The following is a 53,433-nucleotide window of genomic DNA, read 5'->3' as shown; positions in this document are numbered from 1 at the left end:
CTCTCTCTCTCTCTCTCTCTCTCTCTCTCTCTCTCTCTCTCTCTCTCTCTCTCTCTCTCTCTCTCTTCACTTCTCCTCTCCTCTCCTCTCCTCTCCTTCCCTTTCCTCCCCTCTCCTCTCTCTCTTTCCTTCCCCCTCCCTGCTCTCTCTCTGCCTCTGTACTTAGGCCCCTTTCCCTCTTTCTCTCTCCCTAAATCTGACTCCTTTCCTGAAGGCAACTTCCCTACCCTTGGTCCATGTGAACACACCTGGCCCATTGCAGCTTCCCATTAATCTTGCCTTTAACATAATCTAATTGGCTCATTTCACCAGAGGCTGAGAAATAACCCATTATTTAGTTTTGTTGACTGAAGATTACTATGTAGTGCTATTACAGACATAAATAAATTTTACTAATTATTATTATTTTGCAGCTTCAAAGAAGGTAAGTTTGTGAGTTTGTATCTACCGTCCTGAATCAAATTAGCTTTTTTACTCATTATTTGCTCTATTGAAATGGTATGTTTACAAATTTAGTTTTCTCACATAACTGACCAGATTCATTTGGTATCTGACATATCATGTGTTTGGATAACCTTTTATTACCTTAAAGAAATAAGCATCAGATCATATCTAAAGACATTAAGCAATTTTTAATGTCCATTTCTAGTACCTGTATGGTTTTTGTTATGCCTTAGATCTTTAGGAAAATGATGAATGAATGAAACAGTTGAGTGAATGTGCAAAGAATAGATACACAGTATGAAGACAGTGACCTCAGTGAGCTTTGAACGTTGATGATGTCTGGGTGAAATACCATTTTGTAGAATATGTAAGGATTTCCAACTTTCTCACACAGGATCACAGGACATCTAAAATAAGTCAGTACACGGGTCAGCAGGTGACATGAAGGAGATTTCAAAGTGTGATTAATCCTGAAGATAGTCACTCCAAACAGGCCTCACTTGTTGAGAGAGTCTGAACATATGCATTGCAGGGTAGCTAAGCTGACAGATTTAGCCTATTTTGGAAGCTGATAAGAAGACTGTTTTCTATATGACAAATGCCTGCCATCAGTATTGATTACTTTTATATCAATTCATGGGTGTCACATTGTTTCCTGGCTTTGTTTCTCATTTATACTGACTTTTATATTATTATTATGGTAAATAAAAACACATATATTGTTATTTAAGCTCCGAATTCTTTTTATGGCAGGTATCCATGGGAAAGATTGCAGTTATCATAAAGCAGCCTTGTCTTTCGCCGGCTTTAGTGCTGGACTGTTAGCACATCAGCAATTTCTATAAACAATATCTTCAAGTGGAAAGATTTGTTATAGACTCCATAGTTAGCTCACAAATGTTCTCTCATAATTAAAACTGATCTCTATAGGCGCACGCTTACTCCCTTATTCTAGCAATAGACTACACCTTAATTGCAGCATCTGAATCACTATCACTATTCAAATCTGTCTCTGTACATTTGCCTTTACCTTTAAACCAAATTTAAATATGCATACATACTTACATACATACTTACATCTTCTGTTTTGTTGAATTTCCATTCTATTCAATTTATTCGCTCTTTTGAAGTGTCTTTTGTTGTTGCTGTTTTAGTTTTACTTGTTACTTTTCAAGACACAGTTTCTCTATATAGCATTGGCTGTCCTGCACTCATTTTGTAAACAAGGTTGGCCCCAAACTCAGAAATCTGCCTGCCTTTGCCTCTCAAGTACTGGAATTAAAAGCATGTGCTACTACACTCAGCTTTAATATTTAGAAATTAAAATAATTACATCACCTCCATCTTCCCTTCCCTCTCCCAAAGCCCTGCAATATTTGCTCCCTTCACCTCTTTCCATGCCCCCCCATCAATGGCCTCTTGTTACTATTGTTACATGAATACACATAAATATATAAATACCACCTTGTGGGTTCATTTTTGTTGCTTGCATGCCAATGTTTTCAGAGTTGACCACTTATTAGGGGCTCATCCTTGAGAGCTTAATTCAGCAATCATTAGTTGTGTATAGTCTTTTTCTAGGGGTGGAGACCCAGTGATATTTCTACTTTCCATTTACCATGTTGACTAATAATAATGTCAATGTTCAGGTCTTAAAGAGTTAGCCACATTGTTGGGGTGTCACAGGTGTAGCACTCCTGTTGTTTCTAGAAGACAAAATCAGGACTGTCTCTTTACTCTCTCTTATATTCTTTCTGTTCCTCTTCCTTAGGTTTATTGAGCCTTAGATGCAAGAGTGGTGTTGTAGATGTATCCATTGGGGCTGGGCTCCCCAGAATTTGTTGGTCTCTATTATATCAGAGATCTGTATCTGTGATACAGAAAACAAATGGTAGTTTTCGGTAATACTCTTATTTGATGAGGGGTAAGAGCTACAGATTTCTGTGGGTATAAAGATATGCTTTAGAGTGCAGTAAGGAATTCTGCTGCTCTAGCAAGGTGGTGCTAGTAGGGTTTTTTTTTTTTTTTTAGATCCATGGCTGCTAGCTCCAGGTGGTTTTCTAGTTTCTTGTATAAAGCTTGATTTTCCTACTGTTGATAGGCCATAAATTCTATTAGACAATTGTTGGTTACCCTCAACATATGAATATCACTACTGTACCTTTTGGGGTATATTGCCTTCCTGGTCATTATTGTGGCTCATACAGGTAGGACTATTCATTGCATCCCTTTTTTGGCAGCTTGCATAGTAAATTCTGGTATTATAAAAGCTAGATTCCAAGAAGGAGACTTTCATGGTATATACAGCCAAATCTTAGGAATCTTTTGTTCTAAATATGGGATGTCCATAGCAATATGGTCCTACAAGCTCTGAGAGACAACCAAACACAAAAGACATCACACACACACACACACACACACACACACACACATCACTGTATAATATATTAAATGCAATATATAAAATACAATATGTAATATATATTTTATACAGTATACAATACACATATATATATTTATATATGAATACAAACACACACATATCTATATCTACATTTTTATCTCTATCTATCTATCCATATCTGTATCTATATCTATATCTATGGCCTAAAATTAAATGAAGTTATTCTACTTGGGCTGATAATGCTCTCTATGAAATTCATTGACTAACAAAAACCCCATGTCAAGCAAATCTATGCCCCTATTTGTTGCTTTCACAACTAGAATACATAGACTATATCTTTCTAGGGTAAAAGATCATAGAACTAGTATCTCTTGTCTTTATTTCAACTTGCTTTTACACAAAAAATATATACAGAACTCTGTTGACTGAATCTTCCTTCTCATGAAAACATTTTCAAACACAGTATTATAGCTTCTCAGTTGAAATTTATAAACTGAGAGTTATAAAACATTTTTTATAAAGTTGAATTTACATAAAGTTAGTGTTCTTTAGCCTAGAGCTAGTCTACAGGAAAAAGGCTAATGTGTATGTGAATATTTGAAGTCTTTTCATAGCTGATTTATTTTTCTAAGTTGTTCTCATCTCTGTTATATTATTCCCTTAAGGTCACAGAATTTTTAAAGATGATAATAAAACTGAACCAAATCTATTGGGAGATATAAGTCAACTATATATTAGGTTAACAGTGAGGAAAGGTTTTAAGCAGCCTTTCAACATTCACATAATTGACTCCTCTTTGGGTATTTAAGTTGGTCAAGGTCTTTAGCTCTTGACCTTCAGAAGTGTTTCTGTTCTCTGTCAGGTTATGCTTATTTAGTGTTTAGTAGGAATTTAATAATGATAAACTATACAAGCTTTTTTCTGTATTAGAGAATAAGACATGTTTAAAAAGGAAATGAAAGAAACATCTTGTTGACCTTTCTCTCCAGTTTTACACATTTTTATTAATTTAAAAAATAGAAGTTAGCATGCTCCAAATCTGGGTACACTATGAAAATATTGTTCATATTTTTCTGATTTCCAAGAGAAAGAAAAATTACCCAAATTTTCAAGAAACAATTTTTAAAGTTCTTATTTTAGCAAGCATTCTACACTGGAAGGGGGCCATTAATTTAATACCAGTTCAGTTCATTCCTTTGGTCTTTTGTATTAGGGATTTGTAGGGAATCCATTTGTTATACTCTGAAGAATATTTGAAAGGACATATTTGGAACCTGATCTCAATACACAGGGAAGGAAATTAGTAATTTATTAAATGAACAATAAAGAAGATATTAGCAATTGTTTACCCTGAAATACCAAGTGGTTTTGCCAATGATCACTTACCAGTTAAAAATCTATTATCCTGAATAAGAAAAAAGAAAAGGCAGTAAGAATAATAGATGACAAGAAAAAAATTGTTATCATTTGGAATAAAAACTGTAACCAAGGGGTATGCCATGTTGTGTGCTGCACATTAAGAATGAGAAGAATTCATTCAAACTAGTGCACTGCTATTGTGTCTGCTCCTGAAACTGAAGAAGCAGGCTATTCTAGTATCCACACTAGTTCTGGTTTAATTTTGTTTGAAATACCTAGGAAAATGAAAATAAGGAATTATGTCAGAAGTAAAATGACCAAATGTAACTGTATTTTCCCATAGAACATGAAAGTAAATTGAATTCACCCCAAAGATGGTGATGTGTAGTTGATAAATGAAAGATGTGGGCATGAGAATTTTAAATACACAACATGGAACACAGGCCAGAGATTGAGATACTAACAATCTCAATAAAAGAAATGTGGTTATTTGTGCAATGCTATCTTTCACTTAGTATATTTCTTTTGTTTTTAACAGACACATTATGGTTACCCTTAGATGTCCTGATTCTGGTAGTACTCCTAGGAAAACTAAGGCCTAATTTGTTTCTTGAACAACCAAATCATTTGATAATGTCTTATACTCCTCTCTGAAATCCTGCTGCTGAGTTTTTGTCCTTATCATTTGGTCTCACCCCATAAATACTTCTGGACCTTTGTTATTGTATCAGTGTGCAATAGTGACATTCTTTCCCTTAAATGTCCAGAAAATTATTTGTTTAGAATTTATTGAAAATTTCATTCTTTCCTAATATAATTCCCTGTCTATATTGACCTGACTGGAACTTATAAATTGTTTCAGAAAAACTGCCCAATTGGTGATGCATGGTACACCTGCAGAGCTGTACAAATAGTTATAGATGCTTTTTTTGAATAGTTCAGCCTGTGTTACCAGTTTCTTTACTTGTTTCCAAGTGTCACTAGTGAGTAATGGGTTTGTTTGGCGAATTATGTCTACTTTGCTTGCATAGGGCACTAGTTAATTTAGTGAGTTCTTAAAACTGAATTTGCCTAAGTATCATGTTTAACTTGACCTCTGACTTTAGAAATAATAACACATTTTAAGATAAATCTTTACTTGGCATCAACTATATTTTTATTATTTTCATATTTGTATTAAGAAATAAATTGACATCTTTCTTAGCTATGTGTTAAAGTATATAGCATGGAACACAAAGGGTAATCTGCTTCAAGTAGTTTTCTGCTGGGGGAGTAGAAAGGGAAACGTAAATGCTATAAAGGGTCTTTATTGTGAGCTGATGCTGACTATAAATCTGATTATCTCCACAAATTTTCTCAAAAGCAAAACAAATTGTCCCAGTCAATTTTTAAGCATAGAACATATTGGAGCATGTATATTTTTTTAAATGGAACTCACAATACTGATTTTTACAATTAATTAATCCATTGTTTTAAGAGTAATTTCAGGTAGATATTGAACAAATGGTACCTGTGATCAGATCATTACATGATGTTTGAGGTATAAAAATAAAAAGTAAAACATGAGAGTAGGAAATTCAATTAAAAATTAAAGACATACATTTATTTTCTTTTGGGTGCTATTTTTCATTATTTCTTTGAGAGTTTTCCATGTGTTTTGGTCATATATAACCCTCCCAATCTCTTCATAGACCCACATGAATTTTCGTGTCTCTCTTTATTCTTTAGGACTAATGTAAAGCAAATATTATTGGATTATGTCCTTATACTAAAGCATATTTGAATTACCAGTGACTACACTCTTAGAGAAAACTTCCTTTGCCTCTCTTAGTATCTAACAAATGTCAGCAGCCTTCAAGCTATGGATGAGATTGTGAGTCCAGTTTCTTTTTCCAAGCTGGAATGTTCCTGGCTTGAGCTTGCACAAGTCTTTTGCATGCTCCTGTACCCACAGTGAATCCATGTATACTGCTTTCCTCCTGTACACAGGAAATAAAGTGTCACCATTCTCACCCACCACATCTGGATTTTACGTTATTTATACTCCTTCATCCACAATGATCCAAGACCCTTGGTAGGGTTGTGTGTTACACGTGTTCCCTAGTGGATTAAGCCTTCTGTATGCACTCTCTTACTCTCATCTCTTTGGCCAGTTGTGGGTTAGTCAACACCTGCATTAATCACAAACTACTACACATAGAAGTGTCTGAGATGAGGGTTGGGAGATGTATGCACCTAGAGATCTATGGGTATAACAATAGTTCATTAAGATTCAATTTAATACTATGTCCGTTTAGTAGCAAAATAATTGCAAGTTCTCCTCTTAGGTTTGTGACATGTCTACCCAGAGGGTCTTCACCAAATAATCTTTTATTGTATGGAGTTACTAAATACCTATTCCTGTACTAGAAGTTTCATAATCATGTGTGTTTACAATAAAAGGAAGGAGAAAATATTTAATAAGCATTTATAAACCCATAAACCTAACAACACAGTTAAGGGCACTATGATTAATGTTCCTCCATGAGTAAGACTCATGATACCTGGTCCATGATGCCTTAGTAATCACATCTTATGTTTCAGCAAAGAAATCTTGATTAGTACAACAGAAGTCAGTCTCTGCTACAAATTGAAAATATCTTGGCCTGACATCTTCTCTAATAGAGATGGCCAATGAAACAATAAAGGACCTATGGCAACAGCTATTCTGTCATTTTAAGTAGGAGGAAGTACTAATTATTTGAATCAGACACTAATATACCAGTTATGTACTGAATCCACATCCCACCTCTTTGATGATAAAAGCAAATGAAAATATAAGTGGAAATATTACTTCAGCTTTACTTCTCAGAAACTGATTCCTGAAAGAGTCATAGAAATTCTGCTCACTTTAAATGTACTTTATTAAAACTAGGGTAAGCTATGCTTGTAGTCTCTGAGATTCTGCATTATAGGCACTTGCCATGACCTATACAAAAGATTTCAACTCTTAGTATGGTTTCATCTCTAATATTTTCTTTTCCTCTTGAGAATAAACACTTCTATGGCTCAAGAAGCATTTGTGTCTGTAATATTGTTAAGTACAGTAAGGTTTCATTTGTGCCATTACAGCTTTTTTATTATCTAATAAAAGAAATATCACAAATATTGGATTTGCTAAGGTTACCTACAGTGTTAACATCAATAGTAAAACTGTGCAAACAAAAAGAAGGATTATGTAACATTAAAATTGTAGAATATTGAAACACCTTTTAATATTTAAAGTATCAATAAATTTAGCATGACTAGAAATAATTTTAAAAATATTTGCTTTAAACCATTCTTCACATTACTTAAAATTACATTGATTAGAAAATAAGACGTTTATATTATTCTTGTAGCCACTCAACATAATCTGTTAAACAGGAAAACACTATTTTAGCAAAACACTAATATAACATGATGTTTCTTAGTCACAAAATAATACTTGATATGTGGTTCAGTCAAAAGCAGATTTGATTACAGAACTGAGTGTCTAAATTCCTTTTTACAGGAGACTGAGCCTGAGTAAGGTCAGTGGTAATCACCAAAATAAAATCTCTGAATATACATGGCAAATTCAAATTATGTTTTCATGTTTATTTTGATTGTTTCAAATAACAAAGAAAGACTTATAAATTGTTCTAGAGAAATAAGGTGTGGTTTTATTAATGAATAGGGCTATACAACCTCAGAATTTTACCTAGTCTATGAGATATTACAGGATAAGTTTAGAAGGGGAGATGGATGACCAACTTTTCAATGTTCTAATTAGGTAGCAATTGTTAATGTTGAATATTAATATAGTTCCATGAAATGACATATGTGAAACCAACCAGAACATAGCAAACATACATGCAGCTACAGAATTAGTCATACTACTGAAAGACACTTTTCCAAAGTGCTGCATACTAGTTGAATCCATGGTTCCTGCTATGCTTAAAGTATAGCAGTGGAACATATTTTTAGCTACTCCATATAAACTCAGATGTAGGTTTTAGAATTGTAGAGCCATATCTAATAAAGATAATTATATTTTTGGCACCACAAAAATAATTCATGACAATGAAAACCTCTCATTAAGTGAGACCTAACTAATGAAACCTCTCATTAGTTGTTTTAATGTTTGTATTTTCCACTTTTTAAGATATTATAGGTCGATACAATGACACCTATAGTGTGATCAAAGTTTAGTTTTGATGATAGTGAATAAGCTATCAGCTCTAGAAAAAAATTTTTTACTTATCTTCCAAAAGTACATTGTACTATAAAAATGCTACAAATATTGTGTCTCTGATATGAATACTAAAACAATCATTAACTGCATGCTGAAACACACTTTCTATAGATTCTGAGTAATAAAAATAGATTTCCATTTAATTTTGTTAATTTATTCCCTACTACTTCCCTTTTCTAGTCTACCATTTTTCTCAGCTTTATTCTAAATCATTTTCTTTTAATTTACTCATTTTCCTTTTAGTATCCCCTGCCCTTGCCATGTGCCATGACACTCTTCTTGACTATAGCTTTCTAATGACACAGTGAGGAAGACTTCACTTTAAAAAACAAAACATAGCTTGAAGATGTAACAAAATGCTTAACCTTAAATTATAGTTCAAGACTCCAGCACCAACTGGAACCTTGTTACAAGTATCAAATCTCAGAACTCGAGTTAGACTGCTGAGTCAGAATGTGTGTATTACGATGTGTTCATGTGGTTCTGGAGATTGACTTACAGTATCCTGTAGGGCGAAAACCTCATTACATCAAATTTCTCTGGCCTGTGAATTTAGGGTTTGGTAACAAGACTGGTACATTGAATTAAAAGTAAATCTGATAAAATTTAGCTTGAACTAAGTCTGTTGACATACAATTTACACAATATTGAGTTTCAAAATTAGTCAGAGGGTTTTTCTGTATTGTATATTAATATCTGTATCATGTATCAAAAGAACCATGAGTTCCGAAGTGAAGCAAAAAGATGAACATAAAAGTAATATACATGTATAATCTTCAGAAGTTGTATTTTTCTATATGTCTATGTGTGTTTTACCTACATATATATGTATGCACCATTTGTCCTTGGTGTTCCTGAAGCCCAGAAGAGGGCTTTAGATACCTCAGAATTGGATTTCAGTTTGTAGTGGAATCCATTAGTGCTCTCATCTATTGAGATATATATAGTGGAGAGATATAAAAATAATAATAATTATTATTATTATTAAAGCAAAAGAATAATGCTTCATGGGAGATGAGTATCAATAATATGAACATGTAAGTGCAGATTTAAATGTTTAAGGTATATATGTCCTGGGTAATCAGAAGCAATGTGTTAATGATGATCTGTCTTGCTAAGAAGGGGATGATTTACAAAAGATATGGACTAATCAGATACATGAGAATGAATCAAGTTTGATTTTCAGTTAGTGGATAATTTACGACAAATTTCAAATCACACTCTTGACCTCATGCCACTATTTATAAAAAGTAGACTATTTTCTAGGAGAAACAAAACAAAATTTCCTTGTAATTACAAAGAATGTCTTTAATTTTTTCACACATGTGCACACATCTCTTAATGGCAAATAGAAAACAGCAAGCTGTATGAGCAAGAGGCAGCCCCAGAAAATGACAAGGATGTGTATACATTCAAACAGCAACTTGCATTTCAGAGATGATAGTGTCTTACATAACTTTTGTCATATATATTTTACTTGACTTTCAGCTTAATATAATTTTAATAATTGTTTGCTCAGTGGAACTGTACAGCTTTAAAATAATCATCACATATGTTTTAACTACTGAGTTTAATTATAAAAATCTATGCTGCCGGGCAGTGGTGGCGCACGCCTTTAATCCCAGCACTTGGGAGGCAGAGGCAGGCGGATTTCTGAGTTCGAGGCCAGCCTGGTCTACAAAGTGAGTTCCAGGACAGCCAGGACTACACAGAGAAACCCTGTCTCGAAAAACAAACAAACAAAAAAAAAACAAATAAAAATCTATGCTTATGTGTGAGTCAGAATTTAATTTTAATTTTATTATGATCAATAATTTCACATGTTAACACTGATAAAGAAAAGAAGTTTATTGTGGATTGCTGTGTGGTATGAAATGGTTAGTTCTTGTAATTATGTCAGTTCTAAGAGAAAATGATTTTCAATAAGAAATAATAATGAAAATGGAAATAGAAAATACTAAAATTATCTAAAACATGTTTAATAATTTCTAAAAGTAAAGATTACATACATATATATAGTAGTGATTTTAAAAAATAATATATAGTAAAAGATTAACTGATATCTTAGGAAAACACATTCAGATATATAAATAGATAGAACTTTTCCAAAGTCAAGTTGATAATGTCTTCTAAGAACCTTAAAATTATTCATATTTGACACTTTTAGTTTTATAAATTCTGTTTTGTTTAAGCACAAAAGGATTATTAGAGTTCACAAAAAGGAATTAAGAAATCACTGGACGTTAGTCATTGCACATGTAGAGAAAAAAATACAGGGTAGAAGAATCAAGAATAATAAAATAATAAGTGTTTCAAGGGTCATAAGATATCATGTGATTTGGAGGTTTTCTTTTGGGTTCATAATGAAGATTACATTAAAGAGGAAGTGGCAATTTTGGAAGTAGATGCTGAAGAAAAATTATGTGATATGAATAATTTTCATGACATTTTGAAATATTCCAAGTAATATCCTTATAGTTCTTTGGAGTTTTGGTTTAATTAATTTTATTATATTTCTAATAGCTATAAATGAATAGGAATAGATTCAGAATGCTAGAAATAAGCATCTATAAATGGAAAGAAAACACTATAAAAGTGTTTTTTTTAAAAAGCCTTTCAATAAGGGTGACTATAGGAAGCAAGTTTGCATTTTAGGTCAGAGTAGAGGACAAAGAAAATTGAGCTGGACAGCATGATTCATCATGGCACAAAATTTCTTCTGGGACACAAAGTGCTACAAATACCCAGTTACTATTTCTTCCATGGACTTAAAAATATGGTTTCAATTTTTATTTAAAACTAAAAGATTCACCTATTATAGCTTTATACACAGATGCTATATTTAAAACTTTGATCCAAAGTCAAACAAAAAAATTCAGTACATAATAGCTTTGGATTTTTAAATAATTTCCTGTCAGTCTGTCACCAAAGTATGAAGATTCATGCTGAAGTAGATTTATTTAAGAAAAACAAATGTCTACTTTCAAAGAGATCAGAGTCTAGGGCAAGGGAATAAACTCATGTGGTAATCATATGCAAGTTGCTGTATAAGACAGTTCACACAGCACACAGCACTGATAAAGTCGAGGAGGAGGAGCTGTACAGTTGGGAAAGGTTCATTTAAGGGGTCTGCATCTGAGTTGAGTTGTGAAGAGCAGCTGGTATATAAAAAAGGGACAAAAAGAAGAATTTATAGTCTTTGTCAATATCCATGGACAAGGAGAGTGGTTTTAGTGTGTGTCAATGCAAAAGTACATTGATAAATGAGACCTCGTAAGATTCAAAAGTGTGGTGGGACTAATATACAGAGAGAAGCGGGCTACGAAGATTGACCTTAAGTTTGCACATGTTCTGGGAAGACATTGATCAAAACAATTGTAGGAGAAATGTGAGGCTCATGAAGATGTTTGAACCAATAACTCAACTTAAAGGAAATACAGTTGATTCAGCTGAGAACAAATTATCATATGATTTATAATTCATATTGCAATAGCAGTTTGATTTGTTTTTTCTCAAGTTTAAGAATATTTGCATATATGCAATGAGATGGTTTCAGGGTCGGATCCTTGTCTGAGCATAGACACTTCTGTCTTACATACCACCTTTCAGATACTGCCTGAAAGTGTTTCTAGTAAATTCGCAGAGCACGTGATTTGACTGTGATGCATCACTTGTAATATCATGAAGATATCAAACAGCTTGCAGAGTTTAGAGAGTTTAGGCTTTGTATTTGAGGGTTGTTCAGAGGGTAATGCTGATAACAGTGTGGTAGGTACCAAGATGAGAGAAGAACAGAGGACAGATGTGGGGAAGAGAAAATGAGAAAAACACAATTGGCACGATGAGTATAAAACTAAGGAAAGGTTAGACATTTTGTGACATATAGTAAATGTAAGGTTGGACATGTGGAATTTGAATTTGTACTACCTGAATCTTAAAGTGTTTTACCACAGGCCAACCTTTACCACTTCTTCACAGAACCAAACGTTTAGGGCTTCCTTGTAGGTAGTCGGTAAGTGAATCAAAGAACACAGCCTTATTTCTAATCAAATCCTAACAGTATTTTCGACACAGAATAAAAACATTTAGAACTTTGAACGGTAAAGATAAGTTAGGATTATTCTACATTGAGAAACATTAATTATGTGCTTATTGTGAAACTAAGGACATCTTTATACTATATTCTAACTTTTGGTGACAGCGTGTTAGACAGAAGGAAGAAAGGCCACTTTTAGTCTGATACTTTATAAGGGTAGCAGTAATTCCTCAAAGTATGAACTATGATTATAAAACTTTATTTTTAATCAATGAAACCCAAAGTTAAAACCACCAAGTTGAAATGTGTATGGTGGAATAGGTTTTTCTGTTGTGGTATATGGTCTAACCTGAGAACGTCTTTCTGTTAAGTTCTTACTGTGAACAAAAGATTCATTTAAATATCTTGAAGACAAGTAACCAGTAAACTCAAGAGCTTTAAATTAAGTGCCTTAACATCTTAATCAAAATTATACAACAATTTAAATAAAATGTTTATATATTACCTCTCTGATTTAACATGAATTCAAACTAAGCCATAAATATTTTCAAATAATATAAAGAAAATAATTTATGTCTAATAGTTCTGTCTGTATTTAGGAGTATAGTGAAGGTTTCTAGTACAAATATCACATAAAGTGATTATTCAGCATAGTTATTCAATAAATAGATTGTATCCTTTGGATTACTTCTCGTTAATACATAGTACATTTGTGTTATGATCATCCTAAATATGACTCATACACATGGAAGATGCCAGTATTTATAGTTAACTGTCTCATTGTGCTATACTGGACAACCACTAACAGGAAATAACAGTTGAAACAATCATCATTTGAGAACAAAGAACTCTGGATTCTACTGCTTGCACAGCAGTTAAATGTAGTGTAACTCTGAATAAATGAGACAATGCACATGGGGATCCATTTTCCAGACTCACCTAATGAGGAAGTTGAACTCTATGGCCTCCTGACTCTTCCACCCTGTGACTATATTTTTCTATGATTCATGGGTATCTTTGGAGCAAGACTTGTGGGTTTACCTACATACCACAGTTTATAGCCAAAATTTTTCCTGTTGGCAAAGTTGTAGAAATAACACATATTGCTATAGTTCATAAGCTGGTTTTTGTTTTTGTTGGTTCAGAAATGTTGCATTCCTTCTGATGAATGCAAAACAGCTGTCTAAGATATAAAATTAAGAATGATCACATTTGTTTAGATGAAGAAAAAACAATCACTACATTCAGTGATTCATCGAGATATGATGTCATGTGATGTCCTCAGGTTCTAGGGAGTTCATAGATTATATGAAAGGTGTAAAGAAAGGCCAGTAACTACAAGAACTGCCTGAAGAAAGAGAAGTAGTTGTACATCATCATAACTCAGGGAAGCTTTAGGGAAAAGACCCTGGCACTTTTCTTGGGGTATAACCTAGTTCCTGTATCTGCTATATTACTGGCAACCATTAAAATTCCTGGAATTATAAAATGCAGTTGTGAAATACCAATTGACTCATCTATTACTAGAAATGTAAAAATATAAATTAATAGCCAGCATGATGTCAAATAATTACTTCAAAGTAATTTTTTGAAGAAGACTTACAGGGATCATATTTTTGAGAAAACTTCTGAGTATTAGTTAGAATGTTTCCAATATTTTACGGTCTCATCTCTCTCTGTCTCTCTGTCTCTTTGTCTGTCTGTCTGTCTGTCTCCCTGTGCATGTGGGTGTGCATGCACGTGTGTGTGTTTGCATGTAAAATAAACAGATAACCTCTGTGCAGTGAATATGAATCCAGTTTTTTAAAAATGTAAAAATACTAGCTTTAATTGAAAATTTCATTTAAAACTATGAATACTGTACACAGGACTAAGAAGGACTGGATTTACATATGAGTTTCTCCATAAAGAGATTGAACACTATTTTTCTGCTAAGACTTATTTTCAATTTAAATATGTCTAGGTGAGAGTGGGAAAGATATATACATGTGTATGAGGGGGTGCCCACAGACATCAGAGGCATTGAGTCCTACTGAGACAAGAATTACAAGTGCTTGTGAGTCACTTAGCATGGATGCTGGGAACTGAACGTGGGGACCTGCCAAGAGTAGCAAAGTTCTTAACTGCTGAGCCATCTATCCAGCCCAAAGAACTGCTTTTTAATTAAGTATTGAATTTTTGAGGTTTCATGAACCATAACTTTATGTATTCATTCTTGGATTATAGCACTTTGTGGATACTGTATTGATTGTTTTTATTTGTTTTTGTAAGGTAGAATATATTATTTAAGTACAGAACACCATTTCCAATTTTAAGTTGGGAGATAAGTATGGGGTTTAATGTTTTTATTCAGTGCATGGTTTAAATCCCAGTTGCCAAGATGTGAAGATCAATGGGACATATTTTTGCATTAATAAAACATGATTACTAATTCTCCATCAAATATGTGATTTTAAGATCTCATTATTTCACACATGTACCATCTGGTATAAGGTAGCAACTGATTCCTTTATGTTTAGTGACTTACGTATATGATCAGACAAACAATGAAGTCATGAGTCAAATACATGGATATCTCATAAAAGATTCAAGTTAAATTTTGTACAAAGATTCACAAATGGAATCATATTATGATAGTGATTCAAGTTTAAAATATAAGCAATTATTTCATTAATTTGTCACATTTATGCAGCTAGTGCTTTATTCACTCAATGAACTGTTACAAAATATCCCGACTATCCAGCTTTAGGCAGCTTTGCAAGTATTACAGGAATAAAGACAAAGATACGTGTTATTTGGAATTTCAATTTCATAAGGGGAATCATATATGTAAAGAGGAATAACAAAACAATAATGCCATGACAGCAGTAATTGACATAAAATAGAACATTATTCAAAACAAGACAGAGGAATCCGTTATGAAAAGAAGACTTCTGTATATGATGGTGATTCTGGTAGGAAGTGTAAAAGAAACAGCACTTCAACAAATTTGTCACATTTCCTGATCTACTTGCTTTCATTTTATAATTAATATTAATTTTACAAATCAACAGTGTCCCTGGCTAGCTGTGCTTTGTGCATGCCACGTTAATGGAATATTATGCAGAAACATACACTTTTAAAACAGTTTTAGTTTTGATTGCTAATCATTAATATCATGAAACTGTTATAATTTTAACTTTCAAATACATCCTTTGATCTATTTTAATTTCCTTAGATTCCTCAGATACAATTTTTATATGAAATTTAGGAAAACTATTTGGAATGCTTACTTTGGTGCTCGTTATATCGAAGCTGTTTCTCATCTCTTTAATTATCTGCCAAGAAGATTTCCAAGTCTTGGGCAATTGTTTTTAATGTAATAGATGTTAAAGATCTATTACATTATGTTATATGTGATATGTTATGTGATATGTTATGTTGATATGTGAAGTTTGGCACAGCAGTGTTCTTTCGGGATTGAGCAAATGAGGATTTCGAATTTTGACTTTAAAAAGCACACTTTTTTTTTTAAAATGTGAATTGTAACCTTTATTGTCCTTAGCAATGAGCCAAGGTTATTGGGAAGACAGCTAAGTCATATCTTGAGAGAAAGTCAAGGAGACTTGAACCTTTGCCTAGTTGGGAATTGTTATATTTGGATAGTGATTGTATGTGTGTCATATGTTGGTTGATTGTTTTTCAAGGTGGAGCTGTCAAGAGGTGGGGCTCCATCAAGTTTGGTAGGTCTCTGGGGTATTGCTTCTGCTACTGCGATACGTACTGACCAAAAGCAATTTGAGAAAGACTCAGTTTATTTCAGCTTGCAAGCTATAGTCTAACTGTAATGAGAGTCGGGGCAGGAACTCCAGGTAAAGCTTCTGATACCTACAACCTGGAGGTAGGAACTGGAGCAGAGCCCATGAAGGAACACTGTTAAGTGGCTCGATCTCCATTCTTTGATCAACCTGCTTTCTTGCATATCTCAGGACCAGCTGCTCATCTATGGCACAACCTACAGTGGACTTGGCACTCCCACATCAATCATTAAACAAAAGAATGCTCTATAGACTTGCCTACAGTCTAATCTGACTGTTATTTTCACAATTGATATTCTGTCTTCCACATAGCTCTATCTTTGATCAAGTAGACAAAAACACTAACCAGGACAGATGATTATGAGACCCTTGCCCTAGTTTTCCTCTGTCTCTTCTGCCTACCACAGCTTTAAGTACTTCTTCTTCACTTTCATACAATCTATGGAAATGATGGAAAATCTAGAGGGTATAATTTTAACTAAAATAGACTTCATCTATGCAATTGTGAAAGTTATCAAATTTTCTGGACTGAAAATTTTGGTAATATGGCTCTTTTGAGTTACCTGCCATGTTCCGTTAACCTTTTATTTAGATTCCCATAAGAAATCCCACTAAGCTCCCTGGTTCACCATGATAGACAGTGGAATTATTGATTTAGTCTATCATTGGTGGCCTTTCTAGAATAAATAGAAATTTGTCCGTCACTCCTATGAAAATGTTGCTCATATGTAATGTCTACAGAGAGTCCAATGGCTGATGACATCACAGGAATGTGAATAAGCGTGGGAGAGATCACATAATGAGGCAGAAAGTCAAAGCAACAAAGGAAGAAGGCTTGATATTTTTCTAAAAATCCAGTTTCCCTGGAATTAACTAGATTCTTAGAAAAAGAGGAAAAATCAAACATTTTAACTGTTACAATTTAATAAAAGGGAAATCCTGAGAATTGGAATTACTTTAAATACTGTAACCTATTGTCTACTTACCGTTACACCTAGACAGCGCTTGGTAAAACTTAGATGTCAACTCTTCTCAAGAATGTAGTGTGATTTAGAGGGTTTTTCATCTTGTTTTTGCTTTGCTTTGTTTTGAGGGGAAGTTTTGCCATTTCTTAGCATTGTCTAGTTTCCTTGACTGGCTTTGGATAATTCTGCACACACCTATAGAATCAACTTGTCACCTATAATAGGTACATTGGTATACATGGGTGCACATAGATCATAGGTTTGTTTTAACTTAAACAATTCCAGATGCAAAGTTCTTTTTAAACCATCATGATCTACACTACCATCACTTCTGAGTCCATTGAAAATGACTTTTAAGACTAAAGTGGGCTCATCACTTCTTTGTGCACAGCACATGCTTTTAGCGAAAACATGAAGCCGGAAAACATGAAGCTCAGGCTGGAGAGACAGCTTTGTGCTGAACAGCACTTGCTTCTCTTCTAGAAGATACAACTTCAAATCCCAGCACACTCACCAGGCAGCTGATAGCCATCTGTAGCTGCAGTTCTGAGCTCCCTGGCCTCTGTTATCCATTGTACTCATCTGCATATACCCACATGCAGACATATATATCCACATGGGATTTAAACCAATAAAATAATGATAAAAACTTGAAGAGGTTGCACATAGAATGAGAAGAAGTACTGCAGGCTTGCACACTGGGATTCTAGATCCCCAACAAAGTGGTAGGATTGTTTTATTGGCCTTTCTCAACACAAGGTCAAGGATAGGTCTTTGTCTTAAATGGTGGGTCTAGGAATAGTTACTCATTTTATAAGAGCTGTGTTAACATCTGGGTAGAAATAGGCATCTTCACATCTGGCTTGGAACATAAATAGTGCTTCTAAAAATTCAAGAGAAGTGCTTGTGGGTTGCTCAATAAATACATCCACACACAAAATACATCGGATGATGGTCATCATTTTGTTTTGTCTTCCTAATTCATTAAATATATTTTTCAAACACAACTTGCTATATTGGTCATTTTCATATGTAAATAAATGCATAAATAAGTACTTGAGAGTAGGCAAAGAAATGAGTGCAATAGGTTTTCCTAAATCATTATAAATTATAAAACAGGGATTAATGCTTTTTTTTTTAAAAAAAGCACAGTACATTTTATTTTCATGTTAATGGATAACACGTGCATTGATATGCATAGAGGGATATAAACTGTATCACCCTTGGATAAAGCTAATGCCATTAGAATATCAGAAATGAAAGTGCATATGCAGAGAAAACCCTAGGAAATATGAGGTCTGTGATGAAATCCATCATTAAAGTCTTGGCTGCAGCCACTGATAATTTGAGTTAGGAGAACAGCGTGATCAAATGTGCATTTCACTAGCAGGACGCTGCTGCTAAGGCAGAATTCCTGAGACAGAGGGTTCTTCAGAGAAAGGACTTTGAACATAATTTTTAAATGGTGAATTATAAATAATGTATTGCATATCGTTATCTACTCCTGCCGTCTCTCCCACTACTGCAATTACTGTATTAGGACACACGTACAGTAATTAAAATGATTACACCAAATTTTCATAAAGTAGGGGAAGGGAATACTGCATTTTTTGTGCTAATCTATTGTATTCTTCAAATTTCCAAACGTGCTTATTCATGACCCCAGATGAATTCATGATCCACCAGTGGATCTAGCTTAGTTAACAAAATTAATTAGAAACTAATTGCTATAATAGTTCAAAGAAATGTGAGGGTGCCTCACCCTAGAAAATATCAATAGGACTAAAGAAGATAGAATGTATTTAGGGAAATGTTTTTCTGCAATGAATTTTCAGGTGTTTGTAAAAGATGAAACAGGAGAAGAAAAGCAATATGGGGAGGGATCGAGGCCTTTCAGTCCTGTTTACATGTAGCTGCTAAAATGCCTAAGCGACATGCTGCTGCAATAAACACGATGTAATGGATGTGGACTTCTTGTGACATTAGAAATAAAAACATCCTTGCTTCCACACTCACAAAATGATATTTTCCTGGAGTCTTAGATACTACGCGAATATCTGAATATTCTGAGAATTACACTGTCTTTCTGGGACCCACTGTTAAATAAATCATATACAGCATATAAGAACACATTTTCAAGTTTCTATTGTACTTTCAACACACACACACACATACATGCATGTCCGTGCATATAGAGGAAAGGTATCCTTTTTAAAAGACAGATTAAAACATGTTTCAGTTTCAAAGTTTTCTTAAATAAGCCACTTGCCTGTAAAAGCAGTGTAGTTTTGACAGGTTTTATATTATACTCACTAAAAGCCAGAGATCTCATAGAATCACTTCGTACACTTTTATAATGACCTCATGAGACACAATATATTAACACTGATTTGCAAAGAAGAAATTATAGATTTTTTTTTTACTATGGGTAATTAGAGTAGCAACAGAAATATTCCACAAATGTTCTTTTATTCTATTTAGTACAGAGAATATTTTTAATGTCATAAATTTCATGCTGAATCAGACCTCGCTTCTATGAAAGAATAGTAAATTCTCACCAGCTGTGATCAATGGAGGAGTTCAGGCCTCAGACAATCATGGCCAAGTATACAGTTACACTTCCTGAGAGTCCACTGAGCGGTTCCCAGCCCTGAGTATGAAATACATCACTCATGACCTTAAAAGTTTCAAACTGTGATTTTTTTCTTTATCATATAAAAAGGCTCAAGGTTGTATAGCTATACATGAATGCCATACATTATTGTTAAATATATACAGGTATAAAATGACTGTATAGAATAGGACGTGATAATGATATGTAATGGAGTCCTGAGTGAAATAGCAAGGTATTCCCACCATTTTAAACATTTCAGTGATGGGGAGTGGGGTGAGCTTTAGTTTTCTAACATACATGTCTGCAGGAGCCCCAGAGTTTGAGAATCTGCCCAAAGATCATTTCTGCTTTGAACTGATCATGCCTTTTTCACCAATTAAAATGTATTTATTATTATTATTATTATTATTATTATTATTATTAGTTTTAAAAAATTGAGATTACATCTTACACTAGTCAGAATGGCTAAGGTAAAACATTCAAGTGATAGCATATGCTGACAAGGATGTGGAGCAAGGGAAATACTCCTTCATTGTTGGTGGGTGTGCAAACTTGTACAACTACTTTGGAAATCATTTTGGTGGTTTCTCAGAAAACTGGGAATAGTTCTACCTCAAGACCCAGCTGTATCATTCTTAGGCATATACTCAAAAGATGCTCTACCATATCATAAGGACACTCGCTCAACTAATCGTGGCTTTTAAAGCAAAGACAGCGAACTGCTAGAATTTTCTCTTACGCTTCTTTTAAAAAAACAAATATGATGAGCATTTTAATTAAACAAGATGAGTTTCAGCAGATGCACTTGGTTTTAAGAATATATGTAATTTTAAGAAACATGATATTTATGATTGAAGGTAAGTCTGGCCTCAATATATGTTCATGTTCTCATTTGTGAAAAAACAACAAAAGAAAATCATGATTGTTTTTATGTATCTATGATAAATGGTGAAATAAAAGGGTCATACGGAACATATGTGACAATTAACATAGCAGAGTGATAGGTTTCTACAATGACAATGAGGAGTACAAATTTTACAATGTAAAAATTGAACATGTATTTCTATGTCTATGTATTTAACTATTTATTTCAAATCTTAAACATCTTTGAGTATTCAGTACTTATACAGATGTATTACTCTCCTCTGCAAGGTAAGTGATCAAAGTCTAGTCAAATCTTCTATGTGTCTATGGTGACTCATCGGTGAAGTGTGTATAGTGATGATATTATTTATTACTTTGTTGGATTGATAAGAAAATTTAATGTTTATAGTTCACTGTATTTGTGTTTGTGTTCTGTTTGAGTATATAAATCATTCTTTAGTATACATAAATACTAGTATTTTCATCTACCTAATCATATATGTTTATGTGAGTGTGTACACATATGTACATGTTCGTGTGTGTGTGTGTGTATATGTGTGTTTGTGCAAATTTGTATGAAAATCAGAGCATAAACTCAGATACCATTCTAAAAATACCATCACTGTCTTTTAGCCAGTTTCTCATTGGCCTTAGGCACACTGATTTAGCTAGACTGATTGGTGTGCAAGCTCCATGGATTTTATACATTTGATATTACTTGGTATTTTTATGTTACTTTGGGAGTTGAAACTCAGATTTTCATACTTCCATCACAAGTAACTGAACTACCTGTCCATTTTTACAAATTGGTTCCCTCATTACTAGCATTTGTTGGGTTTTGAATTGGTAGGCATGAAAGACACAAAGATAAAATTAGACATGAACTGAGGAATACATAGTCTAATGGTAGAAACTTATATAGCCCACAGTGTAAAAGTATATATACATTCATGTATACAAGCACTCACACACATGACAGGGAGAGAGGGGAGGGGAGGGGGAGGAGGAGTAGGAGGAGAGGGAAAGAGAGGAGAGGGAGAAGGAGAGGCTCTATTACCAGTCTCAAAGAAAAGCAAGTAGACATTGCGTGGACTATCCCAGTTACTTTACGTAGTCTAGGATTTGAGACTTACTTCAGACATTCCATTGTTTCCAATGAATTCTCAAGCTTAACCAAGTAGCTCATTTATAAAGAACTCTGAGATAAAATATGGAACATAAGTAATGTAAATCTCATTTATTTGAAGGCTTGTGAATGAGAATGCTCACAAGTAGCAAGTGTAGACAAATGAGTAAAGTCAACTACAAAATCACTGAAGCTATAGCAGAAGTCTAGGCAAGATGGCCCTTGAGATGGTGAATGAAGGGGAAGGGTACAGAGGAACAGAGAGAGTAAGAGAGAAGAGTATAAGAAGCCTCTTGGATGTTCCCATAGTCGGGCAACAGAGGTGAGAGAGAGTCTTGGGAAAACTGTAAAGTGGCCGAGAAGAGGAAAGAACACTCAACAGACAGTGGTTTTCTGTGTACCTGCTCAGCTGAAGGGTTTCAGGGATCACATAAGAGGAGTTCAGAAAGTGATTAGACCTCATGCTAAAGAGTTCTAATTGAAGGGCTAGTCTGAATCATTCAGCTCACTTAAGAGATAAGGTGCATATTGACAAGGATGACCAATACTGAATTTCTAGAGAATGGCAGCAACTGTTAATAGAAGCTGAGTAGTGAATAATTGAATGTTTGTTCTCTGAAAACTGCTTGAAGTCTGACTCACCAGTCTTGTTATTTGGGATAAATCCACTTACATAGGAAGGCCATGTTGTCAACTATAAAACAAAAACAAAGTGGTTAGTTTAATTCTTTAGATGGTTCTGTGACCAAAAGTGATATAAAGAGATGTCCCTGCTTGTGTTCTTAAACAATAAGAGGAAGCCTTGAAGAGACAGAGATTTCCAAATGTCTAAGATTGCTCTGACAGTAAAGAATGCTTGAGGATACCATTGGGAACTGAACAGATCTGTGGAGGTTACGGCATTTTTACCATCCCTTCCAAGAGAGCACTCTCTTTCTAAGTTACTCAGGGATGGTTTCTAGCTGTTTTCTACAAACAGGAGAAGTGAGAGTAGAAGCAGAAAATAAACAAAAACAAGACAGCAAAACAGTTCTCAGGGAACATAGACACCATAGGAAGAGAACTTTACTAAGAAGGACTTTTACTATTCCTTGCTTTCTAGAAATACCATTCTAACAGTATGGCATTTGATTATTACAGATTTTCTTGCAGCTATTATGCACGTGACTATTGATGAGTGAGAGAAGAATATTCCTTGAGTTCAGACCATAAGACTCTCAGGCAATGAGGACAAGGTAGTGAACCATGCGATTAGCACCTACACTATGAGTTCTGCAGTCTGTTAGCATTTCAGAATTTCCTTAAATTGCTGAGACACATGCAGAGAATGGCAGTTATCCTTTGTCTCCAATACAGCTTAGTACACAATCTTTCATTGCTAAATAACCTGTTGTTAGGTTTAATTTGAGGAACATAATCTTTGTCAATCATTGTCTATGCTTCAACCTCCCTCAATCCCCTCTTTGTTTTCAATATTTCTTCAAAGGCAAATGCTGTTTGAATTAGCCATATTGCTCCAAATTGAACAGGCCCCAGAGAGAAATCTGATGAAAATGAAGCTTGACTTTGATTAAAACTGTGGGTGTGCAACAGAACATTATATAATGACTGCCAGATCTCTCAGATCTTCTCTCTTGAAAATGCTAATGTAACCAGTCTGGTTTTTCCCTTATCTAAAATCTTGGAACTGTTTGTCTTACTTAAGTGCCTTCCTTGAAGTATTAAAAGAGGTATACATTTAATGTTATACACATACCACTAAGTATACTTTACAGAATATTTTGTCATTTTTATTATCTCTCATCTAATAAATACATGCATTGCAATATTAATTAATTATTTCATCATTTATATTGCATGCACTTTTTAATAAGATAAAATTCTGCAAGAGAGGAATAGAAACTCAAATATTTTTATATGTTTTTAAATCAAACTCCATAAATAAAACTTCCTTATCCTTATCATCAAAGAAAGCCAATTTTCATTGAGAAATCTCTTGATTTGAGGGAGAAAGTATATTAGAGATAAAGAAAAAATAGTCCTCCTTCTTGGTCAGCACACACTAGAGTCAGTAAGATGATGGAAATCATATTCATTCTCACTGTCAGGTGCAATGGAACTTGTTACCAAGTTCTCTCTCTTGGTTTTGTGCTTCTCCTCCCCCAGAGCACTCTGTTAACATAATAAGTCTAAAATGTATCTGTCCTAGGGACCAGCCATGCACTTTTGACAGATTTCCTTTAACTCATTTTTTATGTCAATGGAAATATGTAACAATAGTGTCTTTATCAGGTTATTATCTGAGAATCAGAGCACACTATGCACAAAGCCAATAGAATGGTGTCTGGCACATGACAAGGGCTCCAAAAATGTTCTCATAATCACAATAAAATGCTGTCTTCACTCATGATTTAGTAAGTTTCAATGTGACAGCTGTAATTTCCTAATTATATGAATTTCAATTTGTAGTTTTGGTTTTAAGTATAATTCAGCATGTGAATGAACTTTAAAACTTGCACCATTGTTTAATGAACCATTTTGTCTAATTATGATATGTGTGTACATAATATATAGATGGAGATTTATATAACTTCATGGATTTTTTTCTAAACTGTACTTCTACAAAGAGAGAAAATTTGAAAAGGAACAATTACAATCTTAGAGACTTAGAATAACTCACCTGTGTTAGCACAGGTTTGAGTTGGACTGTAGTGATAGAGAGGGACGAAGATAAAAATGATGATGTCCTCCTCATAATCCTTCAAGTTAATGACAGACATGGACAGATATCAGATGACATATAGCATTTTATTTTATGTCAGTGCAGCACATCCATCCATTGCTTGGCATACTCCCATGGAGGATATTTCCCTCCAGTTTGTCAAATAAAATTATTTTACAGTATTCTTGTGATTATAGCATGTTTGAATTTTCATTTTTGTTTGATGTATTAAAATGACAGTCTAACATATTCTTAGCATACAAAACATTGATTGTTTGATCAGGAAATTAAAACTTTGATTCCTGAGACATTGGAACGAACCATTCTTCTCAATACCCTCCTCAGTAATGTAAAAGAATGCCTGAGTTTGTGAAAGTGATCTTGTCTATAGTCATCATTAGCTTTCTTTTCATGAGACATCATGTTTGTATTCATTTATATCCAGTTGAACATCTTGCCAATTTGTGATTCATATATAAAAACTCTTATCAGGTGGTCATTTGAAATTTACTAATGCATGAAAAGAATATTCTTCAAAATTTTTGAGGCATTTGATTTAACTGGCTTCAAGTCCATTCAGTGCCTCCTACCATCAATCCAGAAGGTATAGAAGGACTGACAGGGAATATTTTCTAATTATACAATGTGGAGAGAATATGTAACATCTAAAGTAAGATAGGTGGAAGATTTTCTCTGACCCTATACTTGACACTTCAAGCTGAGAACCAATATAGAAGGTTTCAGACAGGCTCACATACTTCTTTTGATCGAAAGCCTAGGTAAAATCCACTCGTTTGACAAATGGTAGTATTAGTTTTGGCTGAGAGATTAGTGTTAACTCAAAAAAAAAAGTTAGGTGGCTATAGCCACAGCAGAAAACCAAAATAATTACTTACAGCAGCTTGTTTGAATGATAACCATAGATGTGGAAAAATACCATCTACTACCAACTCAAAGCTGTTTCTTTGAATCAAATGGACTTTGTATAAGTATTTAACTACCATCCACCAATTACACAGAATACTGTCCTTTACCTAAATGTCTTCAGTGATTAATACTATACAAAACACACACTTGAAAATAAAACCAGTGGAGTGAATAAACAAATGGCTAAATGAGTGACCTTATTTTGCTTAGAGTATTGATAACATCTAACCAGTATCTCTCTCTCTCTCTCTCTCTCTCTCTCTCTCTCTCTATATATATATATATATATATATATATATATATATATATATATATATTTGTAATATCTAGCTATATTGGGATCTTTCATATCCATGATCATCAAAACAACTAGGGAAGCATTTTGAACACAGTGCTGAATTTGAGTACTGAGCTCTCAGTGAATGGATAAATGACATGTATCCTATTTATTTAGGTTATAGAAAAGATATAAGGGAATGTTAAGATTGACAAATCCACACTGTACTTTCTTATTAAGGAATTCCATGATACTTTAGAATTTAAACAGGTAGCTGGCATTGCTTTCTTCATGGATCATTTAATAAATAATTTATACAGCCTTAAAAATGGAAACATTTTCACCTAGCATGAGACATATAGAAAAATCATATAAATATTGGATCACAAAAGAAAATTTAAATTCTTAAAGTTGGAGTCATCCTCACTCCTCCAAATGCTGTGTCAATAATGTAGAACCAGCCCCAACAGAGGACTTAGGAATTAAGATCTCTTGTGTATATATCTCTTAGAATTTTAATTTGTCAAGAATAAATGGGATGTACAAAAATTGATTTGATCAAAGACAAAGGAACTCACAGCTACTAGCTGCTTGTATCTGCATAGTAGTTTGGCTGAAAAAAACAGCAACAAAAAAAGGTTTCATTTTGAAATTGGCCAACGTTAAGGACGTTAAGAATAATCTGAGTAACCTATGCAGGAGCTCATAAACTTTTGAGTCACCTTCTGTTTAATTCTGAAAACTTTCATTTCAAAGAAGATATTTAGAAAGATGGAAACTTTTTACTGAGAAAACAGCTATAGTCTTTCTCTATCAGCAAATGTGCTGCTCACCAACATGGACTAGTCTGCTGAAATGCTGCTGAGAAGCACTGCTGGTTCATTAGAGTTGCTTATTTAAGTTTTCTTTGAATATATCACAGTTTGCTAATTACATAACTAGATAGCTGATCTATCTCCATGCAGTCATTTGTCAGCTTCATGTAGACATGGTTCTATTCTTCATTTCCAGTGAAGAGAAGCACGCTACTCACTCCCAGAAGAGTGACAAATTGGCCTTTTCTAGCCAACACAAGCTACATTTTATGATGTATCTTTCTGTTTTATTTTCAGTACATTTACTGTCATTCTTCAAGTCTGATGGCACTATGCTCAAGTTGTCAAAATACTACATATGAATTTAATATTTATTCTCCCATCTCTGGTTGTTCTTTCATGGTTTTATTTTTGACACGATAAAATGACGTCCTTCTTCCTCTCGTTTCCTCCATCCAAACTGTCCTATGCTCCCCTCCTTGCTTTCTTTTCTACCATCACCACTTTGTTTTATTAATTTTCATTACAAGTATAAATGTAAGAATGCCTATATCCCTAGATATAATATGCTAAGTCTGTATAATGCTACTCATATGTCTGCTTTAAAGCCGACCATTTGGAATTGGAGTGAGATTGGTGCACTCTTTGCTAGAGATGACTGTATTCCCCACTGTTGCTTGCATTCCTCTAGTTCTTTATGTATGGATAAGGCTGCTTCCATCCACTTTAACATTTCTATTAGTATTTTTCTTGTTCAGCTCATGTTTATGCAGTCAAGCTGGTGAGAACTCATCACCATATCATATCTGTTGACATTGCTGGGTGACACAATGTTTTTTAAGTTAGCATCGTCCTCATTTAACTATGTTTAGATGTATTTAAATATATATGTTTTTCTCTCTAAGACCAATCCTCTTCTCAAAAAATCAATCAAACAAGTAAACAAAAACATAATAAAGGATTTTCTCTGCTTCCAAAGTAGGAAGTATTTTCATTTAGCATTAGTGTTAATTGTTGAATTTCTTTTTAACACTTCTGGTTTTTAAGTTTCCATTCAAACTTAACATTTTTACTTATTGGACCTTTGAGAATTTTGAACAAGAGATTTTGATCTTTCTGACCCTGTCTCCACTCTTCCCAGATATACTCTCCCTTAGGGGCCTACCCAACCTTGTGCCCTTTTTCCTATCAATCAAGACCAATTTGTGCTACTCATATATTCTTGAGCATGTGGTCTTCCATTGTATGGTGGTAGACTTATCAAGTACAATACGTCAAAGGAGCTCATACTCCCTCTCCAAGCCACTATCAATTGACAATAGCTCCTGGGGTAGGAATTTGTGCCAACTGTTCCTCTCCATTCTGGGATTTTATCTGGCTTGAGCATGCTTTTGTAGTTGCTGAGTTCAGATTGTAGCTACCCTACTGTGTCAGGGGGACAATATTTGCTTTCATTCATCCATCATCTCGAGGTTTTATGGCCTTTTCTTCTTCTGCCATGATCTTGAGTACTGGAAGGAGGGGATGTGGTGTAGATGCTGCATTTAGGAGTGAGCATACCACAGTTCCTTTTTCTGTGCATCTTACCTAGGTGTGGTCTTTGTGGTAATGACCATCTGCTTCAAAGAGTTGCTTCTCCAATGAGAGGTGAGAGATGCAATAATCTATGAATATAAGGGTTAGATTGTACAACTTAGTTAAATGTTATGCTCATTTATCACACACATGCCCAGACAATCATGTATGTAAACTATTTTTAACTTATGTTCAAATAGTGGACATTGGAGAATATCAGATGGGATGAGTGAATTTTAACCTGTAAGGGAATATAAGCATAGAGTAAATCATTAGTTTCTTTCTAATAGATGATGTAGCCATAAACATTCTTTACTCTCTTCAGCATAATTATGCTGTCCTGATTATTTTTAAAATATTTCATATTATTATTATGAAGAAAAATGCTATTTTTAATGAGAAAGCAAGTGCTCTGATTTTTATGGATATTCCCCATTTCTTCATATGTTTTTTTAGCATATTATCATCTCTCATGACAAGATCATGTTAGTTTTACTCTCAATGTGTATTCTTGGATGCTAAATGAGGTAGTGTCTGTAATAATAATCAATAGAACACCCATTTCCCTATAGAATCCAAATACATATTTTAACCAGGTTGATTAAGATTTTAGCTTATTTTTTATATTGATGTGATGCCAATGTTAGAACTTCAGAAAGTTCCATGGACATTTGATATCTCAGCTTTTGAGAGGTAGAGGTAGAAGAATCAGGACTGGCTACCCCTACAATAGAGTGGCTAAAAGCTAAAGATGCATATATTAGTGTTTAAGGACAATGTATGGGCTGAACTACTGTGGAGTCAGTAAATCCAAACAACTAATAATCAGATGTCCAGCACCCCATTAATATCATTATAGGGTATTTTTCATAGTTATTCACTTTAGGATACGTCAGTGAAATATATTTTTTGTTCCTTTGAGTGCCATCCTGCAGATTCCTACTTATTTGAGTTCTAATAGCTTTTCAGGACTATCCTATTCTTACTGTCTTTGTTATAATGCAAATGATTTCCATTTACACTCAATTGGTGACATGGAGTAAGAAAAGCTAAAATATCAATTATCTGTTATAGTGTGCAAAACAATATATACATTAAAATATAAAGTTAAACCTCTAATATGCAAATTATAACTTTTAATGTTTTCCTTTTCCCCGCTTAACAGCTAATCCTGGATACTAAAGATTTTACTTAAGAATATTATGAGGTGGAAAAGGTTTATTATTATAGGCAAATTTGTTAAAAATCTATGAAATAAACATATATTAAGAGATATATGGAAGGATACACAAGATGATATTTTTATGATAGTACATACATTTTCTTGTTTATTTAAAGTGTAAGTTGTTTGAAAATTTCATTAATGCAACATACACAGGAAAAGAAATATAAAGAAACTCCCAAAACTAATGAACTATAATACTCTATATTCATTCTTTTGAGAGATTGATAAAAAGGAGAAAACTGTGTTTTATATATGTGTAGGATTGTTTTCATGAATCTGTAGATTGAATGCATTTGAAAAACCTTCTTCTTTTATAGATAGTTAAGTCTTGTTTGCACAAAATCTAAGTTTTCATTTGGAAACTAATTAAAACATACATCCAAGGAAGATAAAGTAAGAGTATTTAAATATATCTAAAGTCAAGTATCCATGATTAATGTGAAAGAGTTAATACAGCATCATAATTCAGTTGGGCATTTATTCATAAAGCTTTCCAAAGTACTCTTTCAATACACAGATGAGATCATATTGTATGAATAAAATCAGATATAGGATGTATTATAGGATCATGATCCAATGGTAAAAATCAGAAACACAGATTCTATGCCTTTTCTCCATATGCACACAGGGATGCAGGAATCTACAGAATAGTGTCCAAAGGAATAACAAGGATATTTTTCCTACACATCTTAAAGTCTTTGAAAGTCAGGCTTTCAGATGTCAATTCCATTTGCTCATTTTGTTCAATGTATAGGCCTACCAAAGGCAATTGTAAATATATTTGTGGACAGCACTGCAAAAATATGCTCCTTTACCGAAGAGTATTAAGAAGTCAAACTTTTTCAGGAATATCCAGAAATGTTGAAAAGACTCAAGGCTTGAAAACAAGACCGATTTGACCAGCAATTGAGTTTTCTTTACTTAGACAGCAGACAGTTAAGATTTCCTATAGCATAACAACAAAGCCTTTGTGGGTTCACCATTATACATGAATTTATCATGAACTGCTAATGTATGGATTTGTGAAGACAAACAAAAAATAACAGATTGGGTAATTGGATCCCACTGGGAATCAACATCTTTATTGAAAGTATTATTTCTAATGTTTTGTTTACTTATTACACATGTAACTTTACCAGTCAGATTAATTGGGGAAATTTGGTTTTGTTTTGTTGGTCTGCTGCCTATTGATAAAAACCTGATGTCTCCTCATTCTTCTCATACACTCCATTTTATGGATGAATTTTTCATATTTATTTTCCATTTTTTCATTAATTTTTCCTCAGGTGCAATCTAGCTCCTGTGGTGGAGTTTGCTGCGGATGTGGGGACTAAATCAGATTTTATTACCATGAATCCATCAGTTGTGCAAAGAGCATTTGGAGGCTTTCGGAATGAGAGTGACAGAGAAAAATTTGTGCATAGACTCTCCATGCTGAATGACAGCGTCCTTTGGATTCCTGCCTTCATGGTCAAAGGAGGAGAGAAGCACGTGGAATGGGTTAATGCATTAATCCTTAAGAACAAACTGAAAGTGCGAACTGCCTATCCATCACTGAGACTTATTCATGCAGTCAGAGGGTAAGTGGCTGGAAAGGACCAGTCTGTCCTTGACACAATAGAACGTGTAACTAAAGAGTGTCTCTAAGGAAAGGAACACCAGTAAATCCCCTGAAATAAGCATGTTTTCATTACAATGCTTTCTGTATTTTCAAATATGCATTTTATGTACTTAGTCTTTCTGCTCACCCACGTTTGAAAAGCAAATTGGTGACTCTGACATTTATTCCTGCTCATGAACAGACTACTGATTTTGAGTTTTTCCTGCAACAAAAGGTAATAAGAATGCATGGCAAAATTGATGACTTTAGAATGATAGGCTGCAACAGAAATTCTCAGTGTATACTAGGAAATGTGATAGACACACAAGCACTAGCCTTGTTTAAAGAGCAATTAAGGTCCATCTGTAGCTAAGAGTCCAACTAGTAGGAGAGGTGTCTAGCTGAGATTATATGCCTTAATACGTCACAGCAGTGTCACACTTTTCACAACTCAAGGTACTATTTCCCTTTTAATAAACAGAGTCAAAATTAAAATTATATAAAGGAAGAATCTATTGCTTAAGTATGAGAAATGACAAAAAGGCTAAGGGAAATTATGAACACAGTGTGTTAAATGAGTAGATCAAAGATAGATATTTCTGTAGGATTAGGAATGAGCTTTAAGCATCACATCCTGTAAATACAAAAATCAATGAAGGGGATTGATGGTGAATGCATGGGCATATGACATTCCAGTGCCCTTGTAACAAAGCATACTGGTTAGGGATGTGTAATTTCCTCCTCAGGTTCACAAGGCTTTAAAGGTAGGCTTGCTATTTGGCTAGATTTGAAAACAGAATAACAATTGTAAGAAACAATAAAACAGGGGACAAGAAAAAGCTGGAGAAAAGACAGACTGGAGTGACAAATAATTTGGGATTTGTAGGTAACCAGAGAAAGAGATGGCGGAGGAGTCTGAGAGATTCAGTGAGTAAGAGAGTTAAGGAAGGAGGGCAAAGAGAGCACAGGGGAGATAAAATCAGGATACACAGAGCCAATTGTGAGCACTGAAACATGGGCTGCGAAACCAAATTGGGATATGGCTGGGAGGCAGACATTTTTGTTCTGTTTCAAGTACAATGACATTTCTGAGTTGGAAGTGGTACACCTTTCAATTGAACAAATAATTAATTTGCTCATAGAAAAACAAAGATATAGGGTTGACATGGTGACTATGGACAACAACAACAATCTTAAGTTTAGGAAAACAAGTAAATATAGTGATAGAATTTCTAAAAGAAGAAAAGCATATCTAAGTCCAGAGTTAAAATAGCCTTCTTTGTATAATAGAAAGCATGTAAAAGTGGTTTTCATTTTCTTTTGTTTTGTTTTTTTAATTTTATTTCTTTAATATTTCCTTGCAAAGGTTCACCATTTCCTGTTTAAGCCTCAAGAGATTCATACTCTTCTGTTCACAATTAAATTTGTCATGATTGGATCAAGTTATTCAACAGTCACTACTCTATTCACTAAGAAGTGAACACACATATTTGCTAAATGCATATATGTACACTTAGATTATAACGAAGGTAAAATTTATTTCTAAATATATTCTTTGATTTAAAAAGTTGACCCAAAAGAATGATATATGGTCAACAAAAAATAGAATAAGAATATATTATGTTATAAATTTATATTATCATATTATTCTTAAAAAAAAAATCTCCTTCTAAGTTTAGATACACATTCTCCAGTGATAGATGATTAAGGCTAAAAAGCATATACTCAACTCCCTGATGAGAGAAAGCATAAAGCAAATTTAATATAACCACTAAATTCAATATAGCCACTATACTCTAATAGTTTTCAACCCAATACCAAAAGCAGACTATGAAAGAGGAGTCACAGTTGAAGTTACTGGCCAGTTAGAAATACATGTACTTGAAAATACTACTGAAAGCATTTATGGATACATTTATGTGTTATTTTGTTTTCATTGTGGGCTTGAAACCATATGCTACCTCCCACGCTGGCCTCTAACTCCTGGATCACCCAAGCAATTCTCCTGCCTCACTTTTCTAGTAACTAAGAAAACTGGCACATCTATTTCACCTTGTACAAATGTTGAAATGTAAATAAATGTCCATTATTTTTATTTCACTTATAAGTATTTTATGTTTCATCTTATTTACTTTAGTCCCATAATAACTTTGAAAATTAATTTAATAAGTAAGTGCTGTCATCCAAAGAACTTTAAGAGAAAAGTTGTAAATACAATGTGTGGCGTGTTAAATTGCTATTACCATGTCTTACGCAGCTGACTGGTGTGCTTCTTGACTTTGCTAGAAGGTGTGTCGCCATGTCCTTATTCATATAACTGCATATCCTCCTGTAAGGTAAAGAGACTGACTCCTGAAAAGTGGCATGTATATATACTAGTTCTTGGGTATCCAATCACCTTTCAAATAGGATGGAAACTTGTACACCTGGTATGTCAAAAGCAAATTCATTTACGGAATTGTAAAACTAATATTTCTGGTAGTGAATCATTTCAACATATTTTTATGAAGCTAGAACCCGGAAAAAGAATAGTAAAACATAAACACTGACAAGCCAAGAATAAAAATCACTGATAAAAGAATATGTCACATCTGAAATTAACAATATCATACTCCAAAACACCCGTTAAGATGTTTCCAACTTATTTCCAAACTGTAAATCCTCCTGGTTTAGTAATCTGAAAACCCCGTGGTTAAAAGCTTTAACAAAATAGTTTCAGATCTGTTTTACTTACTGGGGTTGAGCTATTAGTGAAAGGTTAAGGGACCAGAGCACATATTTTTGGAACATAACTACAACACTGACGTGTGAAGGCTGTTCTGAGTGCTGTAGTTCAACATAAAAATGTGACCATGATAATAGATATCAAAATTCCTTATAAGGATAACTTGGAAATAATCACACAGATTTAATATTTAAACTTTATCCTATGAAAATAATGAAACTGCTAACTTTTACACAATTTTACACGAAGATTTTGAATGTCGTATGAAGTGAAATCAGAGGAAATTATAGCAGACTATTGCAAAAAATTAAAAGGATAAAAGATGAACAAATCTGAATTAAAATCAAATGGCTGTCAGAATACTGGACTGGAGTAGGAAAAATCAACTATATAATTTCTCACATTTCACTGACTGCGGAATTTTTAACTCACAATGGCATTTTATAAATGGATATTTATATATACATGTGGAGGGAGAGTAAGATAAAATTTAATTAATATCTCTTAGAGTCATTGTGCATTCAAATAAGGTTTCTTTAGAGAGAGAATATTTTAGAATTTTTTAAGGAACTTTATTTTTCAGAAATAAGTAACACAGCTCTGCTAAAGTAAGTTTTGGGATAAAACTGTTCATGACTTTAAGTCTCAGATTTATAACCATGAAACTATGAGTATCCACATTAATAATAATTATATTCCTTTAATCTGTAAATTTTTCTGACTGTAAATCTGTGTACATAAGATATGTAAAAATATCATGTTATGCTCACTTTTGTGCTAAGTCTTTTAAATATTGTTGCAGGCCTTTTAAAGTCTTTTAAATATTGTTCCTGTGCTAATTCCAGCTACTCTCTTCTCCAGCTGGCTGGCCGACCATGCACTCGCGGGCAATTGCTGGCCTGTTTTATCTCGTGGAGACTCTCTGACAAAGAACCCCAAAATCTCTCCACCCAGCTCGCTAAGTTCCCACTGGCAGGTGGCTACCATGCATCCCCATAACCCCATGCCTCAAACCCCTACAGCCTGTTGTGGTGCACATCTGGCAAACTCATACTTTGCCATGGTTAATGAGATGTATTTATTCATACATACATGTACACAACCTTGTGCATGTGTACACACATAAAAGTTGATATATATATACACATATATACACATATATGTATATATACATATTTATACGTATATACATATATATGTATATACGTATATATATATATGAGATAGACAGATAGATAGAGAGATGCTGAGCAGATAGATATGTTGTTCCTGAATGGAGTTCTCTTGTGGATATCTATAAAAGTAAGTTTTAAAGATTCTATCTCTATGTATAAACATAACTCTGTTTGTAAAATCAATTCAGAAAGCATATCTATTTCTAACATAAACATTAAAAGAAGTAAAAATGTTTTCAAAATTAAATATATATTCTTTTTATAAATAATACATATAGATTGATTGATTGATCTTGTATATGAGTATAGCATTAATAACAATATAATGTAGGTAATATGCTAATATATTTCATATATTAATTCTATTTTACATAATATAATATTACTGCAAATGCTGAAGTAGTAGAATTTTCATTTTGAAGAAAGATTGTGCTATACAACAAGGATGTACAGTTTGTAAAATGAGATTCTACCTAAACAAACACACATACAAAACCTAGATTCAATGCTCAGGAAATTCCCTTAGTCATGATACATTGCCAATTTAAACGCAAACTTGAATTTCTCCCAGTTCTCAGAAATTAATTTTGTCCACGTCAGATATATAATAAAAATCCCTCCCTCACTTCATAATTATGTTGTTTTTATTGTATTTGTTTACTTGAACTTATTTCTGGTAATTTCATCTTGTATTTAAAATATATTCTTTTACATTAGTTACTTCAATTGACTACATTTTTATTTTTCTCATGCAACATAGAACATTATATTCTAACTCATCTACAGTTGTGTCAATAGCATTGGTGTTTCTTGTTTTAAATGTTTCTTTATATAAAAATATGTTGAAGAGGACAATTTTATTTTAATGTTTTGAGGAATTTTACTGGGCAATTGATGTTTTCCTTTGTCATTTACTCTTAAAAGTGCCCGTATTGTTACATTATAAATGTCACAGGACCATAGTTCTTAGCTAAAGTAGGAGAGAATAATTAAATTAGGAAAAAGGAATTGTGGACCATTTCTGCCCCCATATCCCTACAGGAGTTATCCCTATGCTGTAGGTTATTAAAGGAAAAAACAAAGATACATTATTTACTGTGCTAGAGCCCATGAGAGTTATATAGGTCTTAATAATAACAATAAAAACATTTCCACATGTCTTATATTATCAAACTTATTTTCCAGTTTTATTAATGACACCTATTTCAAATTTCTATTATTGAGTTTGTCTTTCATATGTGGCAACTTGCCCATATAAATTAGGCAAAGACAGATGAAATACTGTGTGAATATAAGGCCACTTCTTTATGGAAAAAGGGGACTCACTTCAGAAGTTTGAATCAGGCCAGCTAACCCGGCAGAATGTCCAATCAAACACAGAAATATCTCTTAGATATACATGAAGCATTCATTGTAGTCATTCAGAACAGATTGTTTTGGGGTATTGAATAAATTTAAAATCACATAGAGGAAGAAACATCTTGGAAAGTTCAAATATTCACTCCAAGTAATTTCTGAAAATGGCTTCTTTGTTTTTATTTTAGCTTGTCCTAAAACATTCCCACATGGTTTCCGTTTTGACCTGTGTAGAGCACAGTTATAATATTTCTTCATAAAACATGTGCCATAGCTTAATATTTTTTGATTAGCAATGCAATGATAGTAGGTGGTTTAAATTAAAGACAGTTTTATGGATGGATATCTCCATTTCTCTGGGAATATTCAGTATGCACGCATGGGTAACAGCCTTTCCCAATGAATTAAGTTATTTATGCTGTAGGCACGATATTTTTTTCTTTGCAGCTTCTATAATTTACACTATCCTAGGAAATATGACAGTGTAGATGTCTTACATCTGAAAAGACATTCATACTAGGTGGAGTCAATATATACAAAACGCGAATGACGTATTTTTAAAACTCTTACTCATTTCCCACTGAGACTAAAAGACATCATATTTTATTTGGAAAAAGAAAATTCTACTTATAAAATTTATTTAGAGATAGAGAGAAACTTTAAATGTACATCTTGGTCATGAGTATACCCTGAGCTACTTCAAGATACTCATTGTCCCTCTGCTCTATGCCAAGTTTGGATATTCTTTCTTAATCTCAGTTCCACTTGAACACAGAATTTCGTCTCTGTTTCCTTTCCCAACACTGGCCTAAGTTCTGCTTCTCTATGTGCTTCTCATAAGATGTATTTGTCATTTTTATGTTCTAAGTCATTAAAGTGGGTTTCTACTTTTCATCAGAGTAGGGAGCAGTTGACTCATATCTCTAAATACTAATAGGAAGCCTTAAGTTGTCTGTACATATGTTTTTGTTGGATGTGAGGCATCAAGGTAGAGACGAGGATGTTGCTTGAAAAAGGCCAAACACATATACAAACAGCACTTTGAAATGTGGCTGGGAGTTGTCTATAGTGCAATTACAGATACAATGACAGTAATAAAAGTGAGGAGATGATTTACTTTTTTAATCTGCATAGAATTAGCAATTATTTTCTCCTTAGAGAATTACAGTGAAGAAGAGGAAACCTTATCCTCAAAGGCTTAAATCCAAATAATAAGAACCAAATGTAATATTCTATGTCAATAATTCAATTAATCAATCTGATATGGATAAATTTGGTCCAAGTAAATACTCAGGTGTAAAATTAATGTTTACTAAATTTTACCTTCCTATGGTAATATAGTGATAAAATTTAAGAGCAAATTATGATAAAAAGATAGTAGATGTATTAGTGAAGATTGAGCTTCACAGTATCTCCTAGGAATAATAGAAATTTTACCCGTGAATTCTCACAAATATGATGCTTAAACATGACCTAGTCAGTGATGACAGCATGAAGCACTATCGTGGAAAGGCAAAGGTCATAAGTCCTCAATATTAGACAAATAACTAAAAATGTCTAAGGAAGAACAAGAGAAGGAGAAACAGTGTTCCTCCCCAACTAGCACAATTGGCTACACAATACCAAATGGTCAGCATATATACATATATGCTGAAAACATACAGGAAACAGATAAATTTGGTTCATAAATTATATTCATTACATAATTTTGTTTTTATGCTATCTTTCTACTGTTTTTCACTTGTTTTTTCCTTCTCGTATGGAAAAGAAAATAGTTTTCATAAATATATTGCCATCATGGTTTCTCATCCACAGCGTCTTCAAGGTCCTTCTCACCTCCCCATTCGCCTTCCTTCAAGACCTTTCTTTCTTTGTCTTTAGAAAGCAAATAAAGCTATCTTTCTACTTGTAATAGTCACTCTTCTAATAATGGTAACGTTTATACACAACCCCAGAAACTCTCGTTTCTCTGAACTCTCGGGAAGGAGGAACAATAGTGTGCAGATCGAACATTGAATTAATCTGTTCAAAGCTAGTCTAATTTATGAGTAAGAAAATAGGTGTTTAGCTTATTTGCATCATTCATATGCACATTAAATTATCAGTTATGGGCTTCAAACAAAGAGCAAAATGTATCTCATGACCTGATGTAGAAAGTATAAGTATGTACTTACTGCCTAAGTATATTTTATAAGTATATTAAAAAGGATTATGAGTCGAACATCCAACAAGTCTTTTAAAAGTAGCAGTTTAGCAGGTGGTTCAGTGAGAGTATTTGGAAGGCTTTTAGTTTTAATGACTGAATTACTACCTAACCTTTACATATGAGCTGTGAGAAAACATGTTCTTTATACAGAGAAATGTAAACTACTTATAAAATATCCATAATAGAGGGTAAGTAAGTTGTTGGGGTAAAAGAAAATAACGCGAAGGCCTTATGGATATATTTGTGTGGTTTGGGTGTAAGATGTTTAAAGTACATTGAGGTACTGGCCCTTCAGATTCCCATTTCTGCTAACAATTCGGACAATGTCCACCTTCATACAAATGTTTCAAAGGCCTTGAGGTGGGACTCAGTTCCAGAAGCATATAGGTGATAAGTCACTCTCCTGTTTTAAGAAAATGAGCAAACATTCAGTGCATTTTGCTTTCACAGGTTTCAACTGAGCGGTAGCACTGATCATATTCCCTTGTTAACAATTTAGTTTTGACAAAAGTCTCAGTCAAATGCTAGTAGCCTAAACTGTCGGTTACAAAGTCCATACTCTGCCTTACTTCTGTCCCCCAAGTAGTCACAGAATGACCATGTGAGTGAGGCAAAAGTAAGATGATGTGAGGTCTGGGAGGACTGTCCCTCCCTTGCTGGTCAGTTCTTACTAAGCGTTATTGCTTTTGTTTCAGACAGTGTAGTTTTTTGTTGTCAATATCAGATAGCTTTCATAGTGAAAGCAGTTTATGTTGCTTGAAGCACACTCCTGTAGAGAAATACTGTTTTTGTCATCACTGAAGAGAAGGCAACATCAGCACTGGGATCTGCTCACTCTTCTGCAGAACATACAGGTGGAAAGTGGTGTGTCACAGAAAAATTAAGAGTTTATTGGAACATGCCACATTCAGTGTCTCCTCAATTAATTATGTGCACAGTGGTTCCTTTGTTTTTAACAATTTTTTCTTTTGTTTATTTTTGAGATTGTTGTTTAATCCTGTTTGTCTCTTCTCTTTGTTTCCTTCAAACCCTTCCAAATATCTTTCTTTGCTCTTCCTAAAATTCACTGTCTCTTTCTCTCAAAAACATAATAGTATATTCATATATATATATATATATATATATATATATATATATTCATAAGAAAACATATTGAGTCCATATAAACTTACCTATAGGTTTACAGAGACAATTATTTTCACTAGACAATAATTAGACAATAATTAGTGTGTTCTACCCATGAGAGGGCTAACTATTCTGTTTCAAATTTACTAAGTTACCTATAGTTCTTTGTGTAGAGTTCAGGTCTCCTGAGATTTTTTCCTTTCAGTTTGCCATGTTCATTAATAACTTCTTGTTTGGTTCATATTAAGACAGTAAATATCAATAGCACTTGACAGAACTTTTTGAACATTAATACCAATAATTGAGCTTACACTCAAATTGTCTTAATAGAGATTCAAAATATACTTGCACAAACTGCAAAGGTGAATAGCTACAATTATTATATGGTTACTGGTTACAGTTCAGGATTTGGAACTAGAGAACCAGTGCTACACTATTAATATTTTCAAAGCTTAGCTTAATAGAAAATAATGTATTTTTCTTTTCTCAAATTTATTTTATTTAAAGTGAGATGATTTACTGCATGTACTTTCTGATTTAACTCTTCATTGCATTGAAGATCTTACTACTCTCAATAGAGAGTATGACAATAGAGTTCCATGACATCACTGAAATTTCATCGTCACATGTAAAATATTAGCATACCAAACAGTGATTTCTCATCCAAAATATATGTCTTAGTTGAGCTTGAAACCATTATACAGAATTAGTAAATATTTGAGGAAAATATCTTAATCACTAAATTCTATTTGTAAAGAGTAAGCATCTTTGCTAAATGTAGGGAGGTAATTGTGCATCCCATTGCCACCTAGCCCATCATGTAAGAAAAGTTCCTACTAGCAAAGATCAGCACTGCTAATAGTTTTTAATTACTGAGATGACTAATATTTTTCTTTCTTTTTTTCTGAAAAAATAAATCCCTATCAAAAATGTTGCTAAGATGTTTATTTTACTGGAAATATTTGACATAGATTATGTTTCTAAAATTTTTTTATCATGAACAAAATGAGAAAAAATGATGTTTTATTCTTTAACTTGAAGATTTACTGCAGTGCGAAAATACTTTGATTCCAAAACATTAATAATATTATGAAAGGGTACATCGCTGCTATATAGCATGACCATTTCTTCACTAGAAAGATGTTTATGGCTTCTTTGTCCAGGAGCTATGACTGATCTGAAGCTTCAAGGAGGGTAACAAATTTATGAGCTTACACAAGTGACAGAATTCTCAGATTGACAGAGCAGCTGCTTATCCACAGTGTGGGGAAGGTAATTTAGAACTGCTAGCTTAAGGGACTTGGCAAGGACTTGAGTTACATCCTTTGGGATATGTGAGATCTCACTGGTCAGAGAGTCGCAGAGCAATTTCCAAGCAGCATTAATGGTCAGATAGCAGTACAGACCAATATTTGCAGCAATTCCAATTCTGATGCTGGGTCATAACAGTGTATTGAATACTAGCCCTTCTGAGTTTACTATAAAGTATACTGAATGCTAAAATTGTCCATTTACTAAAATGTCCAAGATCCAAGGTATTTAATGCTACATGCTGAAGCTTATGCTTCAAAAAGTAATAAAAAAAAAGAGTAATACAACAAAAAAATAAAAGCCAAAAAAATCCAACTACTGAAATGAGGAACATCTTTTGAAATACTTCTAGCTGAAGCAGTATGACCAAGATAGATTTATGAATCCTTCTCCCCTCTCCGTTGTGATATATGGTGGGTTTGGCATTTCCCCTTTCTGGTTTTCTCATTTAACTTTGTGTACACAGGAAATGCGTCGGTGGAGTACTCACTATGACAGAGTCAGATAAAGAGGAGGCGTGCTGTTGTTGTCCGGGGAGGGGTGCTTACAGAATAGATCATGCAAGAGCCGTTGTAAAGAGGAAAATTAGACAAACTACTTTCCCTAATTGTATTCTCTCGAATCTGTACAATGAGATCATTGATGAAGATTAGGGTTTTACATCCTGAAGAAATACAGGGATCACAGAGTTCTGAGAGTTTCCAACAGAGCTGAATAGGAAAAGCATTTATTTAGAGAAAATTTTGTTACAAGTTGATGCCACCCAGAGCTGGGAGTGGATGATGTTCCCAGGCAGTTTGTAGTAGGACACCATTTACATCCACAAGGCATGATGGACATGACTAAGCAACATAAGTTGTTTGGGGGAATTTTGCTACCACTTGAGTGATCTCAACCTTTTGAGATGGGAATTCCTAAGCTGGCTGTTGATGGTATTAGGAAACATTTACGTAGCTTGTTATTTGTTATAATCAGACACTGGAAACTAGTTCTGCAATCTTCCAAATTCCCTCATCATTTACCTTAAGAAAACTCAAGAATTGATCACATGTGTGAGTGTGGGTGGGAATATGGTCATACAATCATACTATGTAACTCAGACTTATGTTATATGGACCCTGTAGTAACCACTGTTCTCCACAAAACAAGTATAAATTGTCTTGAAATGTTAAATTGGATGAGAAAAATGTATAACTGCTTGAAACATCTGAGAACATGCAAAGACAATATTTTATTTTAGTCATTACATGGGTGGTTATTAGCGATGGATAGTTTTTAAAATATGGAAATTTTGAAAATATTAATATATATATTTGCTTTGCAAATACATCAATACCTTCTGCGTAGCTGATGAATATATAGAGAACTTTTTAGTAAGTTATGAGATAATCCAATTAAATCTTTTATGTTATATCAGAAATTTTGAAGCCTGAGTTACCAGTAATAAATCCTCATTTCCTGAGGTACCCAGAGTTACAGACTTTTAAGGATTAGGTCTGTGTCTACCAATCCCTGCACAGAACAATACAACTTCATATTAGTCTTTGTCCAGTCTATAATTACTCTTTAATTTTTCCATATGATATTACTGAATCTAAAACCTTTATATCATGCCAAAGTAATTTTAAAAGTGAATCTATCGCTACTTTAATGGAGTTTTACCAGATCTTGATCAGTTTATGGATTATGTTTGTTTCTTGGACAAAGATAAAAAGTTTTTTGGGGAGAGGGATGGGGAAGGGTTTGAGAGAGAGTTTCTCTGTGTAGCTCTGGCTATCCTCCAGGTTGCTCTGTATACTATACTATCAGAGATCTGCCTGCCTCTATCCACTAACTTCTGGGATTAAGGGTGTAGGCCACCACCTCCTGGCCTAAGAAGTGGTTTTTGTTTGTTTGTGTGTTTGTTTTTTGTTTTTTAATATATATATAGACAACAAGAAGTAACTAAAAAAGCTTCTTCCTCACTAAGGGTTTATAACCCAAACTACAAGCCCAAGTTTTCAAATAATTTAAAAATAGAATTTGAATGGTTATTTTTTCCAACTAAAAAAAAAAAAGCACAATTTTGATCACTGCGTTCCAAAGCATTTCATTAAATCCAAGTACATTTATCTGTTTAGACATTCAGCTGACGTCTGCAGAGCAAAATCAAGCTCTCTTTGGAGAACTGATGGATAGTGTATTGTGCTATTCACAGAACTCAACCCACTCTCGTTTGAAATAATTTTCTGTAAATGAAATTAAAAAGAAAGTAAGAAGCTTGCAGTGTGTCAATGAGCAAGTAAATTTTTTTTATAATAACTAAATAGCCATTCTTACATTTTGTAAGTCAGTTAAAATTTATCAGAATAAATAAAATTTCCTGTTTATGGCATATATCTTATCATGATTTAAAAGATTTTCTTATTGATTGATTTTGTGTCTAGGACATTTACTAATTGTGACATAGTGTAAGAAAAAATCACATTTTGATTTGTTGAAATGGCATAGTGGCAATTTTGTTTTCTCTTGTAAATATATAGAATTATGTCAGAAACAAATATTCATGATGACATAGTTTAGGAAGTTTCTAGAGAATGTATCTTAAACACCTTCAAGCTGAGTTTTCTAAGTTGGTGACTTTGAGCTGAGTTTCTGCAATACCAAAAAGTAATCTTTATTTTTAATTTGTATTAAGTTTTTTCAAGTATATAAGGAAATACCTGTTGTGGTGTGCCTTTTAGCTCAGCGCTTAATTTGAATGCTTTTGTTCTTGTCAGTAATATAGATGTATAAAAAATGGTGTTTGTGTTTGAATGATCAAAGTAATGTCTGAGTATTATTCATGATCAAGAAAGACTTTAAAATATATTATCATTCACCATAGACTCAACATATATATTTAGTTGATAGCAATTTAAAGCATATAGTGTTTGTTGTCAATAATCTCCCTGATTGATTTCCCAGAAGCCCTCTACTCACATCTGGGCCCCTTTTTCTACTTACAGAACAAGAGTAACATATCAATCTTTCACAATTAATTTCAACCTGCTGACATATTTAACAACATAGATATTTTTAATTGAATTAATTAATGACATTAAAGAATCCCCTGGTTTTAAATGGAAATGTCAGTTTCTAGTTACTCTAATGAAATCAGAATATCTTTATCACAGATATGAGGCAGAGTTAAAATACAAAGTTTTACTTGTTGGTGTATACACCTTCTTGGTCAATCATTTTACCAGATGAGTCTTTTATTCATGCCTCTGTATTTCCAAGTTTTTATTTCCATTTTTTAATTTAATGGCATCTCATAGTCTTTGACATGGTTAGTTAGTTATTAAGTATAAAAAAGCAGGGTCTTTGTCTACTATACACCTATTTGACACAAATGTAGAAAGCATGATGTTAATAAGTTACAAAAAGTTAAGCAGAATCTACATCATCAATGGGATTTTCTTTGAGGCAATGTATGACAGTGAATGTTTGCAAATAAGCTCTCTGGAGAAAAAGAAAAATCTGGACTTATAATATTAGCTCATATTCATATTTCAAATGTTCCTACCATGTCTGATTTCACATTAAAGACAAAATACAAAACAGTCTTGAAATTTCCAAACGTTTGACAGCTGCTTTGTGAATGACTGAGGGCAAGTCCCAGGATCAGAATAAATGTCAGTGTCAAGGAAAGACTTGACTGGGGTTGGTGAAGCCAAATTGAAGACACTAATGTATTGTTATTGAATAAAATATTTCTAATACTTGGCATTCTAGCAGAAATATCTATTTAACTTATTAGAAAATTTTTTATTATGTCTGTTATTGTAGCTTAGATTGGCTAGCACAAAAGCCCTGATCAACTGATGTCTGGGAATGAAAAGTCAGGTACTTTTATGTAATCCCTGTCTTTGGTTTATTATGCTAATTAAATATAAGATGCACAATAGAAAATTTATATAGTAATCCTTTAAAAATCAATCTTTAAGTGTTATTGACTAAAGAAGAAGTACTTAAATTGTTCCCTCTGCCAGGTTCCTTGTCCTAGGTATATGCTATTGAATAGCTTTTAAATTTTAGTGTTTCTGAGAAAGGATTATTTTGCCTAATCCTATTGTCTATATTTGACTATTTTATAAGCTATAAAATATTAAGGATTCATAATCATCCTTAAACATTTATTTCAGACATTGTAATTGTTATATTATAAATACTTGAAATGATTTTTTGTTAAGCTTTTTGATTTTGCTCTAGAAACATGATGGTTGTGACATCATCAGCCTTCACAGGATGTGAATTTATGTACACAATTTAAAAACTTGAATTTCTTAAGAACTTATCCTGAAATCAAATATAGTAGTAAATGTGGTTCAAGAGTCCCTGAGAAAATAAAATTATTGTTTTCTTTACTTACAACTCAGTATGTTGAAAGGAAAGCAATTGGTGATATTTCTATACAAAGAAGGATGAGTTTGAATTAATGATAATACATATAAATATGGAAATATCTACTGCATAATATATACTTGTGCATACATTTATATCTTTGTAGATATTACAGTTTGCATACATCTTAGTAAATACACATCTAATTCTACTTTTACTTCAAGAGCTCTGATAATAAGTTTATAAGATTAATTTTCAGAAGATAGAGATATCTGTGTCCAATGCAGACGCTGAACAATTTTAAGAGAAAACAGTTTTACTGTTGTGTTTAATTATGGCTCTTATCCGCTTATGGATCCTTTGAGTTATATTGTAAATAATATTTTTCCTCATTCTACAATGAAATTACTCACAACACAAATGAGTTAGAATCATATTGATTTCTCTAATATTTAAAATAAAACGTAGCTCACCATCACCCTATTTTCTTTATTCTCCTTCCCTATTTTATTATCCTCTTAATGTAACATTTGGGAGTTAATATCCACTGACAAGCTGCATCGCTTAATGTCCCCCTCAATGCTCTAGTTCCTACAATGGCCTCCAACTCCGCTTAAATTTGTTCTTAACAATCATAAGTCAAAAAATTTGATTGATTGATTGATTGATTGATTGATTGATTGATTTTGTCCAAACTATGCTTTTCCAAGGATATGCTAACAATAATGTTGACTGTTTCACCTAACATGTACTATACTCATCCTGTCGTTTGTGTAAAACTGGACCATCACAACCCTTACATCCAAAGCATTTCAGATGTAGAGAGTGGGAATCTACATGCTAATATTCTCGATTTGTCTAGGAAGCAGAATTTGAAACTGAGTTATGACAGCAAGAATAAGGTGTAGACTAACCTAATATTTTGTGGCATTTTCTAGAAAACTCTTTATAAAGAATATGATATATAAAATGAAGCAGCAAGATTAATGCCCATAACTGTTTTTTTCTTGCTCCCCCCTTCTCCCTCTTTCCCTTCCTCATGCTTCTTTGTAAAATAGTTCTCTATTTATTCCACTCACCATCTAAGTGGCTAGTGGAATTAATACTCTGAATCTTGATTTCTCTTAGGTCATAGTGTGTGAGTGTGTGTGTGTGTGAGTGTGTGTGTGTGTGTGTGTGTGTGTGTTTGCTCATTAATGAGAAAATTCGAAGGCTTTGCTCCTATGGGCAAAGTCAACAGTTGTTACTAAGAGTTATGGGGTATTTTCATCTGTAATTTGTAAAGTGAGTCTCCAAAGTTTTCCCTTTAGTAACTGCATGCAACAGTAGCAATTTACACTGATAGATTTTATCCTTTGCAGAATAGAAGTGTACACTGTCAAATATAAGTAAAAATACAACTTAGAAATGATGTCACCTTCTTACATGTTGTTTAATTATGTATATTTCAAACTAATAGCTTAAATTGTTTTTACTTATAATTATTATTTATTCCCCTTGAATATGCAAAAAAGAAATTTAGATTGGGCTATTTTAGTATGCAAAATCACATTTGACATTTATCATAGAAATGTGAAATTTACTAAAGTCCAGACTACACTTACTAAGGAAAACTATTTGCTAACTGAAAATATGTTAACTTTTTCCTAATTTTATTTTGGAAACACTTCATTGTATTAAGTTTTTAGGAGCATATCTACTTCTGTCTTTATTTTACCAGTATATTTGTATACCAGCATATCAATATATTGGATAAGTAATCTCAGAATATCACATTTTACATTTTAAGAATTAAATATTTATTTTGGAAATGATATAATGCACCTAAAACAATGTGGCTATATTAAGATTAATACAACGCTCCAGTTCCGCAGCTGTTTGGGGCACAGACTTGGAATGAAGTTCCTTATTTTCCCAGCTCTATGGCTTAAAGCCTGTTCCTTCTTTCCATAGGCCTTCAGATTTCTAGTATGCAGTTATTAAGAGTTTCTACAACACAGGACTTGCTGAGATGAGCATTTGCATTAGAAACTAAGTTACTTGGAAGAAATTCTGACTGCTAAAGAAGGCTTAGCTCAAATTAAAATGTCATTAAAATATATTCAGTAAGCCTGTGGCTTATTTATAACACAGTATCTTGAAAAAAATAGATAAACGAGATTTTGGTTGGAAAATAGATGGAAGACCCAAGAATGTGATCTGTTGTTCTTCCTTGATTTCATAAAGAAGTGTGGATATCGGTGTTTGTTTTTGCTTTTTGATTCTGCAACTCTCTCTATTGGGATTAAATAGAGCTCTTTCTACTTTGGTGAATGCAAATAATAGATACATAGGCCTAGTATGTTTCTCAAATGAACACAACAAGCTTAAGCTTGGTAGATAAAATGACTATGTGATATTTTGGAAGCCATGACTGTACCTACACAGGTTATCTTTGAGATTCAAAGTATCGATCACTTTCTATCATCTTGACTCCACCTTGAAATTCACCATTAACTTTGAAAATGAGTGATAGACACAACTTTCTATGGGAAATTTTACATGACTTAATGTGCATTAGTGAAAAAGTCAACTACCAACAATAGTGCTAAACAACAACAAGCTGAGTGCTCAACATTTACCTTTAAGGCATTGTATTTTCTCAAATTTCATGTGACCACATTTATTAAATATTTAAAAAATATTAATAGCTTTTCTTATAGTTCTGTGAGCAAGTGACTAGGAACACATAAAAATCCAGAAAACTAATGTTTATATCCTTAATAATATGCTATCTATTAATGCATATTAATGTATATTGGCATGTTATGATTAATAACTGAAACTTTGTTTAGGCAGAGAAAGGAGATATATGAAACCTGTAATAATTTTGTAGCATGATACAAGATATTGCTAGCTGTCATAATTTCCAGTATGAAAGTACTAGAAAGACAGTGAAGAACAAAATTAATTCATTATACAAGGTTTTCATTACTACCACAATATGGTATTTAAAATCATGATAGATACCAGCTTGTAATAGTTGAAATAATTAAATCAGCAAAAAGAGAATCAGTAAAATTCTGTGTGTCATTCATCACAAACCTAAATCAATAATAAAACTAGAAATTTAGTTGAAATTAGCAATCTGGTCTTCTATATGCAAGGATCTATGCTAGAGACGAAGGGAAAAGAGAAACATTACTTTTAACTCTGCTTTCAAATTGTTGATAATTCTTATAATTATTAACTAATAATTTATAAAAACTTAATGAAAACAGAGACTATTCAGTATACGCATATGGTAAGGTGCAAAAATTTGTCTTAGTCATCTTGAATTCACAGTACAAATCTGAAACCTGCCTAAGAATGAAGTGTATAGCTAAATACAACAATGTGACCTGAAGGGAAGACTTAGTTTCATTAGAGAAAATCAATAGTTTTTCATTAAATGGTGGCATTTAAGACCCTGGAAAGCAGGTTGTAATTCCCTAATCAAAGATGATGGAATGAATGAGCCTTGGCATGTGGGTGAGGAGGAAGAAAAGCAAGATCAGAACATTTAGAGATTTGAGCAAAAACAATGACAACATCCTACAAGTTCATCTGCTGTAAAATTTCCATTTACTAATCAGAGAACATCATTCTTGCTAAAAATGGATAACTAACTCTTAGAGATTTTTAAGCTAGAGATAACATGATCAAAGCTGTACTTTTATTTTTTTAAAAAAAAATCTGATTTCATCATATAACTGGATCCTACAAAAATATTAACTGGGTGATGTGTTTAACGTTTTACAAATCATTGATGATGTAGACCTGAACAATAAAAGCATATTTAGAAGGAAAAGTACAGGCAGGGTTAGTTAATAGTATAATCAGTAATTAGAATTTCAAAATATATTTTAGTGTAAAATTTAGAAAACTGAAAAAGATTATAAAATTGTGAAAATAAGAACTATTTCCTTCATGTCATGAATGGAAACAGGAAATCTTTGTAATTTTTATTTCAGTGTCTGTTGTCTAAAGCATGCTTGAAAATGAAACATCTGTGATACAGAAATATCTTCAATAGGAAGCAACTGTGATACTGAAATATCTTCAATCTTTTTTTTTGTAGGTTTTGGGAAGACTTCCCTTGGGCATATGCCCTAGATAACGCTCTTCATATTTTAGTGATAATTGCAAAGACTGTGATGCATTACCAACCCTCCACATAAAGACTAGGTCATAGAGAATTAACAAGAAAATAGATGAAACCTAAACTGTAAAATAATTTTTTGTCAAAACTCCTGCATTGTGTGAATAAACACAAAACATTTAATTATTTGTTGGCATTCCATATCTATTTAAACTGTACTACAATATTTAAATATTTAAAGTAAGCAAGGTCTTCTGTAGAATTGACAAAAAATGTTCTGGAGTTCCTCAAAGTACTTCACAGAGCCAGTGTTTTGAATATAGTTTTAATACTGGATCCTGGTAATAGACTCAAGTATTTTTGACATAAATACATGGATTCCTCATGTGATATTTTTTATTATGAATATTTAATCTCATTCAATCTTTTCTATCATCAGTAGTCAATTCAGAAATTCAGAGTATATATATTCTGTCTTCTTTACAAGTGATGCAATATGTCCACATTTTTGGTGGTTTAAATCGATTAATTAAATTTGGCAATTTTATACATGGTTATAGTAAATTCTAATCACACTTTTACCTACATTATTTTCTCCTCTTCTTATTCTTATCATTCCTCTACTTCCTAGTTTTTCATTATCTGTTTATGCTCAAAAACATAAGGTGGACAATTTAAATCAATAGTTGCATGGAGCAAATTCATTAAATATTTGGTTCCTCCTGAATCGTGATCAGACACCACTTTCTAGGACCAAATTAGCTAGAATGGACTGCAACTGCTATGGGAAATGAAACAGAGGAGAAAAACTGGAGGAGGATGGGGAGAGGACAGATGATGGCTTAGGATCTCGATGATAAGAAATGGCAAAGAGCAGCCTGTGCATGTTAACAGAACCATGACTCAAAGATGGAACAGGCATTTGTCATTAACTTGTTATAACCAATAGGTTTTATGAGTCTCCCATTAAGATAAGAAGAACTCAGGGCCAGAACCAAGAATAAAGGCTAAAGACAAGAGAGTGGGTAGCATTAAAATGTGTTTGTTTCTTAAGCTGTAATCCTAATGTTTTTCTTGTTACATTCTGGGAGGTACTATGATTAGCACATATAAACACTCAATAAAATCCTTTCTCTGTACATGGCTGACAGCTTACAGAAATTAGATAGCACTGGATGTGATCTCTGTTCTTTGTTTATTTGCCTGAAGAGTATTTGGCAAATATAGACCCTCAAAAATGAAGTGGTTGATAGATAAGTGAAAATAAAAATCATTGCAAAACTAATTTAGGTAAACAAATAGAATATTGATACAAAAAGTTGTGTGGCAAATCAGCAATCTTTTAAAAAATAAATGTTTATTATTGTTGTATATGTGTCCATAGCATGCATGTAGAGATCAAAGAAGAACTTCATAAAATTGAATCTATTTTTCCACTTCAGTGTGGTGTTTGATCATCCAGTTAAGGCTGACAGGCTCTTGAGGTAGTGCCCTATTCTGCTGAATGTCTTGTCAGGGCTAATTCAGCAGTAAGTTTTAGTGATAACTCATAATAAAAATTGTCAGTGAATATTAAATACAAGTACAACATCTATACAGATTTGTTTTGAAAAACTCTAAACTTAAATGTTAAGATGCAATCTACCCTCATGCCTTACTTCTATAAGCTGTTATTAAAACATTGCATCCAGTGATGGCCTCAATGAACAAAATCAACAATAGTTATATTAGAATAATGTAATATTCAGCTAATTTAGGTGTGATAATATGTCGAATTGTCTGTAGAAATGATTCTCTTGCCTTTTAATTATCATAAGCTTGCCCATGTATGTGTCTGTCATATCAGGGTTCTTATGCATATCTTTGTACACACAGAGACACCTACAATACAGATATTGAAGGACATCTGCTTGAATGTTGCTATATTGAGATGTTGCATCAAATTTTGGATTTCTTTTTTCCAGGTCTCACTATGTGGTACAGGTTGATTTCAAGGTCTCTTTCTTCCTGCCTCAGGTGCTTAAATCCTGAGATTGCAGATGTGGGCAAACATACCCAGCTTCACACTAACTATTTTCCAAGTAGTATTAAAAACACTGTACAGATGGTAAATTTAATCATCATAACAATTTATAAAATAAACATCATTCTAATTACAAAGATAGTAGAATGAAGAGTCAATATAGATATCCTGTAAACACTGGCACAACAAATGTATCTGGGTTTTTAACACCATTAGCCTGATAGTGCTCATCCCTTGCAAAATAGCGAGCCAGGCTAAGGTCTAACACCTTTGATATATTGTCCTCTGAGAATTGTATTATTATAATAATTTTAGGAATGACAGAACTACCATTTCAAAGCTGGACCACATATACATTTAACTTCAATGTTGCATATTTGTGGCTGACACCTTGAAAAGTATGACTATGCTCCCAGTAGTATGAAGTCAATAATAAAGAAAGAGATTCAGTAGCTTCATCTTATCAAACTGTGTGTTAGAAATGCCAGATCTCCTTAAGGAATAAAAGGATACTTAGGTAGAAATGTGGCCATTCTAAAGGATACACTAGTATGTCAGGGAATTTAAAGGGTTAGGAAATTACTATCTTTCTTACTCACATAAAATTTTCATTCTTCCATTATAGATGTTTCACTCTTATCCATCTTTGGCTTTCTTCTTGTCATTATTATGCTAAAATATAATTCAACAAAGTGATATCTGATGATGAGTAATTTTAATGCATTTAGTTGCACAGAGCCAAGGAAAAATTGATAAGAAAATAAATGTGTTTACATTAAAATGATTGAGTTTATGTATATAATCAATGTGGGAAAGTCAATGCAAAAGGTAGACTATCAAGCTTAAAGAAAAAATGTTTAAAAGAGGAGGAAGAAGGCTGAAGAACAGTTCCTGGTTCATAAAGATCTTCCTGGGCTCTACAGGGTCTTGAGACTTGTGGGGGATTGGCCAGATGTCAGAGCACAGCATTGGAGTGAAACTAAGTATGTAGCAGACTAAGATTCTTCCGTGGAGGATTTTAGTCGGATGTCATAGACAAAGACACAGTGTGGAAGTATCCTGTACCTACAAATGGTTATCCAGTTTTCAAAGTCTTTATTCTGTTTGTGGCTAAATTATACCTGCATCAATATTCGTAGTTGTTTAGGAATCAAAGGCAGGGCTTTGTTCTTGATGTGCTACAGTTAAGCTAATGGAAAGTCTCCACAATTTCTTGATAAGGAATTCTCACTGAGAACTCTACATCTGCTCTGAAACTTTTGTCAATAGACAATTAAGTCAGATTTCTCTACATCTGAAACTGCAGTTGTAGGCAATGAATCTGCCACGCATTTTTGTAATCTAATTCTGTAAAACATGTACCTAAAATCTCAAGAAGTCTACTTCATATTTATACAAGTGAAATGGCTCTAGACTTTTAGAATCCTGCAAGTGATAAAATTTATGACATAATCTAGGACTTTTGCCTGAGGGAATATTTTTGAAAACTTTTGCTTGGAAATCTAAGCTAAACATAGTTTTACAACTAACACTAAAATATTTGATTCTGTTAAGGACAACTTTTAGAGAAATCCTGAAAGAAATACTGTCATTTAGGGTCTTATGAACAAAAGTAGGGTCTTGGATACCACAAAAGTCAGTCACACTGATAGTGAGGACTAACAGAAATCTTTCTTGCAGCTACTCTGAGTGAGTGACCTAAATGCTGCATGCCTGGCACAAAGAGGAACTCTGAAGAGCTGAGAGACATGGTCCTTATGTTAACACATAATAACTTATGGTCCATTGATCAATTATAGTTAGTAAGGTGGTTGTCTTATGTGGTCCTAGTTCGACAAGAGACACAAGACTAAGATAGGAAAGTATTTTGTACTAGAGAGAGTGGATTATATTTTTCAGTTGTAGCCACAGCAATAGTCTAGGACTGTCTTAGTTTTGCACATATGTGCACATACACACACACACACACACACACAGAGAGAGAGAGAGAGAGAGAGAGAGAGAGAGAGAGAGAGAGAGAGA

General features: G+C 33.3%; 1 protein-coding gene across 1 annotated transcript; it reads left to right on the top strand.

Moving 5' to 3' along the window:
- Positions 1-28,220: 28,220 nt before the first annotated feature.
- On the top strand, positions 28,221-49,467 carry LOC114635527 (CMP-N-acetylneuraminate-poly-alpha-2,8-sialyltransferase-like). Its single transcript, XM_028784069.1, has 3 exons — positions 28,221-28,252; positions 30,692-30,985; positions 49,368-49,467. Exons 2-3 carry the CDS (start codon positions 30,756-30,758, stop codon positions 49,465-49,467), a joined length of 330 nt encoding a protein of 109 aa, XP_028639902.1. The 5' UTR covers positions 28,221-28,252; positions 30,692-30,755.
- The last annotated feature ends 3,966 nt before the right edge of the window (positions 49,468-53,433 follow it).

This window comes from Grammomys surdaster, unplaced genomic scaffold, assembly GCF_004785775.1.
Source record: "Grammomys surdaster isolate TR1022 unplaced genomic scaffold, NIH_TR_1.0 111276, whole genome shotgun sequence".
Classification (NCBI taxonomy): Eukaryota; Metazoa; Chordata; class Mammalia; order Rodentia; family Muridae; genus Grammomys; species Grammomys surdaster.
This window is presented reverse-complemented; position numbering and strand designations above follow the sequence as displayed.

What these genes read in the sequence shown, in the direction of transcription:
- LOC114635527 (XM_028784069.1), top strand. Translation starts at nt 30,756, where the DNA reads ATGAATCCATCAGTTGTGCAAAGAGCATTTGGAGGCTTTCGGAATGAG. An exon ending in CTTATTCATGCAGTCAGAGG is followed by an intron (nt 30,986 to 49,367) that starts GTAAGTGGCTGG and finishes TTTTTTTTGTAG; the next exon opens with GTTTTGGGAAGACTTCCCTT.